General features: G+C 40.2%; 1 protein-coding gene and 3 non-coding genes across 4 annotated transcripts; 1 reads left to right on the forward strand and 3 right to left on the reverse strand.

The window, feature by feature from the left end:
- Positions 1–20191: 20191 nt before the first annotated feature.
- Positions 20192–20295, reverse strand: LOC148548062 (small nucleolar RNA R71). Its single transcript, XR_015898685.1, has one exon. It is a non-coding gene; the product is annotated as a small nucleolar RNA R71 (small nucleolar RNA).
- A 12050-nt stretch (positions 20296–32345) lies between these two features.
- LOC148548063 (small nucleolar RNA R71) lies at positions 32346–32452 on the reverse strand. Its single transcript, XR_015898099.1, has one exon. It is a non-coding gene; the product is annotated as a small nucleolar RNA R71 (small nucleolar RNA).
- A 7775-nt stretch (positions 32453–40227) lies between these two features.
- Positions 40228–43002, reverse strand: LOC148548064 (uncharacterized). Its single transcript, XM_088496524.1, has one exon. The coding sequence runs from the start codon at positions 43000–43002 to the stop codon at positions 40228–40230; it is 2775 nt and encodes a 924-aa protein (XP_088352650.1).
- Positions 42314–42417, forward strand: LOC148548065 (small nucleolar RNA R71). The gene has a single exon (XR_015898191.1). It is a non-coding gene; the product is annotated as a small nucleolar RNA R71 (small nucleolar RNA).
- Positions 43003–72089: the final 29087 nt, after the last annotated feature.

A 72089-nucleotide genomic window follows, 5' to 3' on the forward strand; every position in this document is an offset into this window, starting at 1 on the left:
ATAGTGACGCCTAAGCGTCTGGTACGCGTGCGCGTGCCTTTGATTGTGCGAATCGCGCGAGACCAGCTCCGTCCACACACAACTCTCTGTTTAGTCTAGCTGGGAGCCAAAATTACATACGACGCATGCGCGTTAGGCACGCGCATGCGTGGATGGCCATGAAGTGAAAATGATGCGGACGCGTCAAGGACGCATACGCGTGATAGGGTTTGTGCTTCCAGCAGAGTTCCAGCCACACACCAACACAACTCTCTGGCCAAACACACATTTACGCCGATTTCCAAGGTCACGCGTACGCGTCAGGTGATGACTTGCATCATCTACCCTTCTTTCTTGCATAAAGAAGACCATAAAAGAGCATAAATCTCATTTGATCAGTACAATTCATGCATTATTTGATGAATATTATGGTACACTACTTTGAGATGAGTTGTGCTGAATTTCAGGTGAAAAAGCCATCAAAATGGGTAGAAGACAAACAAGAAGCTGAGCGTGTGAAACTGGCGTGTCACTTGGGAGCAAACGCCACAAAAATGCACTGGCGTGGCACGCCAGGAGCTGGGCGTGGCACGCCAGGAGCTGGGCGTGGCACGCCAGTACTAAAGTTCAAAGAAGAAGTTCAAGCATGCATGTGGGCGTGGCACGCCAGGGACTGGGCATGGCACGCTAATACAAAATTCCAGAGAGCTACAATGGAGGAAACTAAAGGGGCGTGGCACGCCAGTTTGGGCGTGGCACGCCAGTTTGGGCGTGGCACGCCTGACCCATCAACTATCATGGGCGTGTCACTTGAGCAAAGGGGCGTGGCATGCCAACTTACCATCACAAGAAGAACCTCCACTATAGCGTGCCACTTGGTATCGAAGGCGTGGCACGCCAGCTCCAAGAAGTCACTTGGGCATGCCACTTGAGAACCCAGGCATGGCACGCCAAGCCTGAAGAATTCACAAAATCCATGGGCGTGCCACTTGAACAGCATGGCGTGGCACGCTGGTACAATAATCCAGAGAAGGGGCTGAAGGCAATTGAAGACTGGACGTGTCACTTGGTATCGAAGGCATGGCATGCCAACCCAAGCATGTCACTATGGCGTGCCACATGAAGGCTGAGGCATGGCACGCCAACTACTGGAACCAAGACAAGATCATGGGCGTGGCACGCCAGCCTTTAGGTGTGGCACGCTGGTATAAGTCTCTAGGGAGGATGAAGGAGGCCAATTACATGGGGAATGCCACTTGGTATTGAAGGCGTGGCACGCCACTCACCATTCTTCACTTGAGCAACCAGGCGTGGCACGCCAGTGTCATTTAGAGAGCAAAGAAGCATTGGGGCGTGCCACATGAGTTCGTGGCATGGCACGCCAAACAGAGGAACCACTCACTCACAAAAGGGACGTGGCACACCAGACCTTGGACCTGCCACGCTAGTGCAATTTTTCAGAGAAACTTAGTGATGCACGGAAAACTTGTCTCTCAACAAATCTCCGTTCGGCAAGTGTACCGAATTTGTTGTCAAGTAAAAACTCACAATAGAGTGAGGTTGAATCCCATAGGGATTGATTGATCAAGAAACTTTAATTAGAAGAATGTTCTAGTTGAGCGAATCCAGAATTTGGGTTGAGAGTTGCAGAAAATAAAATGGCGGAAATGTAAATAACAGAAAGGTAAATGCTAGAATTAAAGGACTGGAAGTAAATGACTGAAAATAAATTGCAGAATTGTAAATGGGAATGGGGGATTTGCTCATAAAAGTAAACGGCAGAAATTAAAGAGAATGGGTAAGATCAGAGATGGGGAGTTCATTGGGCTTAGGAGATGTTGCAATTCTCCGGATCAAGTTCATTTTCATCTCTTCCTCAATCAATGCAATCATTGATCTCCTTGGCAATCTTAAGTGATTGAATTACAATTTCTTGCAATTCAATCTCTCAAATCTTGATCAATAGCCAATTCCTTGGTCAATTTCTCATGAGAAGAGATGAAGTATGGTCACTGATTATACCACATGCATTTCCCAAATCAAGTATTGAGAGGGTTATAGTCACATACCCATCCAAACCCAATTTGGTCCAGCATGAGAAAGCAATTCTAGCTTGATCTCTTCATTCCTCTTTCAAGGTTCAAAAGAGATCCAAGTTTGAATAGCTTCTCTTCCAAGATAACTACTCAATTGGATGAAGATCGAAAGCTTTCAAGTAAAATCAAGAGAAAAGATAGAAGAAGAATAATGAAAATTAGTATTGATCCATCAAATTACAACAGAGCTCCCTAACCCAATGAAAGGGGTTTAGTTGTTCATAGCTCTAGAAAATGAAAATAAAGATGGAGAATACATCATAAAACTAGAAATTGCAGAGAAAGTAAAATACAGAGAGTAATTCTCTTTTTCCAACTTCCAGAATTTTTTAACAATTCAAAGCTACTCCTATATATACTACTCTTCTCAGCTTCTAGTTTGCTCTTCAAGCCTTGGGCCTTTGGATCTTGAGTTTAAAGCAGTTCTTTTCTTCATTTGGGCTTGGCTTTACTTGCTGAGAGAAAGTGCTAAGTGGGCAGAGACTTTAGCTCAGGGCGTTAGGGGTGTTAACATTTAGTGAAAGTATAAGTTCGAGAACGTTAGTGACACTTAACATTTTCACTAACGTTCCAATGTACCCCTTTGCCTCACGTTAGAGCCCACGTTAACTAGGTTAACGTGGCTTCTAACGTGGCCTTGTCAACCTTCGAGAACGTTAGTGACACTCAACATTGTCACTAACGTTCCAGTGTGCCCCTTTTTGCTTCACGTTAAAGCCCACGTTAACTAGGTTAACGGTGGCTTCTAACGTGGCCTTGCCAAACTTCGAGAACGTTAGTGACACTCAACATTGTCACTAACGTTCCAATGTGCCCCTAGATCTCACGTTAGAGTCCACGTTTACTAGGTTAACGTGGCTTCTAACGTGGCCATTCTTAGCCATCCCAACGTTAGTGACAATGTTGAGTGTCACTAATGTTGGCTCATCATTCATTCCTCATCGTTAGCTTCTACGTTAACTAAGTTAACGTGAAAGTTAACGTGGCTCCTTGGGGTTGTGTGGTTGCTCCCAACGTTTGTGACGATGTTGAATGTCACTAACGTTGTCGACAACTCTCACTTCTTACGTTAGCTCCCATGTTAACCAAGTTAACGTGGAAGTTAACGTTGTGTGTTGCATCCTTAGGCCAACGTTAGTGGCAATGTTGAATGTCACTAACGTTGGCTTCTCGTCCCCCTTTAACGTTAGAGGCCACGTTAACTAGGTTAACGTGGGCTCTAACGTGGCCACTCATGAGTGTTTGCCAATGTTAGTGACAATGTTAAGTGTCACTAACGTTGGCTCAACTTCCCTTTTCCACGTTAGAGTGCATGTTAACTTAGTTAACGTGACTCTTAACGTGGGCAATGATGGCTTTGAGAGTGTTATTGGCAATCACTTTTCTCATTAACCTTGCAAGTTACCTCCCTTTCCTTGCTTCCTTTGGTCCTGAAATCAAGCAACAGAGTGCATCAAAGTTCTAGTCCAAGTCATGGATAATGCAGCATACAATTTGTCACTAAATTCATGCAAAATCCTCATGAAATAATGTAAAATGCACAATGTATGCTTGAATCAAGGTGTAGGTGAATATCTACCCAAAACTAGCTTATTTCCTAAAGAAATGCATGAAACTAACTTAAAAACAGTAAAGAAAAGGTCAGTGAAACTGGCCAAGATGCCCTGGCATCACTTAGCCAAGCATATAGAAAGGGCGTGGCACGCCAGACCCTGGGCGTGGCACGCCAGTTCAAGTTTCTAGAGGCAAAGAAAGGTGGAAAAAGGGCAAAGCGCGTGCCACTTGAGTTCGAAAGCGTGGCACACCAACACAAGAATTCCACTATGGCGTGCCACTTGAGTTCGAAGGCGTGACATGCCAAGGTTGATAGAGAGCTGAGCGTGCCACTTGAAGTATTGGGCGTGGCACACCAAGCTAGAAATGAAGGGCACGTGACACGCCAGTAAAGCGCCAGCCACACGCCAGCTGGGAAGTCACGCTTATTGAGTGTTTTCTTTTCCCTCCAAAATGTAATTTTCTTTTTTTACTTTTGTAATTCTTTTATTTTACTAGGAGTAGTATAAATACCCCCAAGGAGTACTGAAGAGAGGGTTAAGCAGTCAGTTTTGGATCCACTTTTACACTTCACTTTTGAGTACTTTTTGAGCTATGAGTAGCTAACTTCCCTCTCATTGAGAGAGGGAGCTCTGTTGTACTTGATGGATTGATAAAAGTGAAATTCTTCTTCTCTTTGATTTACTAGAGGGAATTTCGTTCTTAATGCTTAGCATTCAATTATCTTTGGAAAGAGATTGAATGCAATTGGGTTTCGTGAGAACCTTGGAAAAGGAAACATGAAACCATGCTTGAAATCCTTTCTCACACTTGAGTAGAATCTGGGTTTTGGTGTTTGGATATATGACATATAATCCTCCCTCTACTTGGACCTATAATGGTGTGTGGTATAATCAGGGACCAAGCATATCTCTCTTTATGAGCAATTAGACCAAGGAATTGGCTATTGATAAAGATCTGAGAGATTGAGTCACCAAGGGATTGGGGCTCAATCAATCATGATTGCCAAGAGGTCAATGAGTTGCATGATTGAAGAGGATATAAACTAGATTTGATCCAAAGAGACAACATCTCCTAATCTCAATGAATTTCCCCATTCTTATCTATCCATTTCTTTACAGCTTAATTTTACATTTAGCAATTCCCCATTCCCATTTACATTCAAGTCATTTATGATTCTGCACTTTACATTCTGGCATTTATATTTCTATACTTTATTGCTTTTCTTTATATTCTAGTCATTTACATTTATATCATTTACAATTCTGCACTTCACAATTCTATTGATCCGCTTGACTAATTCATCAATTAATTAAAACTGCTCGAATTTGCCAATCTCTGTGGATACGATCCCACTCTACTGTGGGTTATTACTTGACGATAATTTTGGTGCACTTGCCAAAAGAACTAATTCACCAATTTTGAATGGGGGTGTGAATTTGATTCATCAAGTTTTATGGTGCCGTTGCTAGGAATTGGCTTAATTTTGACAGTGATTAAATTGATTGGAGAGCTAGATTAAGCAATTTAAGTTCCTTGTTATTTTAGTTTCTTTTATTTAGCGCCTTTTATATTTTTCTTATTTTATTTTTTTATTTTTGAGTTCCATTTCTTTCTTCTTTGATTATTCTTATTCATCATTCATATTTCCACTCTTCTAACTGTTTGATTAATTGCACCACTCACACTAACAACCACTCTAATAAGAGTAACTTCTTCATTCATTTTCTTTCTTGCTTTTGCCTTGTTGGTTGTATGACAGGTAGAAGAAGCGGGGCTTCAACTTCCTTTGATTCTGAACCTAAGAGGACCATCCTTAGATTAAGGAGGGAAGCAAGAGGGAAGGGAGTCGTTGGTGCTGAGGAAGAAGAAGAGTATTTTGAAACAGACATGGAGGAGAATATGGGGAACCACCATGAAGAAGAAGCTCACAACCATGCCAGAGAAGGCCCAATCAATCATGATGGGCAAGAAAGGAGAGTCTTAGGCTCCTACATCAACCTAAACCCAAGAAATTGTGGCAGTAGCATTCTAAAGCCAATAATTCATGCCAATAATTTTGAGCTGAAGCCTCAGCTCATCACACTTGTTCAGAATAATTGCTCATATGGAGGAAGTGCCCAAGAAGACCCTAATCAACATCTCAGCACATTCTTGAGGATATGTGATACTGTAAAGTCCAACGGGGTACACCCTGACATATACAAACTACTCTTGTTCCCTTTCTCACTCATAGATAAGGCAGCAAAGTAGTTGGAATCATTCCCCAAGGATAGCCTAACTACATGGGAGGAGGTCGTGAACAGATTCTTTGCAAGATTTTACCCTCCACAAAGAATCAACAGGCTGAGAGCTGAGGTACAAACTTTCAGACAACAAGATGGAGAAACACTCTATGAGGCCTGGGAGAGATTCAAAGATCTGACAAGAAGATGGCCACCAGAAATGTTCAATGAGTGGGTACAACTACATATCTTTTATGAGGGACTATCCTATGAAGCAAAGAAGGCTGTGGATCATTCTTCAGGAGGCTCACTCAACAAAAATAAAACCATTGAAGAGGCCATAGATGTCATTGAGACTATAGCTGAAAACGAGTATTTCTATGCTTCAGAAAGGACCCAGAAGAAGGGAGTGCTAGAACTCAACTTTGTAGATGCTTTGTTAGCTCAGAACAAGGCAGTTGCAGCTCAAATAGCAGCTCTAACTAAGAGGATGGAGGCCAATCAAGCCTCAGTCATTCAAGACCAAACTCCTCAACAAGAAGGGAATGCACCAGAATCTGAAGGTGACTGGGAACAAGCTAATTATGTGAACAATTCATCCAGACCACCATATGACCCACACTCTAAGACTTACAACCCAGGTTGGAGGAACCACCCGTGGGGAAATCAATAAAACCACAACCAGGACCACAACAAGCCTTATTCATCAAATCAGCATTCCAACCACAACCCCAACCATCAAACAGGGAACCATAGACCCTATCATAACTCACAAAACACATCATACCATAGTAACCAACCCATACACAACAACCTCAATCAAGATGCACCATCCTCAACTATGCAACCATGTGAAATCAAGAGCAACTTTGAGAGGATGGAGACTGCAATAGCACAACTGTCCTCACAGATTACAGGGGCAGTCTCCACCCTCATGGACAGACAAGCACAAAATGAAAGAAGGATATACGCTAATCAAGAAGAATACAGGTCAAATCTAAAAAATCAAGGTGCAGGAATCTCAAAGTTGGAAGCACAAGTGGGGATTTTATCCAAGTAAATCCCACTTTCCACACACACATTTCCTAGTGATACCATGGCTAACCCAAGAGGGGAATGCAAAGCCAATACTCTAAGAAGTGGGAAGGTTGTAGAAGAAGGAACCCCAAGCAAAGACAAGCATGAAGAAGCTGCAGCAAAGCATGGGAACAAGGATGAAGGGGAGATCCCTACTCCACCTCCACCAAAACCAGTCTTGAAGCCTTATGTGCCAAAAGTACCATACCCACAAAGACTGGGAAAAGATGGGAAGGATGGCCAGTTTTCTAAGTTCCTAGAGATCTTCAAGAGGCTCCAAATTAACATAACATTTGCTGAGGCATTAGAACAAATGCCACTCTATGCCAAATTTTTAAAGGAGCTTATAACCAAAAAGAGGAGCTGGCAAGCAAAAGAAACCATAATATTGACTGAGGAATGCATCGCCATCATACAGAAGAAGCTGCCTCAAAAGCTGAAAGACCTAGGGAGTTTTCAAATCCCCTGCATCATAGGGGGCATCACCATTGAGAAAGCTTTGTGTGATTTAGGAGCTAGCATAAATCTTATGTCCCTAACCATGATGAGAAGGATGAAGATTGAGGAAGCCAAGCCAACAAGAATGGCACTCCAATTGGCTGACAGAACATTTAAGTTTCCACATGGGGTGGTGGAGGACTTGCTAGTGAAAGTAGGAGAATTCATTTTCCCTGCTAATTTCGTCGTGCTGGACATGGAAGAAGAGGCCAACACGTCAATTATCCTAGGAAGACCATTCCTAGCTACTGCTGGGGCCGTCATTGATGTGCAGAAAGGGAAACTAGTCTTGAGATTGCATGAAGAGAAAATGGTCTTCAACGTTTTTAAAGCAATGAGTTACCCCAAGGAATCCATAGGAGATGCATGCTGGTAGACACCATGAAACAGATAATTCAAGAAGTCTTGGAAGAAGAACAATGTGGAGGAACCATTGAGCTGGAACAAGCATCAGATGGAGAACCACCACAAGCAACCATGAGAAACTCAATCATGCCAACCACTACAAACAACAAAGATGCAGAGTCACCAAAACTAGAGCTGAAAACCTTACCACCCAGCTTGAAATATGCATATCTGGGTGCTAACAACACTCATCAAGTGATCATAAATTCAAGTCTAAGCAAGGAACAAGAAGAGGAGCTTATCCAAGTGCTGAGACAACACAATGATGCCATAGGCTGGACACTTGCAGATTTAAAAGGGATCAGTCCTTCAATGTGTATGCATAAAATCTTATTTGAAGAGGATGCCAAACCTTCAAGACAACAACAAAGGAGGCTGAACCCAACTATGAATGAAGTGGTTCAGAAGGAAGTACTGAAATTGTGGCAAGCAGGGGTGATCTACCCCATCTCAGACAGCCCTTGGGTAAGCCCGGTGCAAGTAGTCCCTAAGAAGGGAGGGATCACTGTTGTGGCAAATGAGAAGAATGAATTGATACCCACAAGGACAGTGACCAAATGGCGTATGTGTATTGACTACCGGAAACTTAATGAAGCCACCCGGAAGGACCACTTTCCCCTACCTTTCATGGACCAGATGCTTGAAAGATTGGCAGGACATGAGTATTATTGCTTTCTGGATGGGTATTCAGGCTACAATCAAATTGTTGTAGACCCCAAGGATTAGGAAAAAACTTCATTTACTTGTCCATATGGTGTCTTTGCTTATAGGAGAATGCCCTTTGGATTGTGCAATACACCTGCAAATTCCAAAGGTGCATGCTCTCCATTTTTTTCTGACATGATTGAAAAGTTCATAGAAGTATTCATGGACGACTTCTCTGTATTTGGGAACTCATATTCTGATTGCCTATACCATCTTGCTCTTGTGCTAAAAAGGTGTCAAGAAACCAACCTAGTTTTAAATTGGGAGAAGTGCCATTTTATGGTGACTGAAGGGGTGGTTCTTGGTCACAAGATTTCAAAAGATGGCATAGAAGTGGACAAGGCAAAAGTGGAAGTAATTGTAAAATTACCTCTACCATGCAATGTCAAAGCAATCAGAAGCTTTTTGGGACACGCTGGGTTCTATAGGAGGTTTATCAAAGACTTTTCAAAGATTGCAAAACCCCTTACCAATCTACTTGTCTCAAATACTCGCTTTGTTTTTTATAGAGAGTGCATGGTAGCCTTTGATGAACTTAAGAAGAAACTCTCCTCTGCACCTATTATAGCACCACCAAGCTGGGATCTTCCCTTTGAACTAATGTGTGATGCATCTGATTTTGCTGTTGGTGTCATTTTAGGACAGAGGAAAGACAAGCTAGTACATGTCATTTATTATGCTAGCAAGGTTCTTAATGAGAATCAAAGGAACTATACCACCACAGAAAAAGAACTTTTAGCCATAGTTTTTGCTTTTGATAAGTTTAGATCATATCTTATTGGCTCAAAAGTAATTGTGTTCACTGATCATACAGCACTCAAATACTTGCTTACCAAACAAGAATCTAAGCCCAGACTAATAAGGTGGATTCTGCTGCTCCAAGAATTTGATATTGAGATTAAAGATAGGAGTGGAGTAGAGAACAAGGTAGCTGACCACCTCTCAAGGATCCCACAAGAAGAAGAAATGCATCAAGTAGCAGTAAATGAAAGCTTTCCTGATGAACAATTGATGATGATTCGAGTAGCCCCTTAGTTTGCAGACATAACTAACTTCAAGGCTATTGGGGAGCTACCAACTAACATCAATAAGCACATGAGGAGGAAGCTAATTAAGGATTCCAAACACTACATCTGGGATAACCCTTATTTGTTCAAAAAGTGTGCTGATGGAATCCTAAGAAGGTGTATATCCCATGAAGAAGGACAGGAAGTGTTATGGCAGTGCCATGGATCCGCATATGGAGGTCACTTCAGTGGAGAAAGAACAGCAGCAAAAGTACTTCAATCCGGATTTGGAGAATGATGCCAAGAAAATGGTGTCAAGGTGTGATGAATGCCAAAGAGCTGGTAATTTAACCAAGAGAAATGAGATGCCATAGCAATTCATAGTAGAGTTGGAGCTATTTGATGTATTGGGAATTGATTTCATTGGACCCTTCCCAACCTCCTACTCAAATAGCTACATATTATTGGCTGTTGATTATGTCTCAAGGTGGGTAGAAGCCATAGCCACTGCAACAAATGACAACAAGGTTGTGATAAGCTTCTTGAGAAGGAACATCTTCAGTAGATTTGGAGTTCCCATAGCTCTCATTAGTGATGGAGGGACACACTTCTGCAACAAACAACTCGAAACACTCCTTCTCAGATATGGAGTAAAGCACAAAGTGGCAACCCCATACCATCCACAGACCAACGGGCAAGCTGAAATCTCCAACAGAGAGCTGAAATAAATCCTTGAAAAAACTGTTGGAAGCTCAAGAAAGGATTGGTCTAAGAAGCTGGATGATGCACTGTGGGCCTACAGGACAGCCTATAAGACTCCCATTGGGATGTCTCCATACCAATTCGTATATGGCAAAGTTTGTCACTTACAAGTTGAACTTGAGCATAGAGCATTTTGGGCTCTAAAAATGTTAAACTATGATGAGCAAGCTGCTGGAGAAAAGAGATTAATGCAACTCAATGAGCTGGAGGAGTTTAGAAATCAAGCATATGAGAATGCAAAAATCTACAAAGGGAACACAAAAAGGTGGCATGACCAAAAGATAGCAAGAAGGGAGTTCACTAAAGGACAGAAGGTGTTACTCTACAACTCAAGACTCAAGTTCTTCCCTGGGAAACTTAAGTCTCGATGGTCAGAACCTTTCACCATACTCAAGGTGTTTCCTTATGGTCATGTGGAGCTCATGGAGGACAAGACTCAGAGAACTTTTACTGTAAATGGCCATAGACTCAAGCACTACTTGGGAGGCTCCTTAGAGGAGCAGAGAGTGAGCTACAAGCTCAGGTGGAGATGAAGGAATGTCAAGCTAATGACAATAAAGAAGCGCTAGTTGGGAGGCACCCCAACACTTTATCCTTTTTGATTTAATTGCCTTTCTTAGAGTAGTTTAAAATCTATTGCTTTAGATAGTTTAATTTTCAGTCTCACTTTGAGGTTACAGTATCAAATTAGGATTAGTTTACAATTGTAGGTTAGAAAGTTTGATATTAGCTTTGGTAGCTAGATTTTCTTTACACTCTTTTATTTCTTTCTATTTTGGAACTGCAACTTGATGAAGGCATAAATCATGATGAGTGAATGGGCTGAGAACTAGCTAAACTGCTAAGTTTGGTGTGGCCTCCCACCCACTTAATCTAGGCTTACAAATAATTAATAGCCTGATTTTGAAGAGTAAGCCCAAAGATTAAGTTTGGTGTGGCCACCACCAAGGATCACCTAGCAGCCCAAGTCACCTAATTTGAAAGCACTTAATGCTTTGGGTAAGAACATGAACGTGGTTTAATGAGTTCAGAGGAATTGGAATAAAAAAATGGAAAGATTGATGATTACTCCATTCTTATGAACACATTAAATACACAATGATGGAACCAATTTATTAAGATGCCAAAGAATTATGTTTGGGACACCCATCAGTTGCAATCCAAGTCACTCTTGATGAGAAGGAATGTGAAGGGATTCTTTTGTCATTACTAATGGGTTCAGTTTCAATTTCAGGAGAAAAGACGGGGCCCACATGGTAAACAACTCACAAAGCAAGGAAGTCAAAGTGTACTTGCACTTTGGAACTCAACACATGCAGAAGACATGTGAGAAAAGAGTTGGCGCCTCTTCCCACGCTAGGCGCCACTCCCCAAGTGGGAAAACATTTAACCCTTTCTAATTCCCACCATTTATACCACACCATTCACCCATTATAAAAGCCTTACCTCCCAAGCTCCTCTCCCAGTTCAACAACCCCCAATCACACACGAAGAGCATACACCCATCACCTTCCTTTCTTTTATCATCTGTTACCATCTTTTTCCCTTCTTCCTTTCTTCTTTTTTTCTTGATTGGGACAATCAAGTCCTAAGTTTGGTGTTGGAGCAAAATATTGTTTTGCTTGCTCTTTCTTGCAACCCCCACATATTTTTTTCACAATCCCATACACACTCTCTCAACCTAATGGCACTACCAAAAAGCTCAGCCTCAAAGAAAAGAAAAATCAAGGAACCAACCTCTGGATCCTCAAGCTCTTTCAATGACTATAAGTTCCTCTCTGCATTCAACCAAAATCAATTCTATGGTTCGGTGAGTGAGAGGGAGATCATTCCAGAAGTTGGGTTTTAACTAGGGAGGAATGAGCATATTGAAATCAACATTGAGATCAACAATAGGGGTTGGTCACTTCTATGCAACCCACCAAGAAAAGTGGTAGAGAGCTTGGTGAGGGAATTCTATGCTAACGCAGTACCTCAACCAGGGCAACAATATGGCTACATTAGCTATGTAAGGGGGAAGTCCATCGACTACAACCTCTCTAGCATAGAAAGAATGCTAATGGTGAAGAGGACAAGCTCCACTCGGAGCTTTAAAGAAAGAATAAAGCAGCAAGACCCTGGGTTTGAGGAGATCCTGAATGAAATTTGTGTGATGCATGTGTGTTGGATAAATGATAAGGATGGGATACCAAAATCAATTGAGGAGAAGAGATTTGAGCCCCCAAGCTAGAGGGTGGCTAGAATTTGTGAGGAGGTCCCTAATCCCCACATCCAACACTTCAGAGGTGACCAAGGAGAGAGCTGTACTCATCTACAGCATCATGAAAGGAGAGAATATCAATGTGGGGGAGATGATTGCCAACAACATCAATAAAGTGCTGAAAAGTACCAGTGATAACACAAGGTTGGCATTCCCCAGCATTATACAGAGGCTATGTGATGAGGCTGGAGTTGAAAAGATCATTGATGAGGTGCTTGTGAAGCAAGACAAGTTTATAACTGCCAAAAAGATGGCCAAGGTGGTAGCTTTTCACCCACTCAACAAGGCCAGAGAACGAAGAGCTCATGCCCATGAACCACAACAACAACAAGAAGAGGAAGAGGCAGGAGAGCAACCTCAATTCTTGGCACTTTAACCACCACCACAATACCAATATCAGTAATTTCCAGAGGAATTCAACTGGGAACAATTACAAGGAGATGTACACCAAATGAAGGGAGACCTACACCACCTGAGGTAAGATGTCAATCAACTCAAAGAAACTCAACAACAATAATAGAGCCAAGTTAACCAAAACATTCAACAACTCCAAGGGGGTTTTGAGATCCTAAAGGAGCAGCAAGATCAGATTAACTGGGGAGAGATGTAAGGCAGCTTAGGAATGATTCTGAGACGACAATTACAACAAATGGAGAGTCTTACTGAATTCAGACACCTTTATGAAGCAAGAACTGTAGCCAGAGGAGAATATGATTGCTATGCACAAACAAAGTTGAGTTACCTGTGCAATGCAGTAGCTAACATGAACCCCAAATACCCCACCTATATGCAGAAATTGGAGGAACTCAGCTCAAGGCAAGAAGAAATAGCATACCAACACAAGGAGAATGTAAATTCTTACATGAGGAGGCTAGGATTTTGGAAGCCCAAGGATGCCAAAGCACAAGAAGGTTCCTCCAAGCTAGATGAAGGTGGCTCTTCCCCCTCCAAGAAGAAAGACAAAGGGAAGGGGCCAATGAACTAAAGATGAAGCTGCTCAAGGTTGTTGAGCCCATGGTTGACATTTTCTAAATTCTAAAATCTTGTTTAAGCTTTTGCTTATTTATTTTTGAATAAATAATCATGCTAGGATAGTTTATCTTTTATGCTTAGTTTTAATTCCTAAAGTCTTTATGAGTTGTTTTTACAAGAAAGAAAATGCCATGTATTTTAAGTCTTCATTTCTACATAAATAAAAGTAGAGCTTGTCTCCATAAGAGTTACTGTGAGTTGTGCAAAAACATCAAGAGAGACCAAGGCCAATAGAGATTATCAAACAAACTAAGAAATAAGAAACTAAGTGTAGAACCTTGGATGAAATAAAAAAAGAAATTGAGTCATAGAGAGCAACTAGTCCTAGATGGTATAACAAGGGAAGGTTAAATGGTGTTCCTTGAACATCCATAGAACCAAGAGGTAGTAAGCAATAAAGGCCCAAGGCTCTGAGCATCAACTACTGGGATAGAAAAAAAAGAAACATTAAAAAGCTCAAAAAGAACTAAAGATCTTAGTAGATACTTGTGGTGAAGATGTGTCAAGAAGAGAACTGGGCAAGTAAATTTTTAGGGGTGTCTCAACACCTAGTACCCTAAAACCAACTGGTTTGGGAGTGCAAATTGAAAGCCTAATTAAAGGGATGTCTTGAGATAAAACACTTAGAGTCGTGGTCAAGGGATAGTGAATGCCAAAGAAAAGATGATAGCTTAAATACATGGTAGATACAACATGTACGTAAGACATCAATTAAGAGCAAGAAGGCAATTCATAATAATTAGATGCAAGAGGGTAAAAGCATGCAAGTAATAGGCATGAGAAGCATAACTCAAGCATCAAGTATTAAATATGCCAAATTAAAGAGCACTTGTTATGATGACAACTGTGAATGATAATCCCAAATACATGTGGAGTACAAGTGTTGGGAAAAAGAGGCATTAAAGTGTAAGAGTAAAATAAAAAAGGATTCAAAATGCCATAAAAGCTTTTTCACAAACACTTGGTGTGAAAGTGATAATAGGAATGAAATAATGTATCCAAATATATATGAGAGCCAAAATTACATGTCAATTGTCAAATTACTCCTCATAATATACACAAGTTCCAATAAAATAAAAGAATACCCATATAAAGCTCCAACACCAACATACAAGTGCATGAAAAAGAAAGAAAAAAAGAAACCATAAATAATGAAGCTAAAAGAAAAATTGAGAAGAAAGAAAAATAATTAAATGCAATAATTGAAAGAAGAATGAAAGAGTAGATGGGAGGAAGAAAAGAACCTGAGGTAGAAGATGAAAAAGGGAGGAAGAAAGTAGTAGATAGTAATAAGGAATAAAGAAGAAAGAAGGAAGAAGAAAGAATGAAGAATTAGGAATGAAAAAGAATTAGGATTGGGGGAGGGGATAATTGAAATCTGGCAGCATACTGGTTTAATCCTGCGTCACTTGCGACGCGTACGCGTATGGCACGCGTACGCGTGGGTCGCGCAAATTTGATAGTGATGCGTAAGCGTCTGGTACGCGTGCGCGTGCCTTTGATTGTGCGAATCGCGCGAGACCAACTCCGTCCACACACAACTCTCTGTTTAGTCCGGCTGGGGGCCAAAATTACATAAGACGCGTGCGCGTTAGGCACGCGCACGCGTGGATGGCCATGAAGTGAAAATGACACGCACGCATCAAGGACGCATACGCGTGATAGGGTTTGTGCTTCCAGCACAATTCCAGCCCCACACCAACACAACTCTCTGGCCAAACACACATTTACGCCGATTTCTAGGGTCACACGTACGCGTCAGGTGATGACTTGCATCATCTACCCTTCTTTCCTGCATAAAGAAGACCATAAAAGACTATAAATCTCATTTGATCAGTACAATTCATGCATTATTTGATGAATATTATGGTACACTACTTTGAGATGAGTTATGCTGAATTTCAGGTGAAAAAGGCATCAAAAATGGGTAAAAGACAAACAAGAAGCTGGGCGTGTGAAACTGGCGTGTCACTTGGGAGCAAACACCACAAAAATGCACTGGCGTGGCACGCCAGTACTAAAGTCCAGAGAAGAAGTTCAAGCATGCATGTGGGCGTGGCACGCCATGGACTGGGCGTGGCACGCTAATACAAAATTCCAGAGAGCTACAATGGAGGAAACTAAATTGGCGTGGCACGCCAGGTTGGGTGTGGCGCGCCTAACTCTTCAACTATCATAAGCGTGCCACTTGAGCAAAGGGGCGTGGCACGCCAACTCACCATCACAAGAAGAACCTCCACTATGGCGTGCCACTTGGTATCGAAGGCGTGGCATGCCAGCTCCAAGAAGTCACTTGTTCATGCCACTTGAGAACCCAGGCGTGGCACACCAAGCCTGAAGAATTCAGAAATCCATGGGCATGCCACTTGAATAGCATGGCGTGGCACGCTGGTACAATAATCCAGAGAAGGGGCTGAAGGCAATTGAAGACTAGGCGTGCCACTTGGTATCGAAGGCTTGGCACGCCAACCCAAGCATGTCACTATGGCGTGCCACTTGAAGGCTGAGGCGTGGCACGCCAACTACTGGAACCAAGACAAGATCATGGGCGTGGCACGCCAGCCTTTAAGCGTGACACGCTGGTATAAGTCTCCAGGGAGGATGAAGGAGGCCAATTACATAGGGCGTGCCACTTGGTATCGAAGGCGTAGGACGCCACTCACCATTCTTCACTTAGGCGTGCCACTTGAGCAACTAGGCGTGGCACGCCAGTGTCATTCAGAGAGCAAAGAAGAATTGGGGCGTGCTACTTGAGTTCGTGGCGTGGCACGCCAAACAGAGGAACCACTCACTCACAAAAGGGGCGTGGCATGCCAGACCCTAGGCGTGCCACGCTAGTGCAACTTTCCAGAGAAACTTAGCCAAGCATAGAGCAAGGGCGTGGCACGCCAGACCCTGGGCGTGGCATGCCAGTTCAAGTTTCCAGAGGCAAAGAAACGTGAAAAAAGGGCAAAGGGCGTGCCACTTGAGTTCGAAGGCGTGGCACGCCAACACAAGAATTCCACTATGGCGTGCCACTTGAGTTCAAAGGCGTGGCACGCCAAGGTTGATAGAGAGATGAGCATGCCACTTGAAGTATTGGGCGTGGCACGCCAAGCTAGAAACGAAGGGCACGTGACATGCCAGTAAAGCGCCAGCCACACGCCAGCTAGGAAGTCACGCTTATTGAGTGTTTTCTTTTTCCTCCAAAATGTAATTTTCCTTTTTTACTTTTGTAATTCTTTTATTTTACTAGGAGTAGTATAAATACCCCCAAGGAGTATTGAAGAGGGGGTTAAGCAGTCAGTTTTGGATCCACTTTTACACTTTACTTTTGAGTACTGATGCCAAGGCATCATAGGCTAGTTTCACTAGCATTTTTCTGTTAGTTTTAGTTGTTTTATGCATTTTCTTGAGCTTAAAGTAACCAAAAATGGTTAAATGAAGAACAAAGCAATGAACCATCCAAACAATATGATTTTGATGCAAATTCCATGAGTTTTAGTTATATTACTTAAATGCTATGAATGGAAGATTTCTCATGAAATTTTGCAAGACTTTGATGCAATTGTTTGGATGCTTTCAGGGAAGAAGAGGCTAAGCAAGGAAGCAACAAAATCAATAAAGGAAGCTTGAATATCACATGTGGAGTTTAAGTTCCAGTTTAAGCCTAAACTGGAGCTTAAACGCCAAAATCATGAAGGATAAGAAATGCTGGAATTGAAGTTTAACCTCCAGTTTGACCTTAAACTGGAGGTTAAACGCCAGAATGAAAAGCCTCACTAAAGAAGCATTCCACGTTTAACCTCCAGTTTGACCTCAAACTGGAGGTTAAACGCCAGAATGATAATGCCACTCAGGAAGGAGTCCCACGTTTAACCTCCAGTTTGACCTCAAACTGGAGGTTAAACGCCAGAAGTAGGAAGAGTACCAGGGAGCCATTCCACGTTTAAGCTCCAGTTTGACCTCAAACTGGAGCTTAAACGTGTTCGACAGCTTTTCTCCTCCAGGGTTGCTCTCTCCATTTCCACGTTTAACCTCCAGTTTGACCTCAAACTGGAGGTTAAACGTGTTCGACACCTCCAGGGCTACCATTCTAAGCTTCCACGTTTAACCTCCAATTTGACCTCAAACTGGAGGTTAAACGTGTTCGACCTCCAGTATGCCTCCACCCTTTTCCACGTTTAACCTCCAGTTTAACCTTAAACTGAAGGTTAAACGTGTTCGACCTCCAGGGCTGCCCTTCCTATTTCCACGTTTAAGCTTCAGTTTAACCTTAAACTGAAGCTTAAACGTGTTCGACTACATGACTCTCCAGGGCTACCTTCTTCCATTTCCACGTTTAAGCTTCAGTTTAACCTTAAACTGAAGCTTAAACGTGCTTCTACAAAAGGCCTCACTGGAAGTATCTGGCGTTTAAGCTGCAGTTTAAGCTTAAACTGCAACTTAAACGCCACTCTTGGAAAAAGGTTTCTGGGCCAATAATCTTGCGGTTTAAGTTACTCTTTGAGCACAAACAATAACTTAAACTTACTCTAGTATGAAACCCAATTGAATATCATGGTTTATGGGATTGGGCCTGAAGGATTGATGAGTTTGAAATCTCAATTTATTGAGTCATGTGTCATTATTTGATTATCACTAAGTTGGCTCAATGAATGTTACAGAATTTGGATCAACAGCCTCATCAAGATTATGGATCATAAACCCAAGGCAAAAGGAAAGCAAGGAGAGGCCTCAAAGCCCAAGAAGCACAACTGAAGCTCAATATAGAAAGTGTATAAATAGGATAGAAGTTAAGTTAGACAGAACTTTTACTTTCACTTTTAGCTAGTTTTCCTTTTCTTTGTAATTGAATTCAGAGCTATGATTCACTAAACCCCCTTTCATTGGGTTAGGGAGCTCTATTGTAATTCAATGAATCAATAATAGTTTATCTTCTTCTTCAATCTTTTCTCTTGAATTTTGTTAGAAAGCTTCTCGATCTAATTCCATTGAGTAGTTGTCTTGGGAAAGAAACTACCCATACTTGGAATCCTTCGGAACTTTGGGAAAGGAATGGAGGATTCATGCTAGAGAAGCTTTCTCACAGTGAATTGGATTGGGGTTTGGATGGATATTGTGACATGTAATCCTACCAAATTGTGGTTCATGAAACTGTGTGGTATAATCAGTGATCGAGCATCATCTCTTCTTATGAACATTTAAACCAAGGGATTGGGAATTTGTTTGTTTTTAGAGAGAATTGGTGAGCCAAGGGATTGGGATCCAATCATATAAGATTGCCAAGCAAAATTCAATGAACGCATTGCTTGAGGAAGAGATAAACGTGTTTTGATTCGGAGATCTCAATATCTCCTATAACCCAATGAATCCCCCATTTCTGATTTCCATCTTCTCTTTACATTCTGCAACTCAATTCATGCAATCACCCCCATTCCCTTTTAATTTCAGCAATTTAGTTTCTGCTCTTTAATTCATGCAATTTAAGATTCCGCCATTTCAATTTCTTGTCATTTACTTTTCCCGCCAATTTTACATTCCGCAATTCTCATCTCAATCTTGATTCCGCTCAACTAGAACACACTTCTAATCCGAATTGCTCACTCAACCAATCCTTGTGGGATTCGACCTCACTCTATTGTGAGTTTTTACTTGACGACGATAACCGGTGCACTTGCCGGAAGGAATTTTGCCGATCGTGCAATTTCCTAAATCGTAGCATAACTAGTTTATGCGCATCAAGTTTATGGCGCCGTTGCCGGGGATTGGTTTTCGATTGACAATTCTCAAATTGGAAGCTAACTAGATTGAGCAATTTTCTCTTGCTTTGTTAATTCTGTTCAAGATACTTGTTGAATTTTAATTTCTGCACTCGGTTACATGCTTTCCTTCTTTATGCCTTTAAATTCATGCAACTAACTCACTGACTCACTAACTGTTTGAATTAATTCCTCAATTGATCTAACCATACTCTTCCATTAACCAAGAGTATTTCACTTGTTTGTGTTTGAGCTGTGTTCTTGTATGACAGGTAGGAGAGGAGAGACATCAACTCCTCCATATACCGAACCAGAGAGGACCCTTCATAGACTTAGAAGGGAAGCAAGAGGGAAGAGAGTAGTGGAAGAAGAGGAATCTGAAGGAGAATCTGAGGACAATTTTGAGGAAGCTTTAGATCTCAACATGGATAGAGAAGTTCACAACCATGAGAGAGCTGATGGAAACAATGCCATTCCTGAGAGGAGGGTTCTTAGTTCATACATAAACCCAACCTCTGGGAATTGTGGTAGTAGCATCCAGAAACCACCCATTCAGGCCAACAATTTTGAGCTCAAGCCACAGCTAATATCACTTGTGGAGAATCATTGTTCCTTTGGAGGAAGTGCTAATGAAGACCCAAACCAACATCTCACAAAATTCCTGAGAATTTGTGACACTGTGAAGTCCAATGGAGTCCAGGAAGATGCCTATAAACTGCTTTTGTTCCCATTTTCACTTAGGGACAAAGCAGCTAAGTGGCTGGAATCATTCCCAAGGGGGAGTCTAACAACATGGGATGAGGTGGAAGGCAAGTTTCTGGCACGTTTCTACCCTCCACAAAAGGTCAATAGGCTTCGATCTGAGGTTCAGACTTTTAGACAACAAGATGGTGAAACTCTCTACGAGGCATGGGAGAGATTCAAGGACTTGACAAGGAAATGCCCACCAAACATGTTCCATGATTGGGTGCAATTGCACATCTTCTATGATGGGCTCTCTTATGAATCAAGGAAGGCTGTAGACCATTCATCAGGAGGTTCATTGAACAGGAAAAAGACTGTGGAAGAAGCCATCGAAGTGATCGAGACAGTGGCTGAGAATGAGTACTACTATGCATCAGAGAGGCACAACACTAAGGGAGTCATGGAGCTGAACCATGTTGATACAATTCTAGCCCAAAACAAGGTGTTTGCCAAGCAACTAGCAGAGCTTACCAGGCAATTAGAAACAAAGCAAGTGGCTGCAATACACACACAAGATCAAGAGGAAGTAAGCATTGAAGGAGGTGATTGGGATGAGGCCAACTATGTGGGAAACCAACAAAGGCAATCATATGATCCACATTCCAACACTTACAACCCAGGCTGGAGAAACCACCCAAACTTTGGGTGGGGAAACCAACAAACCCAACCACAAAACCACAAACCTTACAACCACAACCAACATAACAATTCCACATACCAAAACTCCAACCAAAGATCATACCAAGCCACACAAAACACTTACCCCCAACCATCATATCATGGCCAAAATAATCAACATACCCAACCTAATCCGAACCAACAATTTCAAGATCAATTAAACCGGATAGAAGGAATGCTTGCAACCATGAGCCAAGACATAATTGAATTGAAAGCTTTTAAGGAAGAAGTAAATTCTAACTTGCAAAACCAAGGAGCTGCCATCCAGAAGCTAGAGAATCAAATTTTGTATTTGACTAAGCAAGCCCCTGGGACAAGCGGTTCTCATGCTGCCAAGGCTATTGCAAGGGAAGAATGTAAGGCCATAACCCTCAGAAGTGGAAAGAATCTAAAGGAGATCTCAAGGGAAACCACAGAGGATGAAGCAAAGGAAAATGTGAAAGACAAAGAACAAGGACAATCTTTTACACCGTCTGCAACAAAAGAAAAAGAAAAAGAGGTCCTGAAGCCTTACACACCTAAAGCACCTTATCCTCAACGTTTGATGAAAAGTGAAAAGGATGGCCAATTCTCCAGGTTCTTGGAGATTTTCAAGAAGCTTCAAATCAACATTCCCTTTGCTGAGGCAATAGAGCAAATGCCACTCTATGTAAAATTCTTAAAAGAATTAATGACCAAGAAGAGAAGCTGGAGAAATGAGGAAACTGTGTTGTTAACTGAAGAATGCAGTGCCATCATTCAGCACAAATTGCCTCAGAAATTGAAGGACCCAGGCAGTTTCCAAATCCCCTGCATCATAGGAGAAGTCATGGTGGAGAAGGCCTTGTGTGACTTAGGGGCCAGCATCAATTTGATGTCGCTAACAATGATGAGAAGAATGAAGATTGAGGAAGCCAAACCAACAAGAATGGCCCTCCAATTGGCAGATCGAACTTTTAAATTCCCTCATGGGATAGTTGAGGATTTGTTGGTGAAAGTGGGAGAATTTATATTTCCTGCTGATTTTGTGGTGTTAGATATGGAGGAAGAAGCCAAAGCTTCAATAATTCTGGGAAGACCCTTCCTAGCTACTGCTGGAGCCATCATAGATGTACAAAAGGGTGAACTCACTCTTAGACTACATGATGAGAAATTGGTGTTTAATGTATTCAAGGCAATGAGCTATCCATCAGAATCACTAAGGGAATGCATGAGGGTTGATGTAGTGGACATTGCAGTACAAGAAACTTTAGGGGAAACAAAAATTGACAGAGGATTCTGTGATCTAGGAGCTAGCATAAATGTGATGCCTCTAACTCTTATGAAGAGGCTACAACTGAATGAGGTGAGATCCACTGATGTAATCATACAACTGGCTGACAAAACTCAGAAGCAAGCTGAAGGGGTAGTTGAAAATGTGCTGGTGAAAGTGGGGGATTATTATTTCCCCACAGACTTTGTCATTGTGGACATGGAGGAAAGCTACTTACACCCTATAATTCTGGGCAGACCATTTCTAGCCACTACTAGAGCGCTCATAGATGTAGAACAAGGAGAGCTAATTCTGAGAATACATGATGAACAGCTCATTTTCAAAGTTTTCAAAACTGCATCTGAGCCTGAACCAGAACCTGAAAAGCTTAAGGATGATAGTAGCCATCTGTGTCTGGAGGAAAGTAATCCAGCAGCTGAAACTCTAAAACAGTTCTTGGAAGGCAAACAAGAGCTGCAAGAGTTAAAGCCACAAGAATCAGTGGAAACAGATCAGAAGGATCCTCCTGACATAAGGGTCAATGAAGAAATCCTCAAGAGAAAGGGAAGAGTGATAGGGAGATTGCCAAGAGGGTGGAGAAACAAGAAGATTCCCACTGAAGGTTTTTCTCCGGGAGATAAAGTGATATCAAGTCATTATCTGGAAATTCCACCGGACCTCAAAACCATTCCTTCCCAGCTCCCTCAAGTGTTCACAATCAGGAAAGTTCTTTCTATGGAACATTTAGAGGTCATGAATGAATCAAGTGGGGACGTCTTCATAGTAAGAGGAGAAGACGTCAAGCACTACAATCCACCCTAACAAGGGACAACCGTCAAGCTAGTGACATTAAAGAAGCGCTTCATGGGAGGCAACCCATGTTTTAATATCCTTATAATTTTTTGTTTTGTTGTGCATCTAATAAAGCATGGTTTCTTATGCATGAACTTGAATCCTCAGGACAACTTCTTAAAGAGTGCACTGACATTTTGCATATAAAATAAGTTTGGTGTGCCTGAAAGCACCCCAAATTTTATTCAAAATGCATTCAATTTTTAGTGCACAACCAAAGATTAAGTTTGGTGTTCCTCTTTGAACACGGTTTATGAAAAGCAAGAAGTTCCTCTGGATTTCAAAATTCATGACAAGTATACCATTCGCATGTTTTAATACTTTGGTTTCAATTACTTAGGGTAGTAACTTTGTTTAGAATCAAAGAGCCAAGGTGACTATGATTTATTAGAATTATGCACACTCATTAAGGACAACCAATATGGATTTCATGTCATTAGGAGACTTTACCAAACACTAAGTTTGGTGTCCAAATAATAAGTGTGCATACATGTAGAAGTCACGGCTATAAGCTCATAAAGACAATCATTGATTTACATGTGCAAGTACTATTCATAATTCACATGGACCGAAAAATGATAGCAAACTTGTTTGTTGTGCAGGTACAAAAGAAAAGACAAAAATGGAGGAAAAAGACAAAGGAAGGGACGTGCTTGGTCAAAGAGAAAATTCACAAGTCTTTGAAACTAACACATGGGAAAAGGATGTTCTGCAAGAAAAGAAAGCTACATGTACAACCTAATGCACCCAGAATACTTCCAAGAAAATGAAAAGCAAATCGTCCTTCTCCATAATTCATATATTTACCATCAAGCCACCCTTCACAAACCACCCTAGCCGTCCATTTTTCACTTATGGGCACTATAAAGAACCACTTGGGGAACGAGTCCCACACCACCAATTCTCCTTCATACACATTTTCCTTCATCATAGCATAACTATCTCTTGCCGAAAACAACCTTACCACACTTCCAACAATACTTCTTGCTTCACCTTGTCAACTTTAGCTTGTCACTTACCAAAACTAAAGAACCAATGGCAGCTTCATCTAGCCACAAAAGAAGAAAAGACAAGCAGCCAATGGAGGAAAACAGGGAATTCGATGCATGGAGATACAGATCAGTTTTCCATGAGATTCAAGCCGAATGGATGAGACCTAAAACGGTACTAGCTGAGGTTCCCTTTGACCTTGAAAAGGATGAATTCCCAGGTGTTTGGGAAAAGATCAAAAAGAGGAAGTGGGAGCTCCTGACTAAGCCAATCACTAAAATCAACATCAACTTGGTGAAAGAGTTTTATGCAAATGCAGTAAGGGAGGATCCAACCAAGAAACCCACATACAAAAGCTATGTGAGAGGGGTGGAAGTTGACTTCAGTCCCAAAGCAATCATGAAAACTCTTGGCCTGAAAAACATACATTTCAGCCAAGCAAGTTATGAAGAAAGGATGATAGGAGAACCTGACTATGCAACTATTGCTGAAGACCTTTGTGCCATCAGAGCTGAATGGGTGAGAAAAACAAGAGGGGCTCCAAGAGTCTTGAGAAGGGGAGACCTAACACCTGAAGCTAAAGGGTGGTATGCAATAGTTAGGAGATCCATCCTACCCACTGCAAACTCTTCAGAAATAGTCCCTAAAAGAGCCATCTTGCTACATTGCATTATGGTTGGAGGGGAGATCAAAGTTCATAAACTCATTGCTGAACAGATACAAGAGTTTAGTAAGAAAAGTGACCCTGAATCCTGGCTCCACTTCCCTAGCACTATCATTAGACTATGCATCGATGCCCAAGTACCACTTGAGGATGAAAGACCTAATTGGTTATATCCTGGATTGGCCATAACTGCGCACAGAATGACTCTCGGCCCAACCCCTCCAAGACATACAAGAAGAAGAAATGAAGAAGGGCAACAAGTGGAACCCGAGCAAGAAGCAGAACAAGAAGGACAAGAAGGAGAAGACAGAGAAGAAGAGCAAGAAGAGCAAGCAATTCCAGAAAGAAGGCAAAGAATTCCCAGAGACCCCATGGATATGAGCAGAATGCAGGAAATCATGGAAGGAATGTCTAAACAATACATGAGGTCTCAGGAGAGACAAGAGGACTTTCACCTAAAAATGATGGATATACAAAGGAACTTTGAATCAAGATTCTTCGATCTGCAAAGGGAACAAAATTTACACTTACAGGAATCCTTCAGCCACATATGCCAACACCAAGATGCCAATGTCTTGGCAATCAAGGAAGCCACCACTTTACAGAATGCAAGATACTCAGTCCAAGCTGATTACAACATCAGTTCGCAAATCAAGCTTAACTACATAGGGGAACATCTACACAAGATGGACCCAGCATTCCCAGCTTTTGATGAGTATTTCAAAGGGAGGAAAGAAGGAGAAATAAACAAGGCAATGATCCTTGAAAAAGGAGTGGAAGAAACGATGAAAAAGGCTGGATTCTGGAAAAAGCTCATGAGAAAAGACAAAGGAAGCACAAGTGGTCAAAAAGAGGCAGGAAGCAAGAAGAAGCAGGATCCTAAGAATTAAGAAGAACCAAGCAATAAATAAGAGGTGGTCTCGTTCCTTAATAATCAAATGATAATTGGTGAATTGTCTTTATGAGCTTTCTTTCATTATGAGTCATTTAAGTTTTAATGTGAAGTTTCTAGTATGTGTGTTTGTTATTTGCTTTGAATAAAGTGAATGCCTGGATGTTTGGATATAACTTCACCTTCTTAAACAAGTGCGTGCCATGCTTGTTCTGTTTCCAAAAATAAAAGAAAAGTTTGAACAAAAGTAACTTGGCTAAATTAGTGACAAATCAAGTAGAATTAAGTGGTGGTATGCATGCTTGATTGTTTAGTCAGATCACTGGAATTAGAGTGTAGAATTATCATTTTTTTTTATGTAGAAAGTGAAAATTGTCTATGGATCTTGATGAATAAATGTCTTTGGCCATGAAAAAGAAAGAAAAAGAAGAAGAAAAAGCCAAAGGGCAACCAAAAAGCAAAAAAAAAAAAAATTTGAGAAAATAAGCTAGGTACCAATGGTTTGAACTTCTGAGACAAATGCCTGTGGTGTTTATGTATTAAGGATATGCTTGGATGAATAGGTTCTGAGGAGTGTTTCAACACTTGGTAACTTGGGTTAACTAACCCGGGATTATCAACCAAAAGTCCATTATCAAGAGCAACCTAAATACAAAACATTTAGTCACACAAAGAGGTGCTGGGCACCAATGTCTCAAGAAGAAATGTGAACTAAAATGCCTAAAGTGGATATGTGTAGTGCATTGATAAGAAAAAGAAAATGCCAAAGGCTTGTGCAACACATGACACTAAGCAAACAAGGAGCAAAGGAGCTCTAAGAAAAAGAAAAGAAAACAAAGAAGAGAAAAGTGCCAAAGACATAAGAATAACAAGAGGCCATAGCAATGTTTGATGGATGCAATGAAAAAGTGATAATCCTACCTGATAAGTATGAAAAAGTGATGCTGCAACTTTCTGCATAAAACCCTTCTGATGAACTTCAAATGCTTGCTAATATAGCCAATGTAATTGCTTTCTGTTTCATACTTTCTTCTCAAATAACTCAGGACTTGCTTAGGGACAAGCAAGTATTAAGTTTGGTGTTGTGATGCCAAGGCATCATAGGCTAGTTTCACTAGCATTTTTCTGTTAGTTTTAGTTGTTTTATGCATTTTCTTGAGCTTAAAGTAACCAAAAATGGTTAAATGAAGAACAAAGCAATGAACCATCCAAACAATATGATTTTGATGCAAATTCCATGAGTTTTAGTTATATTACTTAAATGCTATGAATGGAAGATTTCTCATGAAATTTTGCAAGACTTTGATGCAATTGTTTGGATGATTTCAGGGAAGAAGAGGCTAAGCAAGGAAGCAACAAAATCAATAAAGGAAGCTTGAATATCACATGTGGAGTTTAAGTTCCAGTTTAAGCCTAAACTGGAGCTTAAACGCCAAAATCATGAAGGATAAGAAATGCTGGAATTGAAGTTTAACCTCCAGTTTGACCTTAAACTGGAGGTTAAACGCCAGAATGAAAAGCCTCACTAAAGAAGCATTCCACGTTTAACCTCCAGTTTGACCTCAAACTGGAGGTTAAACGCCAGAATGATAATGCCACTCAGGAAGGAGTCCCACGTTTAACCTCCAGTTTGACCTCAAACTGGAGGTTAAACGCCAGAAGTAGGAAGAGTACCAGGGAGCCATTCCACGTTTAAGCTCCAGTTTGACCTCAAACTGGAGCTTAAACGTGTTCGACAGCTTTTCTCCTCCAGGGTTGCTCTCTCCATTTCCACGTTTAACCTCCAGTTTGACCTCAAACTGGAGGTTAAACGTGTTCGACACCTCCAGGGCTACCATTCTAAGCTTCCACGTTTAACCTCCAATTTGACCTCAAACTGGAGGTTAAACGTGTTCGACCTCCAGTATGCCTCCACCCTTTTCCACGTTTAACCTCCAGTTTAACCTTAAACTGAAGGTTAAACGTGTTCGACCTCCAGGGCTGCCCTTCCTATTTCCACGTTTAAGCTTCAGTTTAACCTTAAACTGAAGCTTAAACGTGTTCGACTACATGACTCTCCAGGGCTACCTTCTTCCATTTCCACGTTTAAGCTTCAGTTTAACCTTAAACTGAAGCTTAAACGTGCTTCTACAAAAGGCCTCACTGGAAGTATCTGGCGTTTAAGCTGCAGTTTAAGCTTAAACTGCAACTTAAACGCCACTCTTGGAAAAAGGTTTCTGGGCCAATAATCTTGCGGTTTAAGTTACTCTTTGAGCACAAACAATAACTTAAACTTACTCTAGTATGAAACCCAATTGAATATCATGGTTTATGGGATTGGGCCTGAAGGATTGATGAGTTTGAAATCTCAATTTATTGAGTCATGTGTCATTATTTGATTATCACTAAGTTGGCTCAATGAATGTTACAGAATTTGGATCAACAGCCTCATCAAGATTATGGATCATAAACCCAAGGCAAAAGGAAAGCAAGGAGAGGCCTCAAAGCCCAAGAAGCACAACTGAAGCTCAATATAGAAAGTGTATAAATAGGATAGAAGTTAAGTTAGACAGAACTTTTACTTTCACTTTTAGCTAGTTTTCCTTTTCTTTGTAATTGAATTCAGAGCTATGATTCACTAAACCCCCTTTCATTGGGTTAGGGAGCTCTATTGTAATTCAATGAATCAATAATAGTTTATCTTCTTCTTCAATCTTTTCTCTTGAATTTTGTTAGAAAGCTTCTCGATCTAATTCCATTGAGTAGTTGTCTTGGGAAAGAAACTACCCATACTTGGAATCCTTCGGAACCTTGGGAAAGGAATGGAGGATTCATGCTAGAGAAGCTTTCTCACAGTGAATTGGATTGGAGTTTGGATGGATATTGTGACATGTAATCCTACCAAATTGTGGTTCATGAAACTGTGTGGTATAATCAGTGATCGAGCATCATCTCTTCTTATGAACATTTAAACCAAGGGATTGGGAATTTGTTTGTTTTTAGAGAGAATTGGTGAGCCAAGGGATTGGGATCCAATCATATAAGATTGCCAAGCAAAATTCAATGAACGCATTGCTTGAGGAAGAGATAAACGTGTTTTGATTCGGAGATCTCAATATCTCCTATAACCCAATGAATCCCCCATTTCTGATTTCCATCTTCTCTTTACATTCTGCAACTCAATTCATGCAATCACCCCCATTCCCTTTTAATTTCAGCAATTTAGTTTCTGCTCTTTAATTCATGCAATTTAAGATTCCGCCATTTCAATTTCTTGTCATTTACTTTTCCCGCCAATTTTACATTCCGCAATTCTCATCTCAATCTTGATTCCGCTCAACTAGAACACACTTCTAATCCGAATTGCTCACTCAACCAATCCTTGTGGGATTCGACCTCACTCTATTGTGAGTTTTTACTTGACGACGATAACCGGTGCACTTGCCAGAAGGAATTTTGCCGATCGTGCAATTTCCTAAATCGTAGCATAACTAGTTTATGCGCATCAAGTACTTTTTGAGCTATGAGTAGCTAACTTCCCTCTCATTGAGAGAGGGAGCTCTGTTGTACTTGATGGATTGATAATAGTGAAATTCTTCTTCTCTTTGGTTTGCTAGAGGGAATTTTGTTCTTAATGCTTAGCATTCAATTATCTTGGGAAAGAGATTGAATGCAATTGGGTTTCATGGGAACCTTGGGAAAGGAAACATGAAACCATGCTTGAAATCCCTTCTCACACTTGAGTAGAATCTGGGTTTTAGTGTTTGGATATGTGACATATAATCCTCCCTCTACTTGGACCTATAATGGTGTGTGGTATAATCAGGGACCAAGCATATCTCTCTTCATGAGCAATTAGACCAAGGAATTGGCTATTGATCAAGATCTGAGAGATTGAGTCACCAAGAGATTGGGGCTCAATCAATCATGATTGCCAAGAGGTCAATGAGTTGCATGATTGAAGAGGATATAAGCTAGATTTCATCCAAAGAGACAACATCTCCCAATCTCAATGAATTTCCCCATTCTTATCTATCCATTTCTTTACAGCTTAATTTTACATTCAGCAATTCCCCATTCCCATTTATATTCAAGTCATTTATGATTCTGCACTTTACATTCTGCCATTTATATTTCTGCACTTTATTGCTTTTCTTTATATTCTAGTCATTTACATTTATGTCATTTACAATTCTGCACTTCACAATCCTATTGATCTGCTTGACTAATTCATCAATTAATTAAAACTGCTCGAATTTGCCAATCTCTGTGGATACGGTCCCACTCTACTGTGGGTTATTACTTGACGATAATTTTGGTGTGCTTGCCAAAAGAACTATGATGCCAGGGCATCTTGGCCAGTTTCATTGACCTTTTCTTTACTGTTTTTAGGATAGTTTCATGCATTCTCTTAGGAAATAAGCTAGTTTTGGGTAGATATTCACTTACACCTTGATTCAAGCATACATTGTGCATTTTACATTATTTCATGAGGATTTTGCATGAGTTTAGTGACAAATTGTATGCTGCATTACCCATGACTTGTACTAGAACTTTGATGCACTCTATTGCTTGATTTCAGGACCAAAGGAAGCAAGGAATGGGAGGTAACGTTGGGGATGGCTAAGCATGGCCACGTTAGAAGCCACGTTAACCTAGTTAACGTGGACTCTAACGTGAGACATAGGGGCACCTTGGAACGTTAGTGACAATATTGAGTGTCACTAACGTTTTCGAAGGATGGCAAGCCCATGTTAAAGAGCCACATTAACTAAGTTAACGTGGGAACAAAGGGGGCTTTTCAAAGTTATTGGGAATGTTAAGTCTCAATAACGTGTGCGAAGGACTTAAAGGCAACGATAGTGGCAACGTTTGTGCCACTAACGTTGAAGTTAACGTGGCTTTTACTTAGGAACGTAAGTGAGAAAGTTGATTGTCACTAACGTTCTCGAACTCATATTTTCACTAAACGTTAACACCCCTAACGTCCTAAGCTAAAGTCTCTGCCCACTTCACACTTTCTCTCTGCAAGGAAAGCCAAGCCCAAATGAAGAAGAAAACTGCTTCAAACTCAAGATCCAAAGGCCCAAGACTTGAAGAGCCAACTAGAAGCTGAGAGAAGTAGTATATATAGGAGTAACTTTGAATTGTTAGAGAGTTCTGAAAAGTTGGAAAAGAGAATTACTCTCTGTATTTTACCCTCTCTGCATTTTCTAGTTTTATGATGTATTCTCCATCTTTGTTTTTATTTTCTAGAGCTATGAACAACTAAACCCCTTTCATTGGGTTAGGGAGCTCTGTTGTAATTTGATAGATCAATACTAATTTTCATTATTCTTCTTCTATCTTTTCTCTTAATTTTACTTGAAAGCTTTCGATCTTCATCCAATTGGGTAGTTATCTTGGAAAAGAAGCTATTCAAACTTGGATCTCTTTTGAACCTTGAAAGAGGAATGAAGAGATCAAGCTAGAAATGCTTTCTCATGCTGGACCAAATTGGGTTTGGATGGGTATGTGACTATAACCCTCTCAATACTTGATTTAGGAAATGCATGTGGTATAATCAGTGACCATACTTCATCTCTTCTCATGAGCAAGTGACCAAGGAATTGGCTATTGATCAAGATTTGAGAGATTGAATTTTTAATTCAATCAATTAAGATTGCCAAGGAGATCAACGAGTGCATTGATTGAGGAAGAGATGAAAATGAACTTGATCCGGAGGATTGCAATATCTCCTAAGCCCAATGAACTCCCCATCTCTGATCTTACCCATTCTCTTTAATTTCTGCCATTTACTTTTATGAGCAAATCCCCCATTCCCATTTACAATTCTGCAATTTACTTTCAGTCATTTACTTCCAGTCCTTTAATTCTAGCATTTACTTTTCTGTTATGTACATTCCCGCCATTTTATTTTCTGCAACTCTCAACCCAAATTCTGGATTCGCTCAACTAGAACATTCTTCTAATTAAAGTTTCTTGATCAATCAATCCCTGTGGGATTCGACCTCACTCTATTGTGAGTTTTTACTTGACGACAAATTCGGTACACTTGCCGAAGGAAATTTGTTGAGAGACAGTTTCCACCCGCATCAAGTTTATGGCGCCGTTGCCGGGGATTGATTGTGCATCAACAATGATTAAATTGGAAGATCACTAGATTGAGCATTTTTATTTTGTGAATTTCATTTTCTGTTTGAGTGATTTACTTTCTGTTTTAGTTAAACTTCTTCCCTTCCCCCTCTACTCTTTTGTTTTTTCTTTGTTATTTTCAATTCTGTTTGCTAACCAACTAACTGTTTGATATATTGCATCACCCACAACTAACAGTAATTTTGACAAAAATACTTTCTGCACCTATCTTTTCTTGCTTGCACTTGATGGTTGTAAGACAGGGAGAAGAAGCGGGGCTTCAACTTCCTTCGATTCTGAACCTGAGAGGACCTTCCTTAGATTAAAGAGGGAGGCAAGAGGAAAGAAAGTGGTTGGTGCTGAGGAAGAGGAGGAATTCTTTGAACCAAACATGGAAGACAACATGGAAAACCATCATGAAGAAGAGGATCACAACCATGGGGGAGGAGGTAGAGCAAATCATGCTAGGGAGGATAGAAAAGTTTTGGGCTCTTACATCAATCCAAACCCAGGCAATTGTGGAAGTAGCATCCAAAATCCAACAATCCATGCCAACAACTTTGAACTTAAACCACAGCTCATCACCCTTGTTCAGAACAACTGTTTATTTGGAGGAGGTGTTCAAGAAGACCCCAATCAACATTTAACCACCTTCCTGAGAATATGTGACACAATGAAGTCTAATAGTGTTCATCCTTACGCCTATAGACTGCTCTTATTTCCATTCTCACTCAGGGACAAAGCAGCCAAGTGGCTGGAATCTTTCCCAAGGGAAAGCTTGACAACTTGGGAAGACGTGGTGAACATTAGCAAGATTTTACCCTCCTCAACGAATCAATAGGCTGAGAGCTGAGGTCCAAACTTTCAGGCAACAAGATGGTGAGACTCTATATGAAGCATGGGAGAGGTTTAAAGACCTAACAAGGAGGTGCCCACCAGATATGTTCAACGAATGGGTGCAGCTGCACATTTTCTATGAAGGGCTCTCTTATGAGTCAAAGAAGGCCGTAGACCATTCATCCAGAGGATCTTTGAACAAGAAGAAGACTATTGAGGAAGCCATAGATGTTATTGAAATAGTAGCAGAGAACGACTACTTCTATGCTTCCAAAAGAGGGAACACAAGAGGAGTAATGGAGCTAAACAATGTAGATGCTCTGTTAGCCCAAAATAAGCTCATTACCCAGCAGCTGGCTGACCTCACCAAGAAGATGGAGGGGAACCAAGTAGCAGCAATCTCCACTTCATCAACAACCCAAGAAGGAGTGAATGAAGAAGCAGAGGGTAGTCAAGAGCAAGCCAACTACATTGGGAATTCACCAAGGCAAAACTATGATCCATACTCCAAGACCTACAACCCTGGATGGAGAAACCACCCAAACTTTGGGTGGAGAAGTCAGCAAGATCAAAACCAAGACGAGAGACGTTACAACTCCAATAACAATGCAGCTCACCAACAATTCACACAGAGGACATCTCAACACCCCCACAACAACACTTCTCCACAAGCCTATCAAAACTAAAACAGCACATCTGCTCCGAATCAACCATCAATTAATGACAAGCTCTCTAAGATTGAAACCTTACTTGAAGGAATATGCCAAGAGATTCAAGAAAATAAGGTGTTCAAAAAGGAGGTGGGAGCCAATATTAAGAACCAGGGAGAGACCATTAGGAAGCTGGAATTCCAGGTGGGATGTTTAGTTGAGAAGATTCCCAAACCTACCGATAGCTTCCCAAGTGACACGGAGAAAAACCCCAAAGGAGAAGCAAAGAAAGTAAGATGGGAAGATTGCAAAATGGTCACTACAAGTGATCAAGAGACTGAAGACAAGCAAGGCAAACTTTTCAAACAACCTGAAGATAACTCAAAAAAGGAGGAGGATAGAGATCACCAAGAACCAGAAATCTCACAACAAGAGCTGCTAAAGCTCTATGCACCCTTCCCTCAACTGCTCAATGGTGCTGTGGGAAAGAGAATATACTCAAGGTTCCTAGACTTGTTTGCATCTCTGCATGTAAACATACCATTCATCAAGGCAATTCAACAAATGCCTGCATTCATCAAGTATATAAAGGAACATCTTCCCAGGAAAAGCTCACTCAAAGGAGGCCAGACTATAGTGATGAACAAGGAATGTAGTGCCCTTATTCAACCTGAGTTGCCTACAAAAAGAAGAGACCCAGGGAGTTTTCACATCCCTTGTGCCATAGGTGAAACTATGTTCGACAGAGCACTATGTGATTTGGGGGCCAGCATCAACTTACTGCCCTTATCCCTGGTGAAGAGGCTGCAAATCAATGAGATAATTCCCACAGATGTAATCATCAGACTGGCTGACAAAACTCAAAAGCAAGCAGTAGGAGTGGTGGAAAATGTGTTGCTAAAGGTTGGGAAATACTTTCTCCCAACAGACTTTGTCATCCTGGACATGGAAGAGAGTCACACTCACCCAATCATATTGGGAAGACCATTCCTAGCTATGGCCAGAGCACTTATCGATGTAGAGAAAGGAGAGCTAATATTGAGAATCCATGATAAACGACTCATCTTCAATGTTTTCAAACTCTCACAAGAAACAGATCAAGAGGACAAGGAACTAAGCACAAATTGTAATGAGACACTGAAAGAGGAGACAAGCACTGAAGCATAGCCAGTTCATTCTGAGATCCCCTTAATTGATAAACAAGGAAAACAGCAATTGCCACAGCTCATGGAAAAATTGGAAGAATCTAAATTGATGCGCATAAACTTGTTATGCCACGATTTAGGAAATTGCACGATCGGCAAAATTCCTTCTGGCAAGTGCACCGGTTATCGTCAAGTAAAAACTCACAATAGAGTGAGGTCGAATCCCACAAGGATTGGTTGAGTGAGCAATTCGGATTAGAAGTGTGTTCTAGTTGAGCGGAATCAAAATTTAGATGAGAATTGCGGAATGTAAAATTGGCGGGAAACGTAAATGACAAGAAATTGAAATGGCGGAATCTTAAATTGCATGAAGTAAAGAGCAGAAGCTAAATTACTGAAATTAAAAGGGAATGGGGGTGATTGCATGAATTTAATTGCAGAATGTAAAGAGAAAGTGGAAATCAGAAATGGGGAATTCATTGGGTTATAGGAGATATTGAGATCTCCGAATCAAAACATGTTTATCTCTTCCTCAACCAATGCGTTCATTGAATTTTGCTTGGCAATCTTATATGATTGGATCCCAATCCCTTGGCTCACCAATTCTCTCTAAAAACAAACAAATTCCCAATCCCTTGGTTTAAATGTTCATAAGAAGAGATGATGCTCGATCACTGATTATACCACACAGTTTCATGAACCACAATTTGGTAGGATTACATGTCACAATATCCATCCAAACCCCAATCCAATTCACTGTGAGAAAGCTTCTCTAGCATGAATCCTCCATTCCTTTCCCAAGGTTCCGAAGGATTCCAATTATGGGTAGTTTCTTTCCCAAGACAACTACCCAATGGAATTAGATCGAGAAGCTTTCTAACAAAATTCAAGAGAAAAGATTGAAGAAGAAGATAAACTATTATTGATTCATTGAATTACAATAGAGCTCCCTAACCCAATGAAAGGGGGTTTAGTGAGTCATAGCTCTGAATTCAATTACAAAGATATGAAAACTAGCCAAATGAAAAGATAAAAGTCCTTCCTAACTTAAATTCTATCCTATTTATACACTTTCTATATTGAGCTTCTGTTGTGTTTCTTGGGCTTTGAGGCCTCTCCCTGCTTTCCTTTTGCCTTGGGTTTATGATCCATAATCTTGATGAGGCTGCTGATCCAAATTCTGTAACATTCATTGAGCCAACTTAGTGATAATCAAATAATGACACATGACTCAACAAATTGAAATTTCAGACTCATCAATCCTTCAGGCCCAATCCCATAAACCATGATATTCAATTGGGTTTCATACCAGAGTAAGTTTAAGTTAATGTTTGTGCTCAAATACTAACTTAAACCGCAATATTTTTGGCCCAGAAACCTTTTCCAAGAGTGGCGTTTAAGTAGCTTAAACTGCAGCTTAAACGCCAGACACTTCCAGTGATGCCTTTTGTGGAAGCACGTTTAAGCTTCAGTTTTAGGTTAAACTGAAGCTTAAACGTGGAAATGGAAGAAGGCAGCCCTGGAGGGTCACTTAGTCGAACACGTTTAAGCTTCAGTTTAAGGTTAAACTGAAGCTTAAACGTGGAGATAGGAAAGGCAGCCCTGGAGGTCGAACACGTTTAAGCTCCAGTTTAAGGTTAAACTGGAGCTTAAACGTGGAAATAGAGAAAGCCATCCTGGAGGTCGAACACGTTTAAGCTCCAGTTTAAGGTTAAACTGGAGCTTAAACGTGGAAGCTGAGAAAGGTAGCCCTGGAGGTGTCGAACACGTTTAAGCTCCAGTTTAAGGTTAAACTGGAGCTTAAACGTGGGAATGGAGAAAGCAACCCTGGAGGAGAAAACTTGGTCGAACACGTTTAAGCTCCAGTTTAAGGTTAAACTGGAGCTTAAACGTGGAATTGCTCCCATGGTGAATTTCCCACTTCTGGCATTTAACCTCCAGTTTAAGGTTAAACTGGAGGTTAAACGTGGAAATGCTTCTTTGGTGAGACTTTCATTCTGGCGTTTAACCTCCAGTTTAAGGTTAAACTGGAGGTTAAACTTCAGTTCCAGCATTTCTTAGCCTTCATGATTCTGGCGTTTAAGCTCCAGTTTAAGCTTAAACTGGAACTTAAACTCCACATGTGATATTCAAGCTTCCTTTATTGATTTTGTTGCTTCCTTGCCTAGCCTCTTCTTCCCTGAAATCATCCAAACAATTGCATCAAAGTCTTGCAAAATTTCATGAGAAATCTTCCATTCATAGCATTCAAGTAATATAACTAAAAACTCATGGAATTTGCATCAAAATCATACTGTTTGGATGGTTCATTGCTTTGTTATTCATTTAACCATTCTTGGTTACTTTAAGCTCAAGAAAATGCATAAAACTACTAAAACTAACAGAAAAATGCTAGTGAAACTAGCCTAAGATGCCTTGGCATCACAACACCAAACTTAATACTTGCTTGTCCCTAAGCAAGTCCTGAGTTATTTGAGAAAAAAGCATGAACAGAAAGCAATCCCATTGGCTATATTAGTAAGCACTTTAAGTTCATCAGAAGGGTTTTATGCAGAAAGTTGCAGCATCACTTTTTCATTCTTATCAGGTAAGATTATCACTTTTTCATTGCATCCATCAAACACTACTATGGCCTCTTGTGACTCTTATGTCCTTGGCACTTTTCTCTTCTTTGTTTTTCTTTTCTTTTTCTTAGAGCTTCTTTGCTCCTTGTTTGCTTAGTGTCATGTGTTGCACCAGCCTTTGGCATTTTCTTTTTCTTATCAGTGCACTACACATATCCACTCCAGGCATTTTAGTTCACATTTCTTCTTGAGACATTGGTGCCCAGCACCTCTTTGTGTGACTAAATGTTTTGTATTTAGGTTGCTCTTGATAATGGACTTTTGGTTGATAATCCCGGGTTAGTTAACCCAAGTTACCAAGTGTTGAAACACTCCTCAGAACCTATTCATCCAAGCATATCCTTAATACATAAACACCACAGGCATTTGTCTCAGAAGTTCAAACCATTGGTGCCTAGCTTATTTTCTCAATTTTTTTGCTTTTTGGTTGCCCCTTTTCAGTGGCTTTTTCTTCTTCTTTTTCTTTCTTCTTCATGGCCAAAGATATTTATTCATCAAGATCCATAGACAGTTTTCAATTTCTACACAAAAAAATGATAATTCTACACTCTATTTCCAGTGATCTGACTTAAACAATCAAGCATGCATACCACCACTTAATTCTACTTGATTTGTCACTAATTGAGCCAAGTTACTTTTGTTCAAACTTTTCTTTTATTTTTGGAAACAGAACAAGCATGGCAAGCATTTGATTAAGAAGGTGAAGTTATATCCAAACATCAAGGCATTCACTTTATTCAAAGCAATAAACAGACACTCATACTAAAAACTCCACATAACACTTAAATGGCTTATGATGAAAGAAAGCTCATAAAGACAATTCACCAATTATCATTTGATTATTAAGGAACGAGACCACCTCTTATTTATTGCTTGGTTCTTCTTAATTCTTGGGATCCTGCTTCTTCTTGCTTCCTGCCTCTTTTTGACCACTTGTACTTCCTTTGTCTTTTCTTATGAGCTTTTTCCAGAATCCAGCCTTTTTCATTGTTTCTTCCACTCCTTTTTCAAGGATCATTGCCTTGTTTATTTCTCCTTCTTTCCTCCCTTTGAAATACTCATCAAAAGCTGGGAATGCTGGGTCCATCTTGTGTAGATGTTCCCCTATGTAGTTAAGCTTGATTTGAGAACTGATGTTGTAATCAGCTTGAACTGAGTATCTTGCATTCTGTAAAGTGGTGGCTTCCTTGATTGCCAAGACATTGGCATCTTGGTGTTGGCATATGTGGCTGAAGGATTCCTGTAATTGTAAATTCTGTTCCCTTTGCAAATCTAAGAATCTTGATTCAAAGTTCCTTTGCATATCCATCATTTTCAGGTGAAAGTCCTCTTGTCTCTCCTGAGACCTCATGTATTGTTGAGACATTCCTTCTATGATTTCCTGCATTCTGCTCATATTCATGGGATCTCTGGGAATTTGTTGCCTTCTTTCTGGAATTCCTTGCTCTTCTTGCTCTTCTTCTCCTTCTTCTCCTTCTTGTCCTTCTTGCTCTGCTTCTGCTTGTTGCTCTTCTTCATTTCTTCTTTTTGTATGTCTTGGAGCAGTTGGGCCAAGAGTCATTCTGTACGCAGTTATGGCCATTCCAGGATATAGCCAATTAGGTCTTTCATCTTCAAGTGGTACTTGGGCATCGATGCATAGTCTAATGATGGTGCTAGGGAAGTGGAGCCAGGATTCAGGGTCACTTTTCTCACTAAACTCTTGTATCTGTTCAGCAATGAGTTTATGAACTTTGATCTCCCCTCCCACCATAATGCAATGTAGCAAGATGGCTCTTTTAGGGACTATTTCTGAAGAGTTTGCAGTGGGTAGGATGGATCTCCTAACTATTGCATACCACCCTTTAGCTTCAGGTGTTAGGTCTCCCCTTCTCAAGACTCTTGGAGCCCCTCTTGTTTTTCTCACCCATTCAGCTCTGATGGCACAAAGGTCTTCAGCAATAGTTGTATAGTCAGGTTCTCCTATCATCCTTTCCTCATAACTTGCTTGGCTGAAATGTATGTTTTTCAGTCCAAGAGTTCTCATGATTGCTTTGGGGCTGAAGTCAACTTCCACTCCTCTCACATAGCTTTTGTATGTGGGTTTCTTGGTTGAATCCTCCCTCACTGCATTTGCATAAAACTCTTTCACCAGGTTGATGTTGATTTTAGTGATTGGCTTAGTCAGGAGCTCCCACTTCCTCTTTTTGATCTTTTCCCAAACACCAGGGAACTCATCCTTTTCAAGGTCAAAGGGAACCTCGGCTAGTACTGTTTTAGGTCTCATCCATTCGGCTTGAATCTCATGGAAAACTGATTTGTATCTCCATGCATCGAATTCCCTGTTCTCCTCCATTGGCTGCTTGTCTTTTCTTCTTTTGTGGCTAGATGAAGCTGCCATTGGTTCTTTAGTTTTGGGTAAGTGACAAGCTAAAGTTGACAAGGTGAAGGAAGAAGTGTTGTTGGAAGTGTGGTGAGGTTGTTTTCGGCAAGAGATAGTTATGCTATGATGAACAAAATGTGCATGAAGGAGATTTGGTGGTGTTGAACTCGTTCCCCAAGTGGTTCTTTATAGTGCCCGTGAGTGAAAAATGGACGGCTAGGGTGGTTTGTGAAGGGTGGCTTGATGGTAAATATATGAATTAGGGAGAAGGACGAATTGCTTTTCATTTTCTTGGAAGTATTCCGGGTGCATTAGGTTGTACATGTAGCTATCTTTTCTTGCAGAACTTCCTTTTCCCATGTGTTAGTTTCAAAGACTTGTGAACTTTCTTTTTGACCAAGCATCGTACCTCCCTTTGTCTTTTTCCTCCATTTTTGTCTTTTCTTTTGTACCTGCACAAACAAACAAGTTTGCTATCATTTTTCGGTCCATGTGAATGATGAATAGTACTTGCACATGTAAATCAATGATTGACTTCATGAGCTTATAGCCGTGACTTTTGTATGTATGCACACTTATTACTGGACACCAAACTTAGTGTTTGGTAAAGTCTCCTGATGACATGAAATCCATATTGGTTGTCCTTAATGAATGTGCATAATTCTAATAAATCATAGTCACTTTGGCTCTTTGATTCTAAACAAATTTACTACCCTAAGTGATTGAAACCAAAGTATTAAAACATGCGAATGGTATACTTGTCATGAATTTCGAAATCCAGAGGAACTTCTTGCTTTTCATGAACCGTGTTCAAAGAGGAACACCAAACTTAATGTTTGGTTGTGCACTTTGAATGAAAAATTGAATGCATTTTGAATAAAATTTGGGGTGCCTTCAGGCACACCAAACTTAGAGACAAATTGTATTTTACATGCAATGTTTAGTGCACTCTTTCAGCAGTTGTCCTGAGGATTCAAGTTCATGCATAAGAAACCATGCTTTATTAAATGCACAACAAAACAAAAAAAAGTAAGGATATTAAAACATGGGTTGCCTCCCATGAAGCGCTTCTTTAACGTCACTAGCTTGACGGTTGTCCCTTGTTAGGGTGGATTGTAGTGCTTGACGTCTTCTCCTCTCACTATGAAAACGTCCCCACTTGATTCCTTCATGATTTCTAAATGTTCCATAGAAAGAACTTTCCTGATTGTGAACACTTGAGGGAGCTGGGAAGGAATGGTTTTGAGGCCAGGTGGAATTGGCAGATAATGGCTTGATATCACTTTATCTCCCGGAGAGAAACCTTCAGTGGGAATTTTCTTGTTTCTCCACCCTCTTGGCAATTTCTTTACAATTCTTCCCTTTCTCCTGAGGATTTCTTCATTGACCCTTATGCCATGAGGATCCTTCTGATCTGTTTCCATTGATTCTTGTGGCTTTAACTCTTGCAATTCTCGTTTGCCTTCCAAGGACTGTTTTAGAGTTTCAGTTGCTGGCTTGCTTTCCTCCAAACATAGATGGCTACTATCATCCTTAGGCTTTTCCGATTCTGGTTCAGGCTCAGATGCAGGTTTGAAAAGTTTGAAAATGAGCTGTTCATCACGTATTCTCAGAATTAGCTCTCCTTGTTCTACATCTATGATCGCTCTGGTAGTGGCTAGAAATGGCCTGCCCAGAATGATAGGGTGTAGGTAGCTTTCCTCCATGTCCAAAATGACGAAGTCTGTGGGGAAGTAATAATCTCCCACTCTAACCAGCACATTCTCAACTACCCCTTCAGCTTGCTTCTGAGTTTTGTCAGCTAGTTGTATGATTACATCAGTGGATCTCACCTCATTCAGTTGTAGCCTCTTCATGAGAGTTAGAGGCATCACATTTATGCTAGCTCCTAGATCACAGAATCCTCTATCAATTTTTGTTCCCCCTATGATGCAGGGGATATGAAAACTTCCTGGGTCTGTTTTCTTAGAAACTGTGTCCTTCTTGATGAGGGCACTGCATTCTTTGTTCATTGTTACCGTTTGTCCTCCCTTCAAAACTCTTTTCTTGCTCAACAATTCTTTTAAATACTTGATATGTGTAGGCATTTGCTGGAGAATCTCAAGAAAGGGAATATTAATATGGAGAGACTTAAATGTCTCTAAAAACCTTGAATAGGTTTTCCCTTTTTCTCCTCCTCCTAACCTCTGAGGAAATGGTGCTTTTGGTTGATATGCTTCTATCATGCCTTTTTGCAGTTCCTTGGCTTGCTCAGTTTCACTTTCCTGCTTAGCTTCTTCCACACTTTCCTTCAAGATTTCTGGCTCCTGTTTTGAGGGTCTGATTCCTTCTTCTTCTGAGATTTCCTTCAATATAGTGATGGCTTTGCAGTCTTCCCATCTCACTCCCTTTTGTTCCCCTTTAGGATTCTTTTCCGTGTCACTAGGGAACACTGCTGTGGACTTGGGGGCTTGTTGGGATAGCTCTCCTACTTGAGACTCCATCCTCTTTAGTCTTTCACCATGGTCCCTTAAGGTAGATCTCACCTCATCCCTAAAGCTTTTCAACTCACTTACGTCCTGACCCATGTTTGCCAGCCTTCCTTCTATCCTGTTTAATTGATCTTGAAATTGTTGGTTCGGATTAGGTTGGGTAGGTTGATTATTTTGGCCATGATATGATGGTTGGGAGTAAGTGTTTTGTGTGGCTTGGTATGATCTTTGGTTGGAGTTTTGGTATGTGGACTTGTTATGTTGGTTTTGCTGGTTTCCCCACCCAAAGTTTGGGTGGTTTTTCCACCCTGGGTTGTAAGTGTTGGAATGTGGATCATATGGTTGCCTTTGTTGATTTCCTACATAATTGGCCTCTTCCCAATCACCTCCTTCAGTGCTTTCTTCCTCTTGATCTTGTGTGTGTATCGCAGCCACTTGCTTTGTTTCTAATTTCCTGGTGAGCTCTGCTAGTTGCTTGGCAAACACCTTGTTTTGGGCTAGGATTGTATCAACATGGTTCAGCTCCATGACTCCCTTAGTGTTGTGTCTCTCTGATGCATAGTAGTACTCATTCTCAGCCACTGTCTCAATCACTTCAATGGCTTCTTCCACAGTCTTTTTCTTGTTCAATGAACCTCCTGATGAATGGTCTACAGCCTTCCTTGATTCATAAGAGAGTCCATCATAGAAAATATGCAATTGCACCCAGTCATGGAACATGTCTGGTGGGCATTTCCTTGTCAAATCCTTGAATCTCTCCCATGCCTCGTAGAGAGTTTCACCATCTTGTTGTCTAAAAGTCTGAACCTCAGATCGAAGCCTATTGACCTTTTGTGGGGGGTAGAAACGTGCCAGAAACTTGCTTTCCACCTCGTCCCATGTTGTTAGGCTCCCCCTTGGGAATGATTCCAGCCACTTAGCTGCCTTGTCCCTAAGTGAAAATGGGAACAAAAGCAGTTTATAGGCATCTTCCTGGACTCCATTGGACTTCACAGTGTCGCAAATTCTCAGGAATTTTGTGAGGTGTTGGTTTGGATCTTCATTAGCACTCCCACCAAATGAACAATGATTCTCCACAAGTGATATTAGCTGTAGTTTGAGCTCAAAATTGTTGGCCTGAATGGGTGGTTTCTGAATGCTGCTACCACAATTCCCAGAGGTTGGGTTTATGTATGAACTAAGAACCCTCCTCTCAGGAATGGCATTGTTTCCATCAGCTCTCTCATGGTTGTGAACTTCTCTATCCATGTTGAGATCTAGAGCTTCCTCAAAATTGTCCTCAGATTCTCCTTCAGATTCTTCTTCTCCCAGTACTCTCTTCCCTCTTGCTTCCCTTCTAAGTCTATGAAGGGTCCTCTCTGGTTCGGTATATGGAGGAGTTGATGTCTCTCCTCTCCTACCTGTCATACAAGAACACCGCACAGGCAACAAACAATTGAAATACTCTTGGTTAATGGAAGAGTATGGTTAGAGTAGTTGAGGAATTAATTCAAATAGTTAGTGAGTCAGTGAGTTAGTTGCTTGAATTTAAAAGCATAAAGAAAGAAACCATGTAACAGAGTGCAGAAATTACAATTCAACAAGTAACTTGAACTGAATTAACAAAGCAAGAAAAATGCTCAATCTAGTTAACTTCCAATTTGAGAATTGTCAATCGAAAACCAATCCCCGGCAACGGCGCCATAAACTTGATGCGCATAAACTTGTTATGCCACGATTTAGGAAATTGCACGATCGGCAAAATTCCTTCCGGCAAGTGCACCGGTTATCGTCAAGTAAAAACTCACAATAGAGTGAGGTCGAATCCCACAAGGATTGGTTGAGTGAGCAATTCGGATTAGAAGTGTGTTCTAGTTGAGCGGAATCAAAATTTAGATGAGAATTGCGGAATGTAAAATTGGCGGGAAACGTAAATGACAAGAAATTGAAATGGCGGAATCTTAAATTGCATGAAGTAAAGAGCAGAAGCTAAATTGCTGAAATTAAAAGGGAATGGGGGTGATTGCATGAATTTAATTGCAGAATGTAAAGAGAAAGTGGAAATCAGAAATGGGGAATTCATTGGGTTATAGGAGATATTAAGATCTCCGAATCAAAACATGTTTATCTCTTCCTCAACCAATGCGTTCATTGAATTTTGCTTGGTAATCTTATATGATTGGATCCCAATCCCTTGGCTCACCAATTCTCTCTAAAAACAAACAAATTCCCAATCCCTTGGTTTAAATGTTCATAAGAAGAGATGATGCTCGATCACTGATTATACCACACAGTTTCATGAACCACAATTTGGTAGGATTACATGTCACAATATCCATCCAAACCCCAATCCAATTCACTGTGAGAAAGCTTCTCTAGCATGAATCCTCCATTCCTTTCCCAAGGTTCCGAAGGATTCCAATTATGGGTAGTTTCTTTCCCAAGACAACTACCCAATGGAATTAGATCGAGAAGCTTTCTAACAAAATTCAAGAGAAAAGATTGAAGAAGAAGATAAACTATTATTGATTCATTGAATTACAATAGAGCTCCCTAACCCAATGAAAGGGGGTTTAGTGAGTCATAGCTCTGAATTCAATTACAAAGATATGAAAACTAGCCAAATGAAAAGATAAAAGTCCTTCCTAACTTAAATTCTATCCTATTTATACACTTTCTATATTGAGCTTCTGTTGTGTTTCTTGGGCTTTGAGGCCTCTCCCTGCTTTCCTTTTGCCTTGGGTTTATGATCCATAATCTTGATGAGGCTGCTGATCCAAATTCTGTAACATTCATTGAGCCAACTTAGTGATAATCAAATAATGACACATGACTCAACAAATTGAAATTTCAGACTCATCAATCCTTCAGGCCCAATCCCATAAACCATGATATTCAATTGGGTTTCATACCAGAGTAAGTTTAAGTTAATGTTTGTGCTCAAATACTAACTTAAACCGCAATATTTTTGGCCCAGAAACCTTTTCCAAGAGTGGCGTTTAAGTTGCAGTTTAAGCTTAAACTGCAGCTTAAACGCCAGACACTTCCAGTGATGCCTTTTGTGGAAGCACGTTTAAGCTTCAGTTTTAGGTTAAACTGAAGCTTAAACGTGGAAATGGAAGAAGGCAGCCCTGGAGGGTCACTTAGTCGAACACGTTTAAGCTTCAGTTTAAGGTTAAACTGAAGCTTAAACGTGGAGATAGGAAAGGCAGCCCTGGAGGTCGAACACGTTTAAGCTCCAGTTTAAGGTTAAACTGGAGCTTAAACGTGGAAATAGAGAAAGCCATCCTGGAGGTCGAACACGTTTAAGCTCCAGTTTAAGGTTAAACTGGAGCTTAAACGTGGAAGCTGAGAAAGGTAGCCCTGGAGGTGTCGAACACGTTTAAGCTCCAGTTTAAGGTTAAACTGGAGCTTAAACGTGGGAATGGAGAAAGCAACCCTGGAGGAGAAAACTTGGTCGAACACGTTTAAGCTCCAGTTTAAGGTTAAACTGGAGCTTAAACGTGGAATTGCTCCCATGGTGAATTTCCCACTTCTGGCATTTAACCTCCAGTTTAAGGTTAAACTGGAGGTTAAACGTGGAAATGCTTCTTTGGTGAGACTTTCATTCTGGCGTTTAACCTCCAGTTTAAGGTTAAACTGGAGGTTAAACTTCAGTTCCAGCATTTCTTAGCCTTCATGATTCTGGCGTTTAAGCTCCAGTTTAAGCTTAAACTGGAACTTAAACTCCACATGTGATATTCAAGCTTCCTTTATTGATTTTGTTGCTTCCTTGCCTAGCCTCTTCTTCCCTGAAATCATCCAAACAATTGCATCAAAGTCTTGCAAAATTTCATGAGAAATCTTCCATTCATAGCATTCAAGTAATATAACTAAAAACTCATGGAATTTGCATCAAAATCATACTGTTTGGATGGTTCATTGCTTTGTTATTCATTTAACCATTCTTGGTTACTTTAAGCTCAAGAAAATGCATAAAACTACTAAAACTAACAGAAAAATGCTAGTGAAACTAGCCTAAGATGCCTTGGCATCACAACACCAAACTTAATACTTGCTTGTCCCTAAGCAAGTCCTGAGTTATTTGAGAAAAAAGCATGAACAGAAAGCAATCCCATTGGCTATATTAGTAAGCACTTTAAGTTCATCAGAAGGGTTTTATGCAGAAAGTTGCAGCATCACTTTTTCATTCTTATCAGGTAAGATTATCACTTTTTCATTGCATCCATCAAACACTACTATGGCCTCTTGTGACTCTTATGTCCTTGGCACTTTTCTCTTCTTTGTTTTTCTTTTCTTTTTCTTAGAGCTTCTTTGCTCCTTGTTTGCTTAGTGTCATGTGTTGCACCAGCCTTTGGCATTTTCTTTTTCTTATCAGTGCACTACACATATCCACTCCAGGCATTTTAGTTCACATTTCTTCTTGAGACATTGGTGCCCAGCACCTCTTTGTGTGACTAAATGTTTTGTATTTAGGTTGCTCTTGATAATGGACTTTTGGTTGATAATCCCGGGTTAGTTAACCCAAGTTACCAAGTGTTGAAACACTCCTCAGAACCTATTCATCCAAGCATATCCTTAATACATAAACACCACAGGCATTTGTCTCAGAAGTTCAAACCATTGGTGCCTAGCTTATTTTCTCAATTTTTTTGCTTTTTGGTTGCCCCTTTTCAGTGGCTTTTTCTTCTTCTTTTTCTTTCTTCTTCATGGCCAAAGACAGTATCACAACTCCTTTAGAAAAAGAGGTCACCGAGGGCAAGGCAACCTCAAAAGAAACAAAGAAGAAGGTACCAAGGAGGTGGAGGAACAAGAAGATCCCTACCGAAGACTTCTCTCCAGGGGATAGAATTGTCTCAGCTTACTTCCCAGATATTCCCCCTAATCTCCCCACTGTACCATCTCAGCTACCTAAGGTATTCACTATCAATAGAGTTCTTTCCCTGGAACATATAGAAATCATTGATCCAACCAATGGATATAAGTCCACAGCAAGAGGGGAGGACTTTAAGCACTACCAACCACCCTGATGAGGGAAAAACGTCAAGCTAATGACGCTAAAGAAGCGCTTCATGGGAGGCAACCCATGTTTTATATGTTTTTAGAAAATAGTGAAAAAAGCAATGTTTATGAATTTCAACCAAAACTTGACAAATACATGGTGAAATCTTTATCATGTAGTATATAGTGAAGAACAAGTTTGGTGTTCAAAACAGAACTCTTGGAGCTTTGAACAAAACCTTTCATCACAGTGCTCCAAACTAAGTTTGGTGTCACCCCATGGTGCCATCAATCTGCCTATAAGGATACACAAGTAGTTAGTTAGTTGAAATTCATAAATAAACAAACTCTTTTTCTTCTCTTTATTATTCTAGCCGTAGAGTTTGATTTTTATGATATTAATTTTCTTATTTTAAATCTTTATAGGAAAAAGGAAAAGAGCATTGAAGGGGATTGATTGGACAATTAAATAGGGGGAGATTCCGCCACTTAACGAAGAACAATACACACATGTCTCAAGAAGGAACGCATGGGGAAACGTTGCCATGCAACATTGGAGAAGGAAGACCCTTGAAGACCGAACCAATCACTCTCATTAAGTGATGATCCTTGTCCTTCCTTCATACACAACCCCAACCGTCCATCAAGCAACAATCCTTGCAATCCACACCTTCCATCCACTCATGATCTCCCTATATAAGTGAACCTTAGTGCATGCTCATTCCTCACACTCAAATTTCTACTCTCCACACTTCATACTTTCGGCTTGCTCAACCCCCTTCATCACACTCTGTCCTAGCCAACCTATTCCTTATCTATCCGTATCCTCCAACCCCCCCCTCAAAACAGCAACTCAATTTATGGCATCATCAAGCTCAAAGAGGCAAAAGAGGAAGGAACCCATAGAGAGTGTTCCTTTCGATGAGAAGAGATTCAAAACTGCCTTTCATGAACGTGAATTCGAACGGATAAGAGCCAGAAAGATATTGCCAGAGTTAATCTTCCAAATCAATGCAAATGAGTCACCATAAATTCTGGAGAAAATCGAACAGAGGGGGTGGCAATTGCTCACAAGTCCAGAGGCTAATCAACATCCAAGCACATCAAGGGGCACACATACATGAGATGCATCGAAGACAAATAGAACTGGCAGAACTATTGGACGAGCAAAGGGCATTCGCAGAAGGAGTTTACATGAGCGAGACAGGACATCACATAAACACTCAAGCCAGGCTCGGCTACTTAGTGGGACAGCTGCCAATACTGCATCCAGGAATAGCCAGGTATGAAGAAATGAAGGATGAATTAGCACGAGAGGAAAGACAAAGGGTGGAAGAGAGTCATGAGTCAGTGAGAAAGGCACTTGAGGATTGGAAGCAGGCAAGATTGGCACGGATACGAGGAAACGCAAGAGGAAACAAGGAGGACAAGCAAGGAAAAGAGCATGGACATCCACAACATTAAAAGGTGGTGGAGTTCCTTCTTTATTCCAACTTTCTCTGTGTTTTAAATAAGGAAGATCTTGTATGAAATAGAACTTGCTTCCATGTTATGTTTAAATCTTTTTAAATTCTGTCTTTTAAGTTTTCTTTCTGAATAGGTGTATGTGTGCTAGTCTTTATGTCACTGCATCTTACTTTACTTACTTGTATGCTTGTCCCATTAAATCAAATGAAGAGAGAATGTTTATGTGTCAAAAGGCCAGAGTAGAGTTCATACTATGGAGTACATTCATGAGTTTGTGGTATGATCATAAGTTAGCTAAGTTGGTTCAACCATAAGGTGGGATGACAACTATCTGGCCTGAATACTTTGCTTTGAATATACTCATGAGACTAAGTATATGACAAGATCCTAATAAGAGAAAGAGAAAAGAATAATGAAGGTGGAAAAACAAAAGAAAAAGAGTAAGCAATAAGGCTAGGCACCAATGGTTTTGATCTTAAGATATGTGTCTGTGGTGTTCCTGTGTGAGGGATCTACTTGGATGAATAAGCTCTTAGGGGTGCTTTATCACTTGGTAACTTGGGTTAACTAACCCGGGATTATCAGCTGAAAGTCCATTATCAAGAGTAACCCTCACCACAGAGCATTTAGTAACCCAAAGAGGTGCTGGACACCAAGGTCTCAAGAAGGAAAATCCAAGGTCTCAAGAAGGAAAATAAATGAACTATATGCTTGTGGTGTGTATGTATAGGGGAGAGACTTGAGGGAGTAAGTCCTTAGGGGTGCTTCAACACCTAGCATCTTGAACCAACTGGTTCGGGAGTGTTGGCTGAAAGCTTATCTTAAAAATTTGCCCCCTTACAGAGCACTTAGCCTAAGAACACCAATAAGCTCTGAAATGACAATAAAGGGATCAATGAAGAAAAGTCCCATGGGATGTAAGCAAGGTGAGTGTTTTAGGACATGATAAAGGTCTGAAAGCTAGTAAAGGAATGAACCTAAGTTGCTATGCATGAAACCACCATAAAATCAGTGATATGACTTCCACAAGAATGACTCATTGCTCTTGGCATCCCATTCATCATTCTCTTGTTCCAGTACTTGCTTAGGGACAAGCAAGCTTTAAGTTTGGTGTTGTGATGCCAGGGCATCTTGGCCAGTTTCACTGACCTTTTCTTTACTGTTTTTAGGATAGTTTCATGCATTCTCTTAGGAAATAAGCTAGTTTTGGGTAGATATTCACTTACACCTTGATTCAAGCATACATTGTGCATTTTACATTATTTCATGAGGATTTTGCATGAGTTTAGTGACAAATTGTATGCTGCATTACCCATAACTTGTACTAGAACTTTGATGCACTCTATTGCTTGATTTCAGGACCAAAGGAAGCAAGGAATGGGAGGTAACTTGCAAAGTTAACGAGAAAAGTGATTGCCAATAACGCTCTCGAAGCCATCAATGACCACGTTAAGAGTCACGTTAACTAAGTTAACGTGAACTCTAATGTGGAGAGGGGAAGTTGAGCCAACGTTAGTGACACTTAACATTGTCACTAACGTTGGCAAATGCTCACAACTGGCCACGTTAGAGTCCACGTTAACTTAGTTAAGGTGGCCTCTAACGTTAGAAGGGGGAAGAAACGCCAACGTTAGTGACATTCAACATTGTCACTAACGTTGTCCTAAGGAGAAACATACCACGTTAACTCCCATGTTAACTTGGTTAACGAGGGAGCTAACGTAAGAAGCAAGAGTGGTCGACAATGTTAGTGACACCCAACATTGTCACTAACGTTGGAAGCAACCACACAACCCCCCAAGGAGCCACGTTAACTTCCACATTAACTTAGTTAACGTGGAAGCTAACGTTGATGAGTGAAAGAAACGCCAACGTTAGTAACATTCAACATTGTCACTAACGTTGGGGATGGCTAAGCATGGCCACGTTAGAAGCCACGTTAACCTAGTTAACGTGGACTCTAACGTGAGACATAGGGGCACCTTGGAACATTAGTGACAATGTTGAGTGTCACTAACGTTCTCGAAGGATGGCAAGCCCACGTTAAACAGCCACGTTAACTAAGTTAACGTGGGCTCTAACGTGGGAACAAAGGGGGCTTTTCAAAGTTATTGGGAATGTTAAGTTTCAATAACGTGTGCGAAGGACTTAGAGGCAACGATAGTGGCAACGTTTGTGCCACTAACGTTGAAGTTAACGTGGCTTTTACTTAGGAACGTTAGTGAGAAAGTTGATTGTCACTAATGTTCTCGAACTCATATTTTCACTAAACGTTAACACCCCTAACGTCCTAAGCTAAAGTCTCTGCCCACTTCACACTTTCTCTCTGCAAGGAAAGCCAAGCCCAAACGAAGAAGAAAACTGCTTCAAACTCAAGATCCAAAGGCCCAAGACTTGAAGAGCCAACTAGAAGCAGAGAGAAGTAGTATATATAGGAGTAACTTTGAATTGTTAGAGAGTTCTGAAAAGTTGGAAAAGAGAATTACTCTCTGTATTTTACCTTCTCTGCATTTTCTAGTTTTATGATGTATTCTCCATCTTTGTTTTCATTTTCTAGAGCTATGAACAACTAAACCCCTTTCAATGGGTTAGGGAGCTCTGTTGTAATTTGATAGATCAATACTAATTTTCATTATTCTTCTTCTATCTTTTCTCTTGATTTTACTTGAAAGCTTTCGATCTTCATCCAATTGGGTAGTTATCTTGGAAAAGAAGCTATTCAAACTTGGATCTCTTTTGAACCTTGAAAGAGGAATGAAGAGATCAAGCTAGAAATGCTTTCTCATGCTGGACCAAATTGGGTTTGGATGGGTATGTGACTATAACCCTCTCAATACTTGATTTGGGAAATGCATGTGGTATAATCAGTGACCATACTTCATCTCTTCTCATGAGCAATTGACCAAGGAATTGGCTATTGATCAAGATTTGAGAGATTGAATTTGTAATTCAATCAATTAAGATTGTCAAGGAGATCAATGAGTGCATTGATTGAGGAAGAGATGAAAATGAACTTGATCCGGAGGATTGCAATATCTCCTAAGCCCAATGAACTCCCCATCTCTGATCTTACCCATTCTCTTTAATTTCTGCCATTTACTTTTATGAGCAAATTCCCCATTTCCATTTACAATTCTGCAATTTACTTTCAGTCATTTACTTCCAGTCCTTTAATTCTAGCATTTACTTTTCTGTTATTTACATTCCCGCCATTTTATTTTCTGCAACTCTCAACCCAAATTCTGGATTTGCTCAATTAGAACATTCTTCTAATTATAGTTGCTTGATCAATCAATCCATGTGGGATTCGACCTCACTCTATTGTGAGTTTTTACTTGACGACAAATTCGGTACACTTGCCGAAGGAAATTTGTTGAGAGACAGTTTCCACCCGCATCAAACTAATTCACCAATTTTGAATGGGGTTGTGAATTGGATTCATCATCAGGGACGCTTACGCGTGGTCTGCTGAAAGCGCAAGCGACGCGCACACGTGAGGGACGCGTACGCGTGGTCTTGCTTGTGCGCAAAGCACGCTTCCAGCACCACTCCTGCCCAACTCTCTGTTCAATTTCTTGGTGGTGCGAATTCATGCATGACGCGTACGCGTCATAGACGCTTGTGCGTCGAACACCATTTTTTTATGCAAAATGTAGAATGCAGATGATTATGCATAAATTATGAAGGAACACTTGTAAAAAACAAAATAAAATAAAACTAGGAATGAAAAGGGATGATCATACCATGGTAGGTTATCTCCAACCTAGCCCTTTACTTTTACGTCCTTAAGTTGGACGGTCCACAAGCTCAGGCTTCTTCTGTTTGTGGATCCTCTAAGAGGAAGATCTCTGGCTCCTTGTTGTGCTTCATCTTCTCACCATGATACAACTTCAAGCGATGTCCATTGACTGATGCCAGGGCATTTTGGCCAGTTTCACTGACCTTTTGTTTACTGTTTTAGGGTAGTTTCATGCATTTTCTTAGTTAATAAGCAAGTTTTGGGTAGATAATCACTTACATCTTGATTCAAGCAAACACTGTGAATTTCATGTGATTTTATGAGAATTATGCATGAATTGAATGACAAATTGGATAATGCATGTCTCATAACTTGGATTAGTGCTTTGATGCACTTTATTTGCTTGGTTTCAGGACAAAGGAAGCAAGGAAGAGCCACATTAGCAGCCACGTTAATCTAATTAACGTGACCACTAACGTGGAATGGGAATAAACTTGCAACGTTAATGAAAAAAGTGATTGCCAATAATGCCTTCGAAACCATCATGGCCTACGTTAATTGCCACGTTAACTACATTAACGTGGTAGTTAACGTGGAGAGAAAGGGTGCTCTAGCATTAGTGGTAAAAGTGAATACCACTAACGCTCCAAATGGGCAATTGGCCACATTAAGAGTCACATTAACTCAGTTAACGTGAACTCTAACGTGGAAAAGGAAGACAATACCAACGTTAGTGACACTCACCTTTGTCACTAACGTTGGACTAAGCCCAATTGGCCACGTTAAGAGTCACGTTAACTATATTAACGTGAACTCTAATGTGGGAGGAGCAAGGAATCGCCTTCGTTAGTGACATTCACCTTTGTCACTAACGTTGAACCAAGCCACTATGAGCCACGTTAGCTACCGTGTTAATTGCATTAACGTGAAAGCTAACATGGAGGAAAGAAATGATGAGCCAACGTTAGTGACACTCACCTTTGTCACTAACGTTGGAGATGGCAATCACCACCACGTTAGTAGCCACGTTAAGACAATTAACGTGAGGCACTAACGTGAGAAAGGGCGTTTGGAGCGTTAGTGACAAAGGTAAGTGTCACTAACGCTCTCGAGGCTAAGGCATGCCCACGTTAAGAGCCACGTTAGTTATACTAACATGCACTCTAACGTGAGAAAAGGGGGACTAAGAGCAACGTTATTGGCAAAGGTGAACACCAACAACGCTTGCGATGGACCAAGAGGCAACGTTAGTGGTCACGTTAGTGCCACTAACGTTGAAGTTAACGTGAACCATCTTAGGCTAGGAACATTAGTGAAAAAGGTGATTGTCACTAATGTTCTCGAACCCACATTTTCACTTAACGTTAACGCCACTAACGTCCTAGCTAAAGTCCATGCCTACTTCACACTTTCTCTGCAAGTAAAGCTGAGCCCACTGAAGATTCCAAACTGCTTTAACTCAAGATCCAAAGGCCCATATCCAAAGACTTGAAGAGCCAACTAGAAGATCAGAAGAGTAGTATATATAGGAGTATTTTTGAACTAGAAAAAAAAAGATTTTGGGCATTGAGAACCACTCTCTGTATAATTTTACTTTCTCTGCAACTTCTAGTTTTACTTTAAAATGTATTTTCCATCTTTGCTTTCTATTCCCAGAGCTATGAACAACTAAACCCCTTTCATTGGGTTAGGGAGCTCTGTTGTAATTTGATGGATCAATAATAGTTTTCATTACTCTTCTTCTTTCTTTTCTCTTGATTTTACTAGAAAGCTTTCAATCTTCATCCAATTGGGTAGTTGTCTTGGAAAAGAAGCTATTCATACTTGGATCTCTTCGGAACCTTGGAAGAGGAATGAAGAGATCATGCTAGAAATGCTTTCTCATGTTGGACTAAATTGGGGTTTGGATGGATATAGTGACATATAATCCTACCAACATTTTGATTTGGGAATACATGTGGTATAATCAGTGTCCATGCTTCATCTCCTCTCATGAGCAATTAGACCAAGGAATTGGCTATTGATCAAGATTTGAGAGATTGAATTACCAAGGAATTGGAATTCAATCACTTAAGATTGCCAAGGAGATCAATGAATGCATTGATTGAGGAAGAGATGAAAATGAACTTGATCCGGAGAATATAACATCTCCTGAGCCTAATGAACTCCCCATTTCTAATCTTACCCATTCTCTTTACTCTCTGCCATTTACTTTTATGCTCATCTTCCCAATTCCCCATTTAAGATTCTGCAATTTACTTTCCGTCATTTACATTCAGTTCTTTATTTCCAGTAATTACATTTCTTGTCATTTACTTTCCGCCATTTAATTTCCTATAATTCTCCAATCAAATTCTGCTTAGCTCAACTAGAACATTCCTCCAATTAAAGTTGCTTGACCAATCAATCCCTGTGGGATTTGACCTCACTCTATTGTGAGTTTTTACTTGACAACAATTCGGTATACTTGCCGAGGGAAAATTGTTAAGAGACAAGTTTCCGTGCATCATTGACCTTGATGAATTTGGAGCTTGAGGGATGACTCAGGTGGAATACTCCGTATGGCTCTGCCTTCTCTACTCTATAGGGGCCTTCCCATCTTGAACGCAGTTTGCCTGGCATGAGCCTCAGCCTTGAGTTGTAAAGGAGGACTAGCTCCCCAGATCTAAACTCTCTTCTCTTGATATGCTTGTCATGCACAGCATTCACCTTCTCTTTGTATAGTCTGGATTTGTCATATGCTTTGAGTCGAAGGGTCTCCAGTTCTGCTAGTTGCAGCATTCTTTCAGCATTAGCCTTCTCAAATCCCATGTTGCATTTCCGTACAGCCTAGAAAGCCTTGTGTTCCACCTCCACTGGGAGGTGACAAGCCTTCCCATAGACTAGGCGGAAGGGGCTCATCCCAATGGGTGTCTTGTACGCTGTCCGATAAGCCCAAAGCGCATCTACAAGTCTAATGCTCCAGTCCTTCCTATGAGGCTTGACTATTTTCTCCAGTATGCGCTTTATCTCTCTGTTGGACACCTCGGCTTTCCCATTGGTCTGAGGATGGTAAGTTGTTGCTACCTTGTGCACAATGCCATGTTTCTTCAGTAGACCTGTTAATCTCTTGTTACAAAAGTGAGTGCCTTTATCACTCACAATTGCTCGTGGTGATCCAAAGCGACAGATAATATGATTTCTAACAAAAGAGACAACAACGTTAGCATCATCAGTACGGGTAAGAATTTCTTCCACCCATTTAGAAACATAATCTGCAGCTAACAATATGTATAAGAAACCATTAGAGTTTGGAAATGGATCCATGAAGTCAATGCCCCAGACATCAAAATGGTAAGGGTCGTCCAAGTAACCAGCAAGTGCACTGGGTCGTCCAAGTAATACCTTATGTGAGTAAGGGTCGATCCCACGGAGATTGTCAGCTTGAAGCAAGTTATGGTCATGCTTGTAAATCTCAGTCACGCAAATTCAAATGGTTTTGAGGTTTTGATAATTAAACAATAATTAAAACAGAAAAGAAGATAGAAATACTTATGTAATTCATTGGTGGGATTTCAGATAAGCGTATGGAGATGCTTTGTTGCTTCTGAACCTCTGCTTTCTTACTGCCTTCTTCCAACCAAGCGTTACCTCCTTCCATGGCAAGCTGTATGATCTTCTTGGATGAAAACAATTCCATCTGCGCTATTACTGCAGGGCTAATCATCTGTCGGTTCCTGCTAGCGTCAGAATAGGACCATTGTCCTTTTGCACACTATCACTTGTGCCCCACATTCGCAGGTTTGAAGCTCGTCATAGTCATCCCTTCCCAGATCCTACTCGAAATACCACAGACAAGGTTTAGACTTTCTGGATCTCAGGAATGCTGCCAATGGTTCTTGCCTATACCATGAATATTCTAATCTTAGATTAGAAACCCAAGAGATACACACTCAAGCTAATGCAGATAGAACGGAAGTGGTTGTCAGGCACGCGTTCATAAGTGAGAATGATGATGAGTGTCACAGATCATCACATTCACCCGGTTGAAGTGCGAGTGAATATCTTAGAATAAGAAGTAGGCGTGAATTGAATAGAAGAACAGTAGTAATTGCATTAATTCATGAAGAACAGCAGAGCTCCACACCTTAATCTATGGGGTATAGAAACTCCACCGTTAAAAATATATATGAACAAGGTCTAGGCATGGCCGAATGGCCAGCCCCTAAACATGATCAAGAGATCCAAAGTGATACAAAGATAGTCTTAAAAATGATCTGAAGATTTTCCAAAGATGAAAATACAATAGTAAAAGGTCCTATTTATAATGAACTAGTAGCATAGGGTTTACAGAAATAAGTAAATGATGCAGAAATCCACTTTCGGGGCCCACTTGGTGTGTACTTGGGCTGAGCAATGAAGCTTTTTCGTGCATAGGCTGTTCCTGGAGTTAAACGCCAGCTTTGATGCCAGTTTGGGCGTTTAACTCCAATTCTGGTGCCAGTTTGGGCGTTTTACGCCAGCAATTTTAGGCTGACTTTGAATACCGGTTTGGGCCATTAAATCTCGGGCAAAATATAAACTATTATATATTGCTGGAAATCCCAGGATGTCTAATTTCCAACGCAATTGAGAGAGCACCAATTGGGCTTCTGTAGCTCCAGAAAATCAACTTCGAGTGCAGGGAGGTCAGAATCCAACAGCATCTGCAGTCCTTTTTCAGCCTCTGAATTAGATTTTTGTTCAGGTCCCTCAATTTCAGCCAAAAAATACCTAAAATCACAAAAAAACACACAAACTCATAATAAAGTCCAGAAATGTAATTTTTATTCAAAAACTAATAATTATATACTAAAAACTAACTAAATCATACTAAAAACTACCTAAAAACAATGCTAAAAAGCGTATAAATTATCCGCTTATCACAACAACAAACTAAAATTGTTGCTTGTCCCCAACCAACTAAAAACAAAATAGGATAAAAAGAAGAGAATATATAATAAATTCCGAAAACATCTATGAAGATCAGTCTTAATTAGATGACCGGTGCTATTAGCTTTTTGCTTCTGAACAGTTTTAGCATCTCACTTTATCCTTTGAAGTTCATAATGATTAGCATCTATAGGAACTTAGAATTCAGATAGTGTTATTGATTCTCCTATTTCAGTATGTTGATTCTTGAACACAGTTACTTTATGAGTCTTGGTCGTGACCCTAAGCATTTTGTTTTCCAGTATTACCACTGGATACAGAAATGCCATAGACACATAACTGGGTGAACCTTTTCATATTGTGACCCAGCTTTGCTAGAGTCCCCAATTAGAGGTGTCCAGAGCTCTTAAGCACACTCTTTTTGCTTTGGACCATGACTTTAACTGCTCAGTCTCAAGCTTTTCACTTGACACCTTCACGCCACAAGCACATGGTTAGGGACAGCTTGGTTTAGCCACTTAGGCCAGGAATTTATTCCTTTAGGCCCTCTTATCCATTAATGCTTAAAGCATTGGATCCCTTTTTACCCTTGCCTTTTGGTTTAAAGGGCTATTGGCTTTTTCTGCTTGCTTTTTATTTTTCTTTTTTTTTTCTTTTCTTTTTTTCCCTCTTTTTTTTTTCGCATAAAATCTTTTCTATTCACTGCTTTTTCTTGCTTCAAGAATCAATTTCATGATTTTTCAGATTATCAATAACATTTATCCTTTTTCATTATTCTTTCAAGAGCCAACAATTTTAACATTCATAAACTTCACTATAAAAAATATGCACTGTTCAAGCATTCATTCAGAAAAACAAAAAGTATTGCCACCACATCAAAATAATTAAACTATTTTAAAATTCAAAATTCATGTACTTCTTTTTCTTTTTCAGAAAATATTTTTTTTTATTTAAGAGAGGTGAAGGATTCATAGGACATTCATAGCTTTAAAGCATAGATACTAAACACTAATGATCATGTAATGAAGCTCCAAACATAGATAGCACATAACGCATAGAAATCGAAAAACAAAAAAAATAAGAACAAGGAGATTAAAGAACGGGTCCACCTTAGTGATGGCGGCTAGTTCTTCCTCTTGAAGATCCAATGGAACACTTGAGCTCCTCTATGTTTCTTCCTTGCCTTTGTTGCTATTCCCGCATGGCTATTTGATCCTCTCTAATTTCATGGAGAATAATGGAGTGCTCTTGGTGCTCCATTTTTCGTTGCTCCATATTAGAACTCAAATCTCCTAAGGAGGTGTTGATTTGGTCCAAATAGTTCTGTGGAGGAAAATGCATCCTTTGAGGCATCTCAGAGATTGCTTGATGAGGGACTTCCTCATGCTCTTGTTGAGGTTCATAAGTGGGCTCTCTTATTTGCTCCATCCTTTTTTTAGTGATGGGCTTGTCCTTTTCAATGAGGGTGTCTCCCTCTATGACAATTCCAGCTGAATTGCAGAGGTGACAAATGAGATGAGGGAAGGCTAACCTTGCCAAAGTGGAGGTTTTGTCAGCCACTTTGTAGAGTTCTAGAGATATAACCTCAGGAACTTCTACTTCCTCTCCAATCATGATGCTATGGATCATGATAGCCCGGTCTATTGTGACTTCAGACCGGTTGCTAGTAGAAATTATAGAGCGTTGAATAAACTCCAACCATCCCCTAGCCACGGGTTTGAGGTCAAGCCTTCTCAATTGAACCGGCTCACCTTTGGAGTCTCTTTTCCACTGAGCTCCTTCCACACATATGTCCATGAGGACTTGGTCCAACCTTTGATCAAAGTTGACCCTTCTAGTGTAGAGGCGTGCATCTCCTTGCATCATTGGCAAGTTGAATGCCAACCTTACATTTTGCAGACTGAAATCTAAGTATTTCCCCCCGAACCATTGTAAGCCAATTCTTTGGGTTTGGGTTCACACTTTGATCATGGTTTTTGGTGACCCGTGCATTAGCATAGAACTCTTGAACCATTAAGATTCCGACTTGTTGCATGGGGTTGGTGAGAACTTCCCAACCTCTTTTTCGAATCTCATGTCGGATCTCCGGATACTCATTCCTCTTGAGCATGAAAGGGATCTCAGGTATCACCTTTTTCTTAGCCACAACTTCATAGAAGTGGTCTTGATGGACCTTTGAGATGAATCTCTCCATCTCCCATGACTCGGAGGTGGAAGCTTCTGCCTTCCCTTTCCTCTTTCTAGAGGTTTTTCCGGCCTTAGATGCCATAAATGGTTATGGAAAAATAAAAAGCAACGCTTTTATCACACAAAACTTAGAAGGTTTGCTCTTCCTCGAGCAAAAGAAGAAAGAAGGGAGTAGAAGAAGAAGAAAATGGAGGAGATGGAGAGGTGTGAGTGGTTCATCCAAGGGGGAGAATTGTTTATGATGTGTGAAAATGAAGGAGGGACGAGGGGTTTATATAAGAGTGGAGAGAGGGGTAGGGTTCGTGTATTAGGGGTTGGGTTTGGGAGGGAAAGGATTTGAATTTGAATTGTGAGGTGGTTGTTATTGGGAATAGTGGTGGTGGTGATTGGTGAAGAGAAATAGAGGTGAGGTAGGTGGGGATCCTGTGGGGTCCACAAATCCTGAGGTGTCAAGGATTTCTCATCCCTGCACCATTTTGGTGTGTAAACGCCCCTTGGAGTGCCAATCCTGGCGTTAAATGCCAGGTTGCTGCCCATTTCTGGCGGTTAACGCCAGCTTTTCTTCCCTTTCTAGCATTAGACGCCAGCTTGATGCCCTTTTTTGGCATTAAACGCCAGTTTGGTGCCATTTTTTGGCGTTAAACGCCCAGAATGGTGCCAGACTGGGCGTTTAACGCCCATTCTGCTACCCTTACTGGCGTTTAAACGCCAGTAAGCTCCTCCTCCAGGGTGTGCTATTTTTAATGCTGCTTTTGATTTTGCTTTGATTTTTGCAGTTGGTTTTGTGACTCCACATGATCATCAACCTAAGGAAAACATAAAATAACAATAGAAATTTAACATAGATAAGTAAAAATTGGGTTGACTCCCAACAAGCGCTTCTTTAATGTCAATAGCTTGACAGTGGGCTCTCATGGAGCCTCACAGATACTCAGAGCATGATGATGGCCTCCCAACACCAAACTTAAAGTTTGAATGTAGGGGCTCTGTTAGACTCTGCATTGAGAGAAGTTTGTCATGCTTCTTCTCCATGTGTACAGAAGGAGATTCTTTAGCTTTAAACACAAGGTAGTCTTCATTCACTTGAAGGACCAACTCTCCTCTGTCAACATCAATCACAGCTTTTGCTGTGGCTAGGAAGGGTCTGCCAAGGATGATAGATTCATCCTTACTCTTCCCAGTGTCCAGGATTATGAAGTCAGCAGGGATGTAAAGGCCTTCAATCTTTACCAAGACATCCTCTACAAGTCCATAAGCCTGTTTCCTTGAATTGTCTGTCATCTCTAGTGAGATTCTTGTAGCTTGCACCTCAAGGATCCCTAGTTTCTCCATTACAGAAAGGAGCATGAGGTTTATACTTGACCCTAGGTCACACAGAGCCTTCTCAAAGGTCATGGTGCCTATGGTACAGGGTATTAAGAATTTTCCAGGATCTGGTTTCTTCTGAGGTAATGTCTGCTTAATCAAGTCATTCAGTTCATTGGTGAGCAAGGGGGTTCATCCTCCCGAGTCTCATTACCAAATAACTTGGCATTCAGCTTCATGATTGCTCCCAGGTACTTAGCAACCTACTCTTCAGTGATATCTTCATCCTCTTCAGAGGAAGAATACTCATCAGAGCTAATGAATGGCAGAAGTAGGTTTAATGGAATCTCTATGGTCTCTGTATGAGCCTCAGATTCCCTTGGTTCCTCAAATGGGAACTTCTTTTTGTTTAGAGGACATCCCATGAGGTTTTTCTCACTGGGAATCACGTCCTCCTTACTCACTCCAGGTTCGGCCATGTTGGTCATGGTTATGGCCTTGCACTCTCTCTTGGGATTTTCTTCTGTATTGCTTGGGAGAGTGCTATGAGGAGTTTTAGTAATTTTCTTACTCAGCTGACCCACTTGTGCCTCCAAATTTCTAATGAAGGATCTTGTTTCATTCATGAAACTTAGTGTAGTCTTAGATAGATCAGAGACTATGGTAGCTAGGCCGGAACGACTCTGCTCAGAGTTCTCTGTTTGTTGCTGAGAAGATGATGGAAAAGGTTTGCTATTGCTAAACCTATTTCTTCCACCATTATTGTTGTTGAAGCCTTATTGAGGCTTCTGTTGGTCCTTCCATGAGAGATTTGGATGATTTCTCCATGAAGGATTATGGGTGTTTCCATAGGAATTCACCTCTTCCATTGCAGGGTTCTCAGGATCATAAGCTTCTTCTTCAGAAGATGCTTCTTTATTACTGCTGGATGCAGCTTGCATTCCAGTCAGACTCTGAGAAATCATATTGACTTGCTGAGTCAATATTTTATTCTGAGCCAGTATGGCATTTAGAGTATCAATTTCCAAAACTCTTTTCTTCTGAGTTGTCCCATTATTCACAGGATTTCTTTCAGAAGTGTACATGAATTGGTTGTTTGCAACCATTTCAATGAGTTCCTTGGCTTCCTCAGGCGTCTTCTTCAGATGAAGAGATCCACCAGTAGAGTTGTCCAATGACATCTTGGATAGTTCAGACAGACCATCATAGAATATGCATATGATGCTCCATTCTGAAAGAATGCCAAAAGGACACCTTCTGATCAATTGCTTGTATCTTTTCCAAGCTTCATAGAGGGATTCGCCTTCCTTCTGTCTGAAGGTCTGGACTTCCACTCTAAGCTTACTCAATTTTTGAGGTGGAAAAAACTTTGCCAAGAAGGCATTGACCAGCTTTTCCCAAGAGTTCAGGCTTTCTTTAGGTTGTGAGTCCAACCATGTCCTAGCTTTGTCTCTTACAGCAAAGGAAAAAAGCATAAGTCTGTAGACCTCAGGGTCAACCCCATGGGTCTTAACAGTGTCACAGATTTGCAAGAATTCAGCTAAAAACTGATGAGGATCTTCCAATGGAAGTCCATGATACTTGCAATTCTGTTGCATTAGAGAAACTAATTGAGGTTTAAGCTCAAAGTTGTTTGCTCCAATTGCAGGAACTGAGATGCTCCTTCCACAGAAGTCAGAAGAGGGTGCAATGAAGTCACCAAGAATCTTCCATGCATTGTTAGTATTGTTGTTATTTTCGGCTACCATGTCTTCTTCTTTTTCAAAAATTTCTGTTAGGTCCTCTCCAGAGAGTTGTGCTTTAGCTTCTCTTAGCTTCCTCTTCAAGGTCCTTTCAGGTTCAGGATCAGCTTCAACAAGAATGCCCTTGTCCTTATTCCTGCTCATAAGAAAGAAAAGAGAACAAGAAAGTATGAAATCCTCTATGTCACAATATAGAGATTCCTTGAGGTGTCAGAGGAAAACAGGAATAGAGGGATGAGGTAGGTAGATAATAATTTGAACATATGAATAAGGAGAGAGAGTCCGAATTGCTAATTGAGGAGGAGTGTTAGTCCTTAAATAGAAGGAGGTGAGGAGGGGGAAAAATTTTCGAAAACAAGTTTTTAAATAAAACTAAAAAAATATTTTAAAATAATTAAAAAGAATTTTGAAAAAGTGGTTGATGGTTTTTCGAAATATAAAAGTGAGAAAGTGGTTAGGTGATTTTGAAGAAGATTTTGAAATCAGTAATAAAAAAGATATGATTGAAAATTATTTTGAAAAAGATGTGGTTGAGTAGATATGATTGAGAAGATATGATTGAAAAATAATTTAAAAAGATTTGAATTTTTGAAATTAAAGTTAATTATTTGACTAACAAGAAACCAAAAGATATGATTTTAGAATTTAAAAATTGATCCTTCATTAATAGGCAAGTAACAACCTGAAAATTTTTGAATCAAAATATTAATTGTTAGTATTAATTTCAAAAATTATGAAATAAAAATAAGAAAGAGATTTTGAAAATCAAATTTTAAAATTTTCGAAAATATTAAGAAGGAAATTGAAAAAGATATGATTTGAAAAAGATTTGATTTTGAAAAACTATGAAGATTTGAAACAGATTTGAATTAAAAACTAACTTACCTCCCTTGTGTTATCCTGGCGTTAAACGCCCAGAATGGTATCCATTCTGCCGTTTAACACCCATTTGGCTTCCTCCTTGGGCGTTAAATGCCCAGCCAGGTACCCTGGCTGGCGTTTAAATGCCAGAATTCCTTCTTCACTAGGCGTTTTGAACGCCCAGCTTTTTCTCTGTGATTCCTCTGCGGTATGTTCTGAATCTTCAATTTTCTGTATTATTGACTTGAAAAGACAGAATTTTAAAAGTTTTTTGAATTTTTAATGATGAGAGAGAACAATAATAAAATGAAACTAATCATGAAAAACTAAAATCAAATAAACAATGCATGCAAGAACACGTCGAATGTTAAGATGAACATAACAACATATTATATTTTTTTTTTGAAAAGAAAGACATGCAAGACACCAAACTTAGAAATTTTCATATTAGAGACACTAATAAATTGAGAATGCACATGAGAAACAACAAAAGACACAAAACAAGAGAATTTAAAGATCAGACCCACGAAAATCATCAAGAACAACTTGAAGATCAATGAAGAACATAATGCATATATTTTAGAAAAAATGCAAGAAAATAAAAAAATATGCAATTGATACCAAACTTAAAATGTGACACTAGGCTTAAACAAGAAACATAAATTTTTTTGTTTTTATGATTTTATAAAAATTTTTGTATTTTTCGAAAATTATTTGGAAAACAAAAAATAAGGATTTCAAAGTTTTTTAATAAGAATTCCAGGAATCATGCAATGTTAGTCTAAAGCTTCAGTCTAAAAAGATTAGACATGGCTAGCCAAGTTTCAACAGGACATTACATACAACAGCCAAATTGATGGGAATCAATTAGCTCTTGTGATGATGAAAGCATCATCTAAAACTCTAGAATTCATTCTTAAAAATTCTGAAGACATAGAATAATTTTTTTTTTGAATTTTTCGAAAATAAAAAGCTTAAAAATAAAATTAAATTACCTGATATGAGCAACAAGATGAACCGTCAGTTGTCCAAACTCGAACAATCCCCGGCAACGGTGCCAAAAACTTGGTGCACGAAATTACAATCACACTTTTGCAATTACGCACAACTAACCAGCAAGTGCACTGGGTCGTCCAAGTAATACCTTACGTGAGTAAAGGTCGATCCCACAGAGATTGTCGGCTTGAAGCAAGCTATGGTCATGCTTGTAAATCTCAGTTAGGCGAATTCAAATGGTTTTGAGGTTTTGATAATTAATATATAATTAAAAGAGAAAAGAAGATAGAAATACTTATGTAATTCATTGGTGGGATTTTAGATAAGCGTATGGAGATGCTTTGTTGCTTCTGAACCTCTGCTTTCCTACTGCCTTCTTCCAACCAAGCGTTACCTCCTTCCATGGCAAGCTGTATGATCCTCTCGGATGAAAACAATTCCATCTGGGCTGTCACCGCAGGGCTAATCATCTGTCAGTTCCTGCTAGCGTTGGAATAGGACCATTGTCTTTTTGCACACTGTCACTTGTGCCCCATATTCGTAGGTTTAAAGCTCGTCACAGTCATCCCTTCCCAAATCCTACTCGGAATGCCACAGACAAGGTTTAGACTTTCCAGGTCTCAAGAATACCGCCAATGGTTCTATCCTATACCACGAAGGTTCTAATCTTAGATTAGAAACCCAAGAGATACACACTCAAGCTATTGCAGATAGAACGGAAGTTGTTGTCAGGCACGCGTTCATAAGTAAGAATGATGATGAGTGTCACAGATCATCACATTCATCCGGTTGAAGTGCGAGTGAATATCTTAGAATAAGAAGTAAGCATGAATTGAATAGAAGAACAGTAGTAATTGCATTAATTCATGAAGAACAGCTGAGCTCCACACCTTAATCTGTGGGGTGTAGAAACTCCACCGTTGAAAATATATAAGAACAAGGTCTAGGCATGGCTGAATGGCTAGCCCCCTAAACGTGATCAAGAGATCAAAAGTGATGCAAAGATAGTCTCAAAAATGATCTGAAGATGTTCCAAAGATGAAAATACAATAGTAAAAGGTCCTACTTATAATGAACTAGTAGCCTAGGGTTTACAGAAATAAGTAAATGATGCAGAAATTCACTTCTGGGGACCACTTGGTGTGTGCTTGGGCTGAGCATTGAAGCTTTTTCATGCATAGGCTGTTCCTGGAGTTAAACGCCAGCTTTGGTGCCAATTTGGGCGTTTAATGCCAGTTTGGGCGTTTAACTCCAATTCTGGTGCCAGTTTGGGCGTTTTACGCCAGAAATTTTAGGATGACTTTGAACGCCGGTTTGGGCCATCAAATCTCGGGTAAAGTATGAACTATTATATATTACGGAAAAGCCTAGGATGTCTAATTTCCAGCCAAATTGAGAGCACGCCAATTGAGCTTCTGTAGCTCCATAAAATTCACTTCGAGTGCAGGGAGGTCAGAATCCATCAGCATCTGCAGTCCTTTTTCAGCCTCTGAATCAGATTTTTGCTCAGGTCCCTCAATTTCAGCCAGAAAATACCTGAAATTATAGAAAAATATACAAACTCATAGTAAAGTCCAGAAATGTGATTTTTATTTAAAAACTAATAATTATATACTAAAAACTAACCAAATCATACTAAAAACTACCTAAAAATAATGCCAAAAAGCGTATAAATTATCCGCTCATCAATAGCATAAGTGGTGCACGAAAATGTCTATGTCAATGTCAATATTACTATTTCTCACAAATTTGCACAACTAACCAGCAAGTGCACTGGGTCGTCCAAGTAATACCTTACGTGAGTAAGGGTCGAATCCCACAGAGATTGTTGGCTTGAAGCAAGCTATGGTTATCTTATTATTCTTAGTCAGGATACCAACAACAGTGTTTTGTAAGTTCAATTGTGAAAAGTAAAAAGGCATAAAATAAATACTTATTGTGCAATAAGGGAGAATATGTTGGAATTTTGGAGATGCTTTGTCATCTGAATTTCAGCTTTTCTCTTGTACTCCTCTTCACACACGTAAGGCTCCTTCCATGGCAAGCTGTATGTAGGGTGTCACCGTTGTCAATGGCTACTTCCCATCCTCTCAGTGAAAATGGTCCAAATGATCTGTCACAGCACGACTAATCATCTGTTGGTTCTCGATCATGTTGGAATAAGATCCACTGATCCTTTTGCGTCTGTCACTACGCTCAACAATCACGAGTTTGAAGCTCGTCACAGCCATTCAATCCTTGAATCCTACTCGGAATACCACAGACAAGGTTTAGACTTTTCGGATTCTCATGAATACCGCCATCAATCCTAACTTATACCACGAAGATTCTGATTAAGAAATCTAAGAGATACTCATTCAATCTGATGTAGAACGGAGGTGGTTGTCAGGCACACGTTCATGGATTGAGGAAGGTGATGAGTGTCACAGATCATCACCTTCTTCATAGTGAAGCGCGAATGAACATCTTAGATAGGAACAAGCGTGTTTGAATGGAAAACATAAATAATTGCATTAATTCATCGAGACGCTGCAGAGCTCTTCACCCCCAACAATGGAGTTTAGAGACTCATGCCGTCAAAAGGTATAAAGTTCAGGTCTAAAAATGTCATGAGGTACAAAATAAATTTCTAAAAGTTGTTTAAATACTAAACTAGTAACCTAGGTTTACAGAAAATGAGTAAACTATGATAGATAGTGCAGAAATCCACTTCTGGGACCCACTTGGTGTGTGTTGGGGCTGAGACTTAAGCTTCTCACGTGCCTGGGCTGTTTTTGGAGTTGAACGCCTGGTTGTAACCTGTTTCTGGCGTTGAACTCCAACTTGTAACCTGTTTCTGGCGCTGAATGCCAGACTGCAGCATGAAACTGGCATTGAACGGTAGATTACATCCTCTATCCTTGAGCAAAGTATGGACTATTATATATTGCAGGAAAGCCCTGGATGTCTACTTTCCAACGCAATTGAGAGCGCGCCAATTGGACTTGGGTAGCTCCAGAAAATCCATTCCGAGTGCAGAGAGGTCAGAATCCAACAGCATCAGCAGTCCTTTTTCAGCCTAAGTCAGATTTTTGCTCAGCTCCCTCAATTTCAGCCCTGAAAATACCTGAAATTATAGAAAAACACACAAACTCATAGTAAAGTTCAGAAATATAAATTTTGCCTAGAAACTAATAAAAATATACTAAAAACTAACTAAAACATACTAAAAACTACATGAAGTTAACCCCAAAAAGCGTATAAAATATCCGCTCATCACAACACCTAACATAAACTGTTGCTTGTCCCCAAGTAACTAGACAAATAAAATAGAACACAAATGAGTCAAGAAGCAATAATATCTCAGAGTTTTGAGTGAAGCTCAGATTCTAATTAGATGAGCGGGACTAGTAGCTTTTTGCTTCTGAACAGTTTTAGCATCTCACTTTATCCATTGAAGCTCAGAATGATTGGCATCTATAGGAACTTAGAATTCAGATAATGTTACTGATTCTCCTAGTTCAGTATGTTGATTCTTGAACACAGCTACTTTATGAGTCTTGGCCGTGGCCCTAAGCACTTTGTTTTCCAGTATTACCACCGGATATGTAAATGCCACAGACACATAATTGGGTGAACCTTTTCAGATTGTGACTCAGCTTTGCTAAAGTCCCCAATTAGAGGTGTCCAGGGTTCTTAAGCACACTCTTCTTTTTGCTTTAGACCTTGACTTTTACCGCTCAGTCCCAAGTTTTCACTTGACACCTTCACGCCACAAGCACATGGTTAGGGACAGCTTGGTTTAGCCGCTTAGGCCAGGATTTGATTCCTTTAGGCCCTCCTATCCACTGATGCTCAAAGCCTTGGATCCTTTTTATTACCCCTGCCTTTTGGTTTTAAGGGCTATCGGCTTTTTCTGCTTGCTTTTTCTTTTTCTTTTTCTTTTATTTTCGCTCTCTTCTTCTTTTTTTTTCCTGCAAGCTTTTGTATTCACTGCTTTTTCTTGCTTCAAGAATCAATTTTTTTTATGATTTTTCAGATTATCAAATAACATTTCTCTTTTTCATCGTTCTTTCAAGAGCCAACATATTTAACATTCATAAACATCAAATTCAAAAGACATATGCACTGTTCAAGTATTCATTCAGAAGATAAAAAGCATTGCCACCACATGTAAATAAATTAGAATTTTTCTTATTAAAAAATCAAAAAAAAATATTGCCTCCTTATTCTAAAGAAAATCCGCTATTTTATTCATGTTTAATGATGATGAGAAAAATAAATTATAGCTTAATTGGAGAAAAAATCGAAATATAGATACTAATTACTACTATTTATATATAACTTCTAAGGTAAAATTCAAATAAGAACAATTATCACAGAGTTAAGGCTAAGATTAGAACTCAACAACCTTGAATTTGGGAAGTGGATGCCTCTTTAGTCTGTGGAGTGCTTGGCCCTTCAAGAGATAATTTTTGACGCTTTAATTCCTTCAGTTCACGCCCTTGCTCTTCTTGTTCTCTAAGCAGTTTGCAGAGCATGCTGTTTTGATTTTGCTGTTCTTCCTTTATTTGGTCCATAGCTTCTTGCAACTTGGTAACAGATGCTTCAAGATGTTCCCAATATTCAAATTGAGGGATTTCCGGGAAAAATTCCTGTGCCCTCCTCTTGATGGGGTCATCCTACACTTGTTGTTTTTCCATTGTGGTTTTAGTGATTGGCTGCTCAACTGAGATATACTCCGTTATTCCCATCCTCACTCCAGCATCTTTGCAGAGCATAGAGATTAAGCTTGGATAAGCCAGCCTGGCATCTTTGGAGTTCTTGTTTGCAATTATGTAAAGTTCACATGAAATCAGTTGATGAACTTCCACTTCTTTTCCCAACATAATGCAATGGATCATCACTGTACTTTTAACGGTGACTTTAGAACGGTTGCTAGTGGGTAATATAGAACGCCCAATGAAGTTCAGCCATCCTCTGGCAACTGGTTTGAAATCTTCTCTCATGAGTTAATTTGGGACGCCCTTGGTGCTGGTGGTCCACCTGGCTCCAGGGATGCATATATCCTCTAGAATCTTGTCCAGGCCCTTGTTTGTTCTCATCATTCTCCTATTAAAGGAGTCTGGGTCATCTTTCAGCTGAGGTAGCTTAAAGATCTCCCTGATTTTGTCAGGGTGGATGTGAACAATCTTTCCTCTGACCAAGGTCTGATAGTCATAGAGGGCAATTCCAGATATTCTCTACCTGTCTGTTTGCCACAGATTAGCGTAGAACTCCTGAACCATATTCCTTCCCACTTTTGTTTCAGGATTAGCTAGGATTTCCCAGTTCCTGTTTCGAATTTGCTCTTGGATCTCCGGATATTCATCTTCTTTCAGATCACATTTGACTTCCGGGATCACTGATCTTAGACCCATTATTTTGTAGTAATGGTCTAAATGTTCTTTGGTTAAGAACTTTCCTTGATTCCAAAATGGTTTTGGAATACTCTCTTTCTTGCCTCTTGGAGTGGGTTGTTTTCCTTTAGGAGCCATGATCTTAGTGGGTATGGTTTAGTGATCACGGATAAACACACCAAACTTAGAGGTTTGCTTGTCCTCAAGCAAAAGAAAAGAAAGGAGAGGGATAGAAGGAGAGCTAGTGTCGAATGGTGGAGGATATGAGGGAGGCCGAATGTGGCTTTAAAAGGGAGGGGGTGGGTTTTCGAAAATTTTAAAAAGATAAGATAGAAGATATGATTTATAAAAGATAAGTATGATAAGAAAAAGATATAAAAATTTGTGGATGATATTTGGAAAAGATAATTCTGAATTTTTATTTTCAAAAAGATTTTGAGTTTTGAAAAATTTGAAAAAGAGTTGGATTGGATTGAAAAAAAGATTTGTGTTTATGGATTAAGATACATTTGATATTTTTGAAATAGGGATTTTAGAAATTAGGATTAAAAATTTTTGGAATTGAGAGTTTGTGACATGTTTATGCAAGAAATCATGAATTGAAACATGAAATTTAAATTAAAATAAAAATTGTGAAGTAAAAACGAATTTACCTCCTCCCCACCATCCTGGGGTTACACGCCCAAATGCTACATGTTTTGGGCGTTTAACGCCCAAATGCTGCTTCTCCTGGGCGTTCAACGCCCAGCTGTTGCTTCTTTCTGGCGTTGAACGCCAGGAACTCCTTTGTCACTGGGCGTTTTTCTGAACGCCCAGGATGCTGTAAATATGGCGTTAAACGCCCAGAAAATGCTTCTTTCTGGCATTCAACGCCCAGAAGATGCTTCTTTCTGGTGTTTAACGCCCAAATGGCTATCCTTACTGGCGTTCAACGCCCAGTGGATGCTTCTTTTGGGCCTTCAACGCCCAAAACAGCATTTTACTGGCGTTTTCTTGCCAGTGAGCTCTTTTTTTCTGTTTTGTGCTATGAATCCTTCTGTAGCCCTGTGAACTTATGCAATTGATTCTTTACCTTGTTAATATTGAACTTATAAAAAATAATTAAAATGAAGAATGGAATAAAATAAAATAAATCAACAGAAAAAGTATTGTTACTGGCTGGGTTGCCTCCCAGCAAGCGCTTCTTTATTGTCTTTAGCTGGACCTTGCTGAGCTTTTAATCTAGCCTCAGCCTTGAGCACTCTTGCTCAACATTGCCTTCAAGATAATGCTTGATTCTTTGTCCATTAACAATGAACTTCTTATCAGAATCAATGTCTTGAAGCTCCACATAACCATATGGTGATACACATGTAATCACATATGGTCCCCTCCACCGGGATTTCAGTTTCCTGGGGAATAGCCTGAGCCTAGAGTTAAACAACAGAACCTTTTGTCCTGGTTCAAAGACTCTAGATGACAGCTTTCTGTCATGCCACCTTTTGGATTTCTCTTTATAAAGGTTGGCATTTCGAAAGCAGTGAGTCTGAATTCCTCTAGCTCATTCAGCTGGAGCAATCTTTTTTCTCCAGCTAATTTGGCATCAAAGTTTAGGAATCTGGTTGCCCAGTAGGCCTTATGTTCCAGTTCCACGGGCAGATGACAGGCCTTACCATACACAAGCTGGTATGGAGAGGTCCCTATAGGAGTCTTGAATGCTGTTCTGTAAGCCCACAGAGCATCATCCAAGCTTCTCGCCCAATCCTTTCTACGGGTACTTACTGTCCGTTCTAGGATTCTTTTTAGTTCTCTATTAGAGACTTCGGCTTGCCCATTTGTTTGTGGATGATATGGAGTTTCCACCTTGTGGCGAATCCCATACCGGACCATTGCAAAGTAAAGCTGTTTGTTGCAGAAGTGAGTGCCCCTATCACTGATTAGTACTCTAGGGACACCAAACCTACTGAAGATATGTTTCTGGAGGAACTTCAGCACTGTTTTAGTATCATTGGTGGGTGTGGCAACAGCCTCTACCCATTTTGATACATAGTCGACTGCCACCAGAATATAAGTGTTTGAGTATGATGGTGGGAAAGGTCCCATGAAGTCAATTCCCCATACATCAAATAATTTAATCTCCAAGATTCCCTGCTGAGGCATGGCGTAGCCATGAGGCAGATTACCAGCTCTTTGGCAACTGTCACAGTTACGTACAAACTCTCGGGAATCTCTATAGAGTGTAGGCCAGTAGAAGCCACATTGGAGGACCTTGGTGGCTGTTCGCTCACCTCCTAAATGGCCTCCATATTGTGATCCATGGCAATGCCATAAGATCCTTTGTGCTTCTTCTTTAGGCACACACCTACGGATTATTCCGTCTGCACATCTCTTAAAGAGATAGGGTTCATTCCACAAGTAGTACTTTGCATCGGTAATTAATTTTTTCTTTTGTTGCCTGCTGTACTCCTTGGGTATGAACCTTGCAGCTTTATAGTTTGCAATGTCTGCAAACCATGGTGTTTCTTGAATGGCAAACAAATGCTCATCTGGAAAAGTTTCAGAGATCTCAATAGAGGGAAAGGACGCCCCTTCTACTGGCTCTATCCGGGACAGATGGTCAACCACTTGGTTTTCTGTCCCTTTTCTGTCTCTTATTTCTATATCAAACTCCTGAAGAAGCAACACCCATCTTATGAGCTTGGATTTTGAATCCTGCTTTGTAAGTAGATATTTAAGAGCAGCATGGTCAGTGTACACAATCACTTTGGATCCTACTAAGTATGATCTAAACTTGTCAATGGCATAAACCACTGCAAGCAATTCTTTTTCTGTGGTTGTGTAGTTTTTCTGGGCATCATTTAAAACGCGGCTAGCATAATAAATGACATGCAGAAGCTTGTCATGCCTCTGTCCCAGTACTGCACCAATGGCATGGTCACTGGCATCACA

This window comes from Arachis ipaensis, chromosome B8, assembly GCF_059453495.1.
Source record: "Arachis ipaensis isolate K30076 ecotype BB chromosome B8, ASM5945349v1, whole genome shotgun sequence".
Lineage (NCBI taxonomy): Eukaryota > Viridiplantae > Streptophyta > Magnoliopsida > Fabales > Fabaceae > Arachis > Arachis ipaensis.

What these genes read in the sequence shown, in the direction of transcription:
- LOC148548064 (XM_088496524.1), bottom strand. Translation starts at nt 43,002, where the DNA reads ATGACAGGTAGGAGAGGAGAGACATCAACTCCTCCATATACCGAACCA.